A 71028-nucleotide genomic window follows, 5' to 3' on the forward strand; every position below is an offset into this window, starting at 1 on the left:
CAGGTTTGAGAAACACTGATCAACATTTTTCGAACATTTTCTGGCCCAATACTCGATTAATGGAGAAAATAATAACATTAACATTTCCTGGATTCTTTGTCTTTCTGTAACAATCAGAAAACAACATCATTTGTATGTGAAGAGAAATTAAATGAAAGGTGTGTGTGTGTTTACATTAGCATTAGCATTAGCAGGTGTAACCTGTGATCGAATCCCTCAGGTCGGATGTTAACAGCACGTGTGAACAGAGCATCAACAGAGCATCTAAGAAATGTGTGGATCATTTTTAAGCAGCAGTTATCACACACCTGTCCTCGCTGCTCCTCATCCTCCTCCAGCTCCTCCTGGTCCTGGCTCCTGGTCCTGATCCAAAATAAGCTGTAGATCAGTTACAAAGACTTTAAAAATCCTGAAAACGTTTGTAAAATCTTAATATTAAACACAGGATTCTAATGTATTTAGTGACAGCGCTGCTGAAAATCGGTGATTGTGAATGGAATCACTTGAAAACACATGAACTGTGCCTTTAACTGCAGCAGGTGTTCAGTCAGAGGACATGATGAGACAAAGCAGTGTCCACTTTAAAGTGTTCAAATGTGCTCACAGCAGTAAATGAGTGAAAAAATGTGAGGAAAATACATGAAAACCTTTTTATTGTCAACTATATATTGGTCCATGTCAACACGGACACTTTTATTTTGAAATTCTACTAAACCACTGCTCCTGAACAGTTTTTTTTACTTAACCTGCCCCCTACTGGCCAGACTAGATACTCATTCTTAACAGTTTTAATGGTCTAGTGACATTTTTTGTTGACTATACTATATTTGGACATTGTTTAACATGTTTGACAGTTTATAATTGGACAGTTTACTAAATAATATACATGTTTTTATTACGTCATACTATATAATTATATATTTGACACTAAATCAGTGTTTTGAAAACACACACGTACATGGTTAGACGTGATCGCGTGTTTGCTGTGGAGCAGTGACGTCCCATTAGCAATAGCAGCCTAGCAGGTGTAATCTGAACACCTGTGATCGAATGTGAACAGCAGGTGTGAACAGAGCGTCAACAGAGAATCTAAGAAATGTGTGGATCATTTTTAAGCTGTTACCACATGTTTGCTGATCCTCCTCCGACAAAGGAAGTGGAAAATTCCAAATAGATCGACACAGAGGGGAGGAGTGGAATGTACCAAGTCATGGAAAGTACACAAAGGCTTTTAAATCAGTGTGTCTTTGTGCAGGAGCAGCTCCACCTGTAATTATTCAACGTTCAATCCTCGCTGGACAAATAAAAGAAAAATGGCAGCTGAAATTGTTGTTATTTAAAAACTTTTTTGCTAAAACGGAGAAAAAAAAACACCACCTGTAGGAAATGCTGCAACCTGCTGGACTGGATGTCCTTTCCCCCTCATCTTATAAACGCTGCCTTAACAGAGCCGGCCTAAGGCATAAGCGAACTAAGCGGATGCTTAGGGCCCCATGACCACCAGGGGGCCCCAAGAGCAATCAATTGTTGTTGTTTTTTGTGTGTGAGTGATGACACATATCAGTGTCCTTGAGGGAAAGAAAGCAGCAAACCACAGTGAATTTAAGTTGAGACTTAATTTGGAGTGAAAACACAGCTGAGTTTGTGTGTGTGTGTGTGTGTGTGTGAGAGAGAGAGAGACAGAGAGAGAGAGAGAAAGCGGCCTGCAGCCCTTACAGCTGCGGGGAAACATGTTCGCTACAAAGTATATCCAGTCTCTTCTTCTACTACTTCTTTTCCGTCACCTACAGTAAAAAAAATATATTGCTCTTTCATTGTCTCTGTTACCGCATAAGTTTTCCTTTTGAAATCGAAAAATCCCACCACACCATGATGACTGCCAGGGCCGGCCTAATGCATAAGTCAGGGTTCGTACAGAGCCTTGGAAGTCTGGAAAATGCTAAATTTAAATATAGTGTTATAGTGTGTCATATTATGTATAGTTTTTTAGTATAGTACATAGTATGTTTTGATCAATTATCAATGAGTAATGTTTCCTCCAAAAAGGTGTGCTGTATATTGTAGTACAGGTAACTCATCATCATCTCCTCAGTCTTAATGTATTTGATTTTACAAATAAAACAAATAAAATATTATTTATTTATTTATTTATTAATTAATTATTGTATTGTTTATTTTATGTACTTTTATTATCAGGCTAATTAAGCCTCTTTTTCCTCTACAGTCATTACTGTAAATTTTGGATATATTTTTTAGGACTATAGGCAAATTACGTTAAATTATAAAAAAAGTGTGATTTTTTTTATATAAAGGTGTGATTATAAGTGTGAGTTATCGTCCTTCTTTTTTAATAAAAGTCACAATCACAAAGAAAAAGCGCTTCCAGAACACAAAAATACCCTCTATCAAAATAATCCATTCATGTACAATCAAGTTTGAATTAAATAAAAAAAAAAAATGTAAATAGTTTGTGAGTGTGTCGTTGTTGTGTCTACAATCTAACAATCGGGACTTTTGCGTTTAACAATGAGGACGTTTACGCCACACTGAGTAGGAGACAGGGGCGTGGCAAAGGAAACACCTCCGTCTAGGTGACATTGTAGGAAAAAACTTGTGGATGAAGAAGAGTCAGCAGCAGCCACATGTGTACAGCTGTTCGGATTATTATCGGATTATTCACACGCGTCGTCTTCAATGCTTGCCTGCCACCTTTATTTACAACACACACACGCGTTACTCTCCACAGGCGCACACATGGAGCTGCTGAGGCGCAGCAGCCTGAACGCGGAGCCGAGAGGGTTTCTAAGACGTAGTAGTACCTAAAACACTGTCGTCTTTTATCCGTTTTTCATTCTTTTTTTTAATTAAAGTGTATACATGTTGGAGACGTCTGTGCTTCATAGAAAAATGGACGGATTCCGCAGAGTCGCTTTTCGCAGGAAAGAACAAAGTCTGGACATTCCAGAAGAAGAAGAAGAAGAAGGAGCAGAAGAAGCAGGTGAGTTTATGAGGAATGCTGGGAGAAACTTTGTTTTTGTACCGCAGCGCTGTTCTCAGACTACTGCAGGACATTTTAGTTTAGTTTAGTTCATAACATGTGTACACCGTGTTGTGGGGGCAGCTCTACAGTAGCTGAGTACTGTGTCAGGCTGTAAATGCTTTACCTACCTTAACTTAAAGGTGACTCAGTGTGGTGACTGTCCACATTATTTTACGTGCTGTGTTTTCGTCAGCCTGGTTGGGAAAGCGTGGAATGGCCACTGTTACACACCTACCTATCACACATTACATTACATTTACATGTAATTTACAGCCCTTGTTTACACTCCACTGCTGACTTAGTGGCTGCTCAGCAGGTATGAAGGTTAGTCAGGCCCCAACCTGTTGTGTGTAACCACCTACAGGCTGGAGGGCACATTTTTCACCCCCCCCCCCCCTTTCTTGAAAACACCAGGAATAAAGAACTGTGATGTTTGCAAACAGCAGGGTTCACCCGTACAAAAGTGATCAAAACAGTCCCGGGTTTTTATTTTCATTCATGCTTCCTGTCTGAGGGTGTTTCCACACCTGAAAAACCTCATGGTTTCGGCTCAACCAGAGAGTTAAGTCACTGAAAACAATGATCCAAATCCATGTCAGCGCATTTTGTCTGGGCATGAACAGCTAAGACAAGAGACACTGGCACGACTTCCCTCTTATCTTGCAACTCTGCCGAGTGCTTGTGCAAACATGCATCCAATGATTATACCTCTGTAGTGGAATATGAACTTTGCTACATGGTAAACGGCGGCACTTGTTAAACTTGGTCAAGGTGTCTTGGGCTTATAAATCTCAGAGTCAGGAAATGACGTAAACACCAAATCACCCAGAACATCATCTGTCAATGTATCACTGTGTGTGTGTGTGTGTGTGTGTGAGCAACACTGCAGTCAACAGAGTGTCATCATAGCTGCAAAACTGTGCTGCAGATATGGCATTTTCCACATTCCACTCCCCTTTTGTCATGTTTTTTAAAACTGTTCTCGCTCTTTCTTATGAAGCTTAAACATGCTGTTTCTGTTCACGCCCTGCGACTGCGTTTCTAGAAAGAGAAAAACTAGTATAAACTGTAACTTTATTGCAGAACTTGCTCCGGAAATGAGTATTATATCCGTCCATCCATCAATTTTCTACCGCTTTATCCTCCACATGAGGGTCGCAAGGGGGTGCTGGTGCCAATCCCAGCTGACAATGGGGCGATTGGCAGAGTACACCCTTGGACAGATCGCCAGTCCATCACAGGGTGTTATATTTACATATTTACTGTTTTTACTATGATCCTGCATTTCTTGGATCATGGCTATAACGTCGTGGAGAGGCACAGGTACATTGGACGTTGAGCTGATGTCATTTGTAAATACAGTGCATATACACGTAGTGGTTAACGTCTCAGTTATTACTCCATGCAAAAAAAAAAAACAACCCTCTGCTCCTCACACGTAGAATGACATTTACTTAGTGTTGCTCAATAGCTCTGGGGCAGTTCAGCGTGTGACTGTGTTACTGTGAGGACAGCTGTATCAGTCTCCAACAAAGGAGTTGTGTGTTTACTGTCAGCGCGGACAGAAGCAGTGGGAATGGCAGTCGGGAGCGTTGCTGGTATTGTCCTGTTACACTGATGCTCATTCAGCCGGAGCTGAACTATCTCACTGTCCTCCACTGGCTTTAACTCACTTAAAGCAATAGTTGCCCCCTTGTTCAGCTCAGTTAATGATGACTTAAAGAGGTGATTATTTTTCATTTGCCGTGCAGCGCTGTACCACATCAGTGCAACAGCAACAATAAAACTGCTTCACGGCATGGAGAAGACTGAGGTTGATTGAGGTGTGAGTCATTTTTATTTCTGAATGTCAATAATAAAGAATCCCTTTTACTTTGATGTATGTAATGTATTGGTTTGATAGTGACAAAGACTATAATATATAATTATAACTATATAATATACCTCAATAGTTTAAAGACCAGACTCCACATTATAAGACACCTTTTTATGGCCTTCAATCACGATTGAGTTTCACGATTGTGAAACCCCACATGAGTAACGAGATGGTATTTTGAATAACTTCATTTCCTTATCTGAATCTTTCCCCTAGTTTTACTCCACGTCTAGCCCCGGTGTCTCAGGTCGGACATGACTGTGCATGAAGGTGTGGAGATGAGGAAGTTCTTGATTTGCTCAGTTGGTATTCAGTGTGTGTCTGTGTGGGGGCGTCACAAAGCAAGGAATGGCTCACACAGGAGTGGGTTTGTTTGTAATATTATTGTTCAGCAGTTGCTTACACACACTTGCTCATGTCACAGGACAAAATCACCATTTACGTTTATGTTAAAAGTGGATTTTTTTCCAAGTTTGCCAGCAGGTGGAGGTAAAGACTCACCAAAAAGTTTCACCAATTTTCAGCTGAGTACAAAAACCAACCAAAAGTAAAATAATCACCACACACAACCACTGATATATAATCACCATAGTTCAGGTTCAGGGAGCATACAATATTAGCTTCTGCTGAAAGTGTTTGTGTGTGTGTGTGTGTGTGTGTGAATCTTTAACTGCCTACAAATCAGCAAAAACATGAATAATGTCCAATATGTCCTGTCAGTCATAGCTAGAGCTGGGCAATAACGGAATAACAATTTATATTTGGTAGATTTTTTTTCATTAATATCAAATATAACTGCGCAAACACACTTTTAGACACAAAACACAATTGTCCTTGGATGTTTGTTTCTCTGTTTCCTCGTCGTTGTTGTTTAAAAGTTTAAACAACACAATTTAATGCAGCAAAAATCAATAGACTCATAAAATATTCACCCAGCCCTATTGGTATAGTCTATAGCTGAGATATTTGCTGTGTTTCAGCCAGGAAACACTTCTTTTTTCCCTTCCATGCACCAGCAAGTGCTTCCTGTCTGCAGTGTGTGTTGTTTCCCTCCTCCTGACTGGGATTGTTTAGCCTGCAAGGCTTTTTCCCAGGAATCTCCTGCTCTCTCTTTTTTTTTTACCTAAGATGCTCGGTGCAATCTCAGAAAATGATTCAGAGGTGCAGCGCTGGCCTCCTGCTGAACACAGAGGGACACTTTGGGGAAGTAACTTTACAGAAACGACGTTGAACGATTGTGTAAAGCAACGTGTTTTGTTTCTTCTCACCTTTGCGAAATTACGGACATCCCATGTGCAAGAACAACAGACAGATGTGATGGTGGTGATTTGTCTTGCTCCTCAGTGCTGTCTCTCTGTTCTTGTGCAGCAGTGACGCGAACAGTGCAGTGTCCTGTCAGGAGAGGAGACACCTCTACCTTTGCTTACTGGCGGAAGTGGAGGAAGGAAGAGGAGATCATAGTTTATCAGATGTGTATTTTATGAGACCATTTGTGGAACGTTAGCATTAGTCTTTAGTTATTTTCATTTGACGTCATCTCTGCAGTCTCTGTTTCTCTCACGTCGGGCCGCCTGCTTGGACGTGGCATGGACTACTTGGTCGCTGGTTATCGGTGGTGCTGTCTGAGATTTGTTGGCCCTGGTAGGTGATCCAGTGACAATGAACACTTGTCAGTAGTTGAAACTATAACACGGGGATCTTGTGTAGGTGTTTTCTTCCTATTTTTGTTTCCTTTCTCTTTCTTTTTTTTAATAATAAGACACTGGACTGACAATGAAACGACGACACAAATACTGGTTTTGGAGCCGGAAAGGTAAAAACTCAAAGATGTGTCTGCTCTGCTGTTATGGTAAGATTTTGAGTCTCCAAAATTCATTATGAGTTAATGTGAATTGGTAATACATATTTGATCTTCATCATTATCATCATCATCATCATCATCATCAACATCCCTGCTGCTGTTGTGCTTGTTTGACTGCCATCTAACTGATATGTATTTTCCACCAGTGAGCAAGAGCTGGTTTGTTGATCTAATCCCCTGCTGGCTTTTTTCCACATGTTTACTTTTCATTCTGCTGATGTTTTGCAATCAAATATTTTCATCATCAACTAATCTGTCCATTATTTTCTTGATTAATCGACTCTGGTCTGGTCCATATATCAGAAAATGTTGTCGGGTGTCTCCCAAATCTCAAAATGTATCAAATTTGACTAATTTCTTTGTTATATGGTGCAAAGAAACCAGTAAATATTCATATTTAAGAAGCTGAACTACCGGAGAACTTGTTTTGATTATAAAACAATCCCACAAAACTGATTTATCTGTTATCAAAATAGATGATCCATTCAGTTATCGGTTTATAATCGACTAATTGATTAATCTTTGCAGCCCTTGTTTATGAAAGTGTTGGCTTCCACAGAGCAAGAGCAAATTATCTGAAGTACTTTCTAATTTCACTGGTGTACATTTGTAATTCTGAATTTATGAGGACATAATTAATAAATCAGTGTTTACTAAATCAATTTGCTTCAGTATAACTGAACTCACATACTGCACAGTATACAAAGCTGGAGTGTTTGTGTTGATTTGCTTGGCTTTAGTGTGGACTGCCTGCTGCTGTGGTGCCATATGCAGCAGAGTGTGAGGAAGCGTTTAAATGCATGCAAGCTTGAGAAAGGACGGTTTTGTTCTAAGAGTCCTGGGAACCATTTCCCCACTTAAGACCCTCTTCCAACCACTCTGGGCTTTTGGCAGCTTCCCCACTGACCCATTACCCAACTGCATTTGTGTCTCTTCATGAAGGGAAGTAAGGCCTGTATAGATGTGTGTGTACATGCGTGTTGTTACACTGCAACCCTTTAAATGTACACCTATTAGGGCGCTGTGTATTGTTGGGGGAGAGTCGGCTTTATTTAAAAAGCAGAACGGAGGAAACACTGTGAAGCGTTCTGCTTTCATTCTCACTGGCAGGAAGGAAAAGGCTGGGAACAGCACAGAGAGCCTGGGTCCTTTCACCACGCTCATTGTTTTAACGTGGGAGAGGGTGTCACAAGCGGCAGTAACACAACTTGCTGCTATCAGTGTGTATAAACTCACATGCTCACTTTAGGTTTTTAGAACGGAAACTGTTGGCCTAATAGTTTGATTTCAGTGTTGGTCTTGCTGAGAACAGAGTGAACTGTTTCCTTTATGATGGATCATGAGAGGGGTTTGAACAACTTCTGCTTTTTGCCTTCAAAATTCATGTCTGGGGTGTAAATTATACATTGTATATCTAATTAACAGTGCAACTAGTACTTGTGTTGCGTAAAGAGGACTGTACGAGTATTTCTCAATACCATAGTACTAACATTATTTCGTTAACTATGACCTATGGTACTTTTTTTTTTTGCATATAATTAGATAATATTGTCTCTTGTTATTAGGGATGTGGGTACAAAAGCTGAGGGAAGAGGGCGCGGGCGTTATAACTGTCAAGCAATAATTATCGTCAGCTGTCTCGGTGATGAAGTATGTGTGTGAGTCATAATGACCGACAGCTGAAAAGAAAGAGTCAACAGCCACGGCTACTGTACTGTTACAGTAGGTCAGACTCCACTCTCGCTCAAATTACCAATACCATCATCAAGGTGTCAATAAGGTGTCCTATGAACAGAGGACGGCTCCGTTAGTTACTGGGATCCGTTTGTCTCGCTCTGCATTTTCCCCCCCACTGTCTTACAGTGTGTATAAAGGTGGACATACTGTCGTCTTCAGGTCACAAAACAAACTCCCATTGTGAAGCCTTGACCAACGCCAATGTCAGCTTTTGAAACCGGAAGAAACCCTATTTTTCAAGCCTTTGCATTTTGGAAATGTGTCTGTCTGTCCTCTGAGCTTCAACAGCACAGACTGTGAGAATGATGCGTGTGTGGAGTCTAGAGTGAAGGTGAAGATGCTGATGATGTGCAAGACTAAGGCCATTGTTCATTTGACAGCCTTTCCTGCAGAGACTGCGATTACTGTAAGACAGCATTTTTCAATTTTGTCATAATCTGTTTTTTCTCTGTTGCTATTTATTTTTTATTTAAATTCCCCCCATCCTCTCTCTATCTCTCTCTCTCTCGCTCTGTCACTCTTCCTCTCCACATAAATCAACAACAAATGTATGCTGCTCACTCACAAACATTATTTGCCACAGAACACTGGAGATATGGGCTTATGCATGTATAGTTATTCTCATGTGTATGTTAAGTCTATTTACACTCCAAATATACATAAATAACGCCCAGACTCTTAATGACAAGTGCTTTGCCTCCGTAAGGCAAACAACAGCTGACATGAGTGTTTTCATTCATATGGATGTGTCAGCAAGGTGGTGGATTGTTGATTATTTACACAGAGAAATGTGTGTACATGAAATCTTTTGAGTTCTTAATTCGTAAAACATTAAGTTAAAGGTTGACCAATGTGTTTTGTTTTTTTTATGGCCAATGCTGCTGCCGATCAGTGAAAAGCAAATTTGCAATTTAAGATGCTTTAAAATTGGACTGCAATCTCTGACATTGTGCCACCATGTTATAGCTCTTGTGGAAAGAATTAATTCAGTGATGAAGTACCTTTTATTTCTGTGTAGACACTTTAATCTTCCATGCCGTGTGAACTCTTGCATCTGTGAGGAGACACATAACACATAACACATGCCACGCACTTCCAATTGTGTCCACTCGGAGGCGTCCTGCCATCAAAACTGTCAGCCGATTGAAGGTTCTCTGACTAAGGTTCCTCTCATTGTGCGTCACATGATAACACGGTCATAGCAGGAAAAGCACAGGTGTTGACGTGAACAATGGCTCTTCTCTGTTCCAGTAAGTCAGGCTAATGTGACGGCGTGAGTCAGCATGAAAAAAAAAAAAAACAAAGACGCTGAATCTGAAGCAGCTAAATGGCACTGTTTACAACAACTTATTTATTTTGACGCATCACAGTGACCTCTATTGTGCTGCTGTAATGTTGTGGTTTCAATATGTATGTAGATGAGGCCTAAACCTCCCACGTCGCTTATCGTTAGCCAGAACGCAGCGGCGAATCTGCTCGGCCTGCTGTGATGCGATTGTCCTCTTGTGTGAGTGTTAAATGATGTAAAAAGGAAACAAGTTTGTTCCTGCTTGCGGGATCAGACCAGCGAAGCCTGCAGAATAGTAATTCAGTGGGAAAGGGTTGGTGTAAATATATGTGCATGCATTACTCTCACACAGTACAGTCTGCCTGTGGTGAGATACTTTTTTATGATCAGCAAAAGCTCTATCCATTTCATCTTAGTTTCTTCATATGTGTTTAATTTGCACTGAAAATAATGGAGTACTAATTCAGGGTGGATCCTAATGGGATTTATTCTGTGTATGTTACTGTGAGGAGCACTGAGAAAAATAAGGTGGATAAACAAAGCATCTGAGCCTAATTTTGTGCCGAGATGGTTTTCAAACACTCCTCGTAAACAAATTGTTTAATCAATAAGATAAATGCTATTGTCTGGCCAACTTATTATCCATGTTATAGTGCTGCTCTGGACCAAGTTCTATCAGGGACACAGTGATAGCAGCGTGACACTGTGTGTGTGTGTGGAACCATTCCAAGGTGAATTGTTGCTGTGATGCAGGAGCAAATGTTGACCCCGTTGCTTGACATGACAGATGCGCCCCGCAATGCTTTGTGTAGCTTATTTGCTGTTTCTTTGTTTTGTTTTGTGTGCCTGTGTCTGTAAACATGTGCGTCTGCAGACAATACAAATCACTCATCATTGACCTTCATAATGTAGGTGGTGCATGAGGAGGAGGAGGAGGATGAGGAGGAGGAGGGAGTCAATGAAAACCACAAGGGGGTGTGTGTGTGTATGTGTGTGTGCATTTTAAGTGATGTGGGTTTAATTAATGGTGTGTGTGTGTATTTAAAGTCCACACTTCTTTGCACATAGGGATGTGGTTGCTTAATGGCCTGGCTCCACTTCGCTCAGTCCAAAGTGGAAGTGGACAAGAGTGGTCGGTGGAGAGGGAAGTGGACAAGAGTGGTCGGTGGATGTGACACAAAGACAGGAGATGTGATGTGGGAGACGCCAGATGCAGTGGCCACGAGGTAGAAAAAAGTGTGAAGTGGACAGTATATGTGTGTGTGTGTGTGTGTGGTGAGTGGGAGGAAAGCAGGGAGGTGTGAAGAAGCAAAGGACAGAAGAAAATGTATGCACATAGAAAGTGTTGCACTTGACAATGAGGGTACACAAGATGAAACAAAAGCGTCTGTGACGCCTTCATGTTGAATAGCAACCGAATCAAGTGTTTGAAATGAATTTAAAGTGACAGTTACTGAAACATCACTGACCTCGCTGAACAAGTGCTAGTTTTGACTGGTTTGGACGAAGAAGCTGTTGATGAGATCTTCATTCTGCAGAGCCACACAGGAGGAAAAGATCTATTACTAAGCTGAGGTGATGTAAAATATGCAAGACTCAGGATTTATTTTTTTATTTGAAAAACAAGCCCTTTTGATATAGGTTATTTGTATGTTTTTCCTCTGCCTTGAACCTAAACATTTGCATTTGCTGAGGAAAAAATAACAAATTACCTTTAATGTAATTTTTTTTTAAAAAGATGTGAGTTTGACCTAAAGCTACAGTGATCAGCGTAAATTAACATGTATGACCTTTGAGATTAAACTAACATCTCTAAAGTTTTTATCTGTATGGAGAGAGTTTCAACTCACAGCTTTGCAGTTTCGATCCACTGTCAATCCCATGTACGTTGTTGTTTTTTGGCAAAAAGTTCTCAAGTTCTCAAGTACTCAAGCGTCTCTATGGAAACACTGGACCATCCTGCTGATAATAATCAATGAACAGGTTACTCATAAGAGATTAGATTTATTTAAATGTTCCCCCACGCTCGATGTCTGACATTTTACTCTATTTCATTTCCTGGTAAAATAGTGATCAGACATGACATCACTTAATCCGACTGAATATAACTGTCATTTATTCTTAATCATTCCAAGAAATTAAAACCTGTAAATGCTCAAGGCAGTCAAACATTTGTTTGACTAGAAAGGGCTATATAAATATGGACCATTTACCATGATAACATCGTTTCATCGTACCACAGGAAACGCTTATGTGATGCTGCTGATAGTGTTGCATCCAGAGAAGCTTTGGTTGTGAAAAGTACTGTTACACACTTTCTCTCTGATCCCTTTCCCCTCCTGCTACAACTCACTGAGGAATCAATATTATGTCAACGGTGCATCTTACTGTTTCTCTTCAAGATTTTCTCTGATTAGCAACATTAAATCTCACTTGTAGCGCTTCATTTATTTTAAACTTTCACTTTTTGTCTTTTAAGAATCAAAAACGAATGAGCAGTAACGTATAACGAGTAATTGGGTTAAATGTTTCAAGTAGCACGCCTCATACGTAAGGGAAGATGTCTTTCGTGTCTATTTTTTAACATTATATGACTAACATAATCCAGAATGAAGTGTTTTAGATTTCCATGAATGTTCTTTAAACATGTTCACTCTCCTGTTGCCCATTGGTGGCACAGATTTATGAGAGCTAGAAACTGAACTAGGACTAATGACCTCTCGCCTGTGCACGCATGTGTGTCTGACTGCAGGCTGCGTGAACCTTGAACCTTTACCTCTGCAACACATGCGACTCATACATATGCTCAGCTGTTCCTCTTAGAACGCTACACATTTGGACAGACTAAACAAACTGTGAACGCATAATCAAGTTCAAACCTAACCCTAGCTATAACCTAACCATGATTGAAATCTTAGCTCTTCACTTAACCACTTCCTCAGAAATGAGGCTCTGCCTCATTGGGACTAGGTTTTGGTCTCCATGAGTGATGCTACAAGGTCAGTGTTCATGCCAGAAAAGGTCCAAAAGACACACGCAAGCAACACATACTTACTTAGTGTTCATGGTGAGGTCTGGGTGTATTTATTGCTCACTCTCCCTCCCTCCCTCCCTCCCTCCCTCTCTCGCTCTCTTCCTGTCTAATTACAGTGTAATGAGGCCTGCACTGCACACTCTTAGTGTATCATGGCATGTGTGAGCTTAAGAGAGTGCAAATATCTAGGCTGCGAGCTGGTCGTTTCTTATAACTGCTGACAGGATTTCTTTTTAATGGTAATACATGTCTGGCTGCGCTTGTAGATGGTATGTGGTAAATCATTCTGCTGCAGCAGTTTAACAATAGAACACGAGAAATGAGATGAAGGTGGAACGAGAACAAGGTCAGTCAGAAAAAAAACGTTCAAATAAGCTCAAGGGAGTCCAAGAAAAAGATGAGATAAAGGTGGTCACTGTGATGCCAGTCTGAACTAGAAAAAATGAGTGAGGGTCCTTTCCATTTAGCAAATTTCCTGAGTTGTGGTGGTGCATGGATTTTGCACTGCATTCAAACAAAAGCATGTGCAACTATTACACAACGTATCAATAGCTGCAGGTCATTTCTACGGACAGGTTTTACAGTTTGAGAATAAAGGAACTTTAGGAGATCTATCTACACCGTTCTTGACCCAAAGAAGACAAAAAACAACAGAATATTTGCATCTATTTGCATATTGCACATCATATATTAGTGTTGTTTTTGAAACATGTCTGTATGTCCTTGGTCAGACCCAGAATTAACACCTGTCTAATTTGAAGTAATTTTACCATCTGACAAATGTCAGATGACTAAAGACAGATCTTTACTCTTTAGAGAAACTTGCAAAAACAGTAAATAGTTTTTTGTTTTTTTTATAGACACAAAACAACAAAAAAGGCATACACATACACATGTTAGGCAAAATGTTGAAAGTTGTTACATGTGTTATACCTCAACGTGTGTTTGTGCAATTCATGAACATCCTATTGCTATTGTTATACCCTTACACACTGAAGAAAGTTACATCATGAATTATATTGTTATTGCATTATTGCCCAGCCCGAGGCAGAGCACGGTTTTGCATTTGTAACTGCAGTAGACTTGTTTCGTAGAAGTTGCTTAACACTGTAATGTGTGACTTTTAAACATAAACAAATATCTGTTACAGTCAAAACCGTGTCAGATGAGTTTACACAATGCTGATTAAGCCTCTCGGCTCAACGTGACTCTCTCTGGGTTTTTCAGTACAGCGGTGTTTTCTGTGCTGCACTTCACCTCACAACTGACGGAGGGAAAGGTGGAAGCACAACGGCTATTTTAGTAAAGTGGGGTGGAGGCGATTGATTGGATTATGGACCTATGGACCTCTCACAAAATCCACACTGGACTGAGGCAGAAAAGGCTCGGCTGTCGTGTATGTTTCTGCAACGCTGTCAATCAAAAACCGGTTCCGCCTTTCAGAAAGTCTCTGACTCTGGGCTTCCATTGACTCCCAGAGAAGCTGAGGTTCTGTGGAAGTGACATTTTTGCCGCATTTGTCCAATCACTGTGAAACTCACCGCTTTTCTATGCCATCCCATAGAGAAGAGTTGAAGCTGTGGTTTTATTGCGGACGCTGCAACGGGAATACGTAAATCACGTAAGACGATCCCTCATCCGTGATAAACAGCTGTTTAGTATTGAAATGTAAATGCAACACAGTACATATTTGACCACATTTTGGAGGAAGCTGAGCTTCCCTTGATGTCTTAGAGAAATCACCACTGATAGGGACTGACAGTGATGTGAGATCACAGCAGGAGAAACAACAAAGGATTCAAATATATACATGTTTCTCCTACTGCCTCCCGTCAGGAGTGTGAAGCCACAGATTTGGTTTTAATGGGAAAAAGTGGGTGGATTTAATTTCCCCACCCCCCAACCTACAATGTGATATGAAACCTAGAAAGGAGGAAGTATATCACCCTGAGAGAAACTAAAGACGCGTCTGTAGAATCTCAGAAGCAAGTCAGGCGTCTATACCCTCTCCAGATCGATTCTTTATCATCCCTCACCCCCACCTCTCTTCCTAGATGGGGGTTGTTTTGTGTCACACCTTTATCTGCTTGAGCCCCCAGCGGCCACAGGGACAGCAGATGAGTGCGGCCATTGGCTTCTTACCCTCTGGTTGGCCCTCCCCTCGCCCCAACACAATGGGACCGATTGTCTATGCGACACACACACACAAGCATATGCACACACACTCATACACAGAGGGGGCTTTACTGTGTGGCTGAGTGTCGCTCCCCCGCCGTATGCCCCATCTCTACTGGAATGTGATTATCTTCCCTCGCAGCAAGACGGAGAAATGAGAAAAGGGTAAAAGAAGAGAGAAGCATCACAGAGAGGAAGAGGGGGATGAGTCAGTCTGTCACTGTGGGTTCAAGAGTGTGCGCGTGAGTGAGAGAGAGAGAGAGAGAGAGAGAGAGAGAGAGAGTAGGAAGGGAGGATGCAGTGAGGCAGCAGCTTAACACGAGCCTGAACCTGCCAGTGTGAGTGACAGGGCACAGAGAGAGAGAGGAGGGAGAGGTCATTCTCACTTCATCATCCGAGCTGTGGGCAATTTAATTTCCTTTCACAGACACACTGGACACAACCTCGACTCAGGTTAGTGCTTTTTTTCTTTTAGGTTTGTGGTTCACCAGGCAGAGCAGGCGAGCTGGAGCCACCAAGTGCACACATACAACAGCTGTGTGGCTTTAGGTGAACAGAGATGGTGGTCAAAATGTGGCTGGTTCGTGACCATGGAGACACTCAAGCACTGCGCACACATGCATGCATGCAGGCATGGTGATGGTTAACAAAGGGAGGTGCACACATCACACGAGATAAGCCCTAGATCTGCAGGTATTGTAGTTTAGTGTGGCAGCAAAGTGTGTGTGTGTGTGTGTGTGTGTGAGAGAGGCAGACAGAGAGAGATGTAGTGGCTGCTGTGGTCTATTAATTTTCTTTAAGGCGTTGTTGACTGCGCTTCTCAGCAGCAGACCGTCTCAGCATTTGCACTACAGATCAGCAAAGCTTCTGATTTCAGTTAATTGTGTTTGGTTTGATCACATTTAGTTGTCCACAGTGAGCTGTTGGAAAATAAGCAGGTCTATGTCTCTGTGTGTATGTGTGTGTGTGTGTGCTTAAACACTACCTTGGCTTGCTGTTACTGATCCTTGTACAAACACAACTATGATTTTTGAGTCACCTTGTCTCTACAGCTGTAATATGAGCCCACAATGACAGATATAATCCTAACTGTGTGTAGTGGCTGCTGATTGCTAATATCAACAAAGAAAAATGGCTCAGTAAATAGCACTTATAACACTGCAACGATCTACTGCAGTAATGACCATTTTGTTACCTGGTAATAAAAGACAAAATATGTCTCCTGCTTTTTTCCCTCTTGGGGCTCAATCGCCCCACTCCATCTCCCCTCTGTGTGCACCCTCTATTACTCATTTGGCTCGCTTGCTATCTCTATGCAGTTGAAACCATTAACTTTATCGGCAGCAGTGTATTTTCTGTAGCGCTTCCTGTGCTCTTAAAGACTTCCCATACAGGCAAGACGAGGTTAGAGCTGTTCCTGGTGCAGTGGAGCAGCTAAACATTCACAGATCAGGTTATTGTGCCTGCGTGTGATCCGTCCAGCAGGAAGTTCCTGCAACAAAAATCAAGGTAGAATGAAAGGGAGGTTATGAGCTTATGTAAAAATGAGACTCACTACTACTAGTTATGCTGAACGATTTGGATGAAATGTCTGATTGTGAACGTGACCTGTGTTGTGTTATAGTTGTTTAAGTAAAGCTTCAGAACAATATTTACTGTGTGATAGAATTCAAATCAAGACGGAGCGTTGCCATGAGATGCCATCAACATATTAACAGATTTCTTCCTGTTAAAAGGGATATTTTTTCTCTCCACTGATGCCATATGCTTGCACAATGTGTGAAATATTGGGTTTCCTCTTCCCTGTAAAAAATAATGAGATAACGTATGATGTGATTTGGATGTGAATTTCAGACAGATAAAGAGGTGTAAGTATGTCAGCCACTGCATGAGTTCAACCAACTCTCATATACAGTATGTACACATGGGATCATTGAGGCATCGTCTCTGCTGTCGTCTTCTACCTCATGTGAGTGATAAATAATTGGAAAGCGGGAGGTTGTTTTATCTTGCAGTATATCCGAAAAAAGGGGAAAATGGGTGAAACAAGGAGAGAACTTGTTGCAAACAGTCTCATCACCATAAATGCGAATATACATAGAATATGTTTACCGTGTATTTGCTTTCTTATTCTGCTTGTTGCTGTTCCTTTTTTGACCTTCTCTTTTCTAAATACCAGTAAAAATGCTGTGTCACAGCCTCGCACTGGCATCGGCGGCTGTGTTTGTGACAGCCGATCATCTTGTCATGCTGTCTCCTCCGTGTACCTTCGGTTTATCTTTCTGCTGAGCCTTCCATGGAGCCGACCAGAAATGCTGATGCTGTTTGACGCTTAGTTCCCCCAGGACGGGTGAGATTAAGTGCAGGGTGCGTGTGTGTGTGCGTGTAAGTGGTGTTCCTTATGTTGTGGGGACCTAAATCTGTTTGCACGGTCACATTATGGGGACAACAATCAAATCCCCATAATGTAAATTACTACATTTTAAGGTAAAGACATGTTTTAAAGTTAGGATGAGATCAGGGTTAGGTTATGGTTAGGGTCAGGGTTAGGATTAGAATAGGGCAGTGCTACTGATTTAGGTTTAAATTGAGAGTAAGTCTCCAGGAAGTGAATGTAAATGTCCTCTGAAGTCACGGAAACCTGTGTGTGTGTCTTGAGTTAATGAGCACTGTGAGCTCAGATAAGCAGCACCAGCGTGCAGATCTGGTTCATTGAATATTCTTTGATAAACTTGCTGTCACAAATGAGGAAGAGAGAGAAAATACATTTGGTTTAACCATTCTATGTGAAACAGGAAGTTTGTGCTTTGCTCCTTCTCTTTCTCTCCCTTTCTGCCCCATTAGTGCCCCAACCTTGGCTGCAGACTCGCCCGCTTGCTTTCAGGACTGCAGGGTTTTCTGTGCATTCCAGCTCTGGGCTGAGAATATGGGCTCCAGTGGCCTCGGTCAGAAGGACCCATTCATACCGAACACAAAGATCCTTTTTTTTTGAGACACAAGTCTTTACCCACGCTGTTTGATTGGCTTCATATCCAGCGTCTATTTACTTCATTCATTATGCATCGGGTCAAATCTGTTTCGTATTAATGAATCTCTGCGAGTTAGCGTTTCCCAAATGCAAAGGGAACAATGGGACATAAATGTGTTTAAATGAATAATTAATCAAGAGAATGTTGCATTGATTTACCACTTGAAACTACCCAACCAAACCAACAAAGGTCCTAAAAATGCTTTTTTGTTGGTGTTCTATTAATGTTATACAAGGCTTTGATATCAGTCTCAGTGGCATGAGGGTCACGTGGGTTGCTTACCGCCCTGTGTTGCATCTTGTAGCCCCGTCTGTTTAAGCTCGACGCATCTCTTGAGAACGAGAAGATTATTATTAGTCGAGATTAATCTTGTCAGATCATGTCACTCGGTTTGGGTGCTTGCTTGCCTTTCCTGGTTCTTTTCAAAGTCTGTATTCACATTACACATTCACATTTTACTGAAGCTGCTAATTGTTTACTTCACAAAATAATGTTACATTAATATAGTAGCAGTTTCTACAAAAAAAAACAGACCATGTGATATTATGAACCAACATTTTTAACCTATAAATTGTCCTTTGGCCTTGGAAGTAAAGAGTTATTCTTTATCAAATGAATTAGCAAGCTGTGTTCATTTTAAGTATAGTGCAGTTATAAGAGCACATACTGCTGCGTGAATGATGTCTTACTCCTTTGCCCCTGTAGGTCATGGTTTTGAGAAAACTTAAAAAATACATCAAAAACCACACATTTTTGAGGTCGTCCCACATGCCTCTGTAAAGTGTGGAGGAATCCAAACCCCATAGAATGTCACAGTTTCAAAATGAGTGTGTTTTCAGGGTAAATAGTGATAGTTTTGGTTTCATAGAACAGCCTCTGAACTGTTTCGGACAAAACTTCTGTCCTCTCACAAGCGTCTCCCTTGCACAAGGCATCTGTTGTGGTGCTTTGCCTCGTACTCGGTGCATCGGAATATTAACAAGTGCATTTCTTCAGTGTCAGACGACTTGAGAGAGTTTCAGCCAGTATCTGAACAACAACTTACTCCACAGCAGCGGTTTGTGCAGTTTCTCATGGGGGTTATTTCTGGAGAAGCGTAGCAGCGTTTTCACTTCAGGAACTTATTTTGTTGAACTGATGGAAATTGAAGTGGTTATTTTTGTAAATGTTTGCTCAGAAAATAGACCGAACACACTCTGAATGGAAACAGTGACAATGTCGGAAGAAATACCCTTGGGGCAATGTTCAAAATTACTGATTTAAGACAAATATGTGAGTGCAGCTGCTTTTGCTGGGGTTTACTGTAGTTCATTGCTTTTTATAGGCACAAATGCTATTGCTTTTTAAACACTGCAGTTGTCTTTGATTGTAGCTGACTTTCATGCATTAGCGCCAATAGAAGCACTGTTATTCATGTGTGAAAAGGCGTTTCGGCTGGGGCGCAGTCGGACGTGCTGATTGAGTGGACAGGATATTGATTGACACATTCGGTAGCTCCTGCCCAGCAGCTGTGATCTGTTTTATCGGGGTAGGTGAAGCAGGTCACAGGGCAGTGGAGGAGGAGATGAAGGCAGCAGATGACAACAGCGCAGAAAAGAGGAAAGAAAAGATGCACTGTGGAAAGGGGGAAGTAAGAGACTGTTGACTGTTGATGTTATCACACACTGTCACTCAGTGCAACAATCGATCCCTTTCTCAGAGGCATAGTGTCCACTATCTCTTTGAACATAATACAACACATCTTTTCTCTCTAAATCTAGGTTTTACTCATAATTTCATACCTGCCTCAGTTGAAGTAATAAATATCTTAGTCTTATCTTGGTCATTTTTATGTGCAGTGACAACCATGAACCGCCAACTTTCTTTGCCTCTCTTTCTTTCTTTATGTCCTCTTTGAAGTACAGAAGGTACAGGAAGTGTTTAGGGGGGGGGGGGGGGGGTTCATACACGGACCAGAGAGCATGTTCAGATCATGCTTAAAGCTTATCTTCGGCACAACACGGTGGCCACGCATGTGAAGAGGTACATGACTGAGTTAAGTACAACATGAGCAAAAAGGAGAATAGCTGCTTTGAGATTTATTGGCCTGAACAATTGTTTCACTCCACACACCGTTATGACATTGCACTTCCTGTCAGCTCTATGAGAATGTATTTTGTTTTACCTTGTTTCTGTGTTTTATTGGTTTTATATTCCATTGTTATTGGTTTTTTTCATATTGCTTTTATATCACAGCACTTTGGTCAACACGGTTGTTTTTAAATGTACTGTATGGAGTATGACTAAAAACATGAAAAAGCAGCAACATGAAGTGTCTGAGGTTAATTCAACAGCTCAAAATCCCCCTGTACAATTTGACAGGATAAATGCTTCTGTGCCGCAGCTTCATACACTCACAACACTGCCTCAGTCAGGTCTGATAGTTTTGCTTGTCAGCAAATAATGTTACTTACTTGATGTTCATGGAAAGCAGGGTAAACTTTACTGTTTTAATTGTCATTTCTGCCTGGGTTGCACCAAATATTAGACAACGCTGAAGCTAAAACTAGAGGGAATAATGAACTGACCTTTTATCAGAGGAAAGGGCACTGCACTGGGTTGCCATAAATATGCTGTAAATACTGATTGGTTTATTCATTGTACAAGAATTCATCACAGAATTGCATTATCGGATGGAGAGTGAATTGGATATGTTTGCTGTCTGAGCTGCAGAGACGGGGTCTCATCTGGTTGCCCTGACCATATAAAGGCTTCACATGGCCTTTTAATTTTCACTCTATTATGTTTGTGGCAGAAAACCATAACTCTTTGGTAATTGTCCATTATGGGAGGACAAGAGGGAGGGAGAACAGAGACTAGACGCATCTGGTCTCATTCAGTAGAAAAAAAAAAAATTCACACGTGCCCTCTTTCTCTCTCTCACACACACACACATACACACGCAGCTATCCTTTTAAGGAATCTGCATTGACTTCCTTTCCTTACCGCATTATCCCTAACCATAACCATAATGCCAAATCCTAACCACAATTCAAATCTTATCCCTAAATTTAACCAGTTCCTCAGAAAATGAGGTTTTTAATGAGGACTACTGGTCAGCATTTATGCCAGAAAAGGTTTTAAAGAGGGAACACATTCATACACACACATACACATGCATTATCACCAGCATGAACTCAGTATGATTAAAGGGGTGTGACTTGGCACATTAATACAATCTCCTATCTCCATTATTTATGAGACACATTTGAATGGTAGTTATCTCAATCTATAGCAGCGATGCAAATGAGGTTACTTAGCATACTTGTGTCCTCATGGGCCATATTGACGCCTTTTTTTTTTAATATATTCAGTGGTATCTTTGGCTCATTATTATCGGAAGATGAGAACAGACCCCCCTCTGTGATCTAGGCATTTTAATGTCAGATCTTCAGCTGCAGTGTATCACGGTTTAGATTTAGTTAAAATTGGGTTTTGCAGATGTGAGGCACAGAGGCTCTGAAGCAATAAAGTACATCTCAGTTTGTGATGTTAGAACATGTGTTGGATAATGTCATTTTTGGCAGGAATGCATGTAGTTAGATATTAACAGTTACAGCTACTATTCATCTTTTTCCACTCCACCTTGCTCCTGTTAAGTGGTTAAAAGTGAAGGACAGCTTCTTCCTCCTCCCTCTGCTGCTGTTCCCTCCCTCACCTGGTGACACTGGTTTCCAGGAAACCGGTTTGTACAGCGACGGGCTAGGTACGCTGATAGTGTGATGAGTAAATACAGACATGAAGTATTCAGAGAACAGGGAGGCTTGCTGCTGAAGGAAGGGCTAAAATTTCCTTATCGCTGATAAAAAATGGAGTGGAGGAGACACTGTGAGATGGATAAGAATCGTGTTGTTGACAGGATGGGGAGAGGCCATCTCTACCGCAGAGGAGTTTCCACAGGTACTGTAGAGATGTTTTGTTTTGACAGCAAGGCTGCTCAAGAAGAGCATCGAGAGAATACAGCTTGTTTTGGGTTTGAGTTTGAGAGGTGAGCGTATGCTGGTGTGGGTCAGCCACAGAGGGGAAAAAACTCTGAAGGGAACTATGGTTTCATCACAGAAAGCCACAGATATATATACACACACACACACATACACTCACAGGTGCTGGTAGACAAGTGTATCCATCAGTGCAAGAGCTGTCACCTTAAAAAAATCCTAAACATGCAGCTTGTCAGTTTAAAAATAGACCATAAATAAAGCTTGTGAAACACATGGTGAACGGGGAACTAAACAAAGTCAGTAACTGCTGTGGTTTTTATGTCAGCAGACCGTGGGACAGTGTTCAGTTATTATTATTATTTGATATAGATATGATAAAAACAATACCTTTTTAAGTTTAAGGACATTGTGATATTTGACTTATGGATGCAAGTCAAATATCTTTCTGTGATAAGAAGAAAGTGGTTTGTTCAAGTTTAACACACATTTGTTATCTGTGTACAAGGTTATATGGTTATTTCAGAAAGGCTCGATTTAAACCTTAATTAAGAGTTTTTATGACTGTAGGATTTGAGGGTTTTTTTTTAAATGTATTTATTGAGGTAACATGCCACTTGGTTCTTGCTAAAGATAGAGATGTGAATATTTAATATCTCCCATTATCTTCAATCATTTGAGTTTCTTTTACAAAAGCCAGATAATTATCTAAAATAAGTTTATAACAAGCCTCTTCAACAGAGTATTTTGTGAGACTGTCTGCAGCTCTGAAATATAAGACACTAATTCACACTGGCCACAATAAAATGTTGGGTTTTGGTGTTTTTTATGATATTTGTTGAAATAAAATGCTATTTCAAAAATAGTTTAAATATTTTAAGATGCATCATGCTTTATATTTCTGTGTTTTATTTTCCCGTTTATTTTTGACTCTGTGCCCTTGTAAAGGGAAATACTTGGAATTTTCTTTGTTTTGTTTTTTAAACATTGGCTCTGGATGGATTCTTATGAATCCAATGGATACAAGTAGGACTCCACACAGTCATCTGTCTGCTAGAGACCACCTGTTGCCATGGAGCAGATAATAGTGAACACCACCTTCAGTCAGGAGCACTCTCATCATAATGAAGCATGTGATTACAACAAATGGAAATAGAGTTGGCACAGATAACGCTGCTGTTCACATACAGCAACATGTGTGTGAGGCAGCATTTGTGTAGCAAGGGAAGAGTGAGGGAGGGAGGAGTCTTATTTAAATGGAATGGACCTACCTGACTGAATGACTCAACACTCATACATGTTTTGATGGTGGGAGAAAACCAGAGAAAACTCACACAGAAAGGTCCCAGACTGGGAATCAAACCCTGTACCTTCATGTTGTGAGGCAACAGTGCTAGCCACTAAACCACCATGTCATTTTGGTGTGACAGTGGCCGCGATTAGACTGAAGAAAGGACACATGAGATGATCTGATAAATGTCACAGCTCAGTTACTCTTATGCAAAAGCAGATCACGATTCAGCCGTCAATGAGATTTCACCATTGTGCTTGAGCCCCTGTAATTACACCTTTATATAAAACAGGAACCAGTTTGTATACATTTTGGTAAAGAGGTCCGCATTTCTCATGTAAACTTTGTTATGTCAGGAAAAGCAAACATTCTTCTTTGGTTACTCATTAACATGTAACCGCTTTTGATTTGTTTTGGTCCCTGTGACTCCCATTATTAGCTGAAGTTTGCTTCCAGCGCTGAGGCAGGTCAACAAATAAAACAAACAAACAACTGAAGCCCCAAGGTGTACATGAGTTTGTTTTCTGTAGTTCTTTACCAAATATTGTACTAATTTACCTATTTGTCTTATTCCCAATTTTACTATTCTGTTTGTAACTTCACAAATATCTAAAAAGAAATGGGTGTGTGGTGACAATGACAAAGTTGCTGTAAAGCTTCAAATGCAATAACTCACTTGACATTTAAACATTTGTAGGAATAAAGTTCAATCAGGTCCTCCAACATTACACAGTTTCAACATCTAAAGTATTTATAGTTAGTATACTATCAGTGTTGAGTTCCTGTACAAAGCGTCTTAATTGAAATTCTACCTTGCCTCAGAAATGTCATTTAACCAAGTGCATTAACTTTATAGTTGAGCTGCAAAGTAGTGTTTTAGATTGGGTAGGGGATGAATCTCCCTTTCTCTTTAGCCATCTTAAGCATTTCCATTTTACCCCTGAGTTATTTTTATCTTCCCATATAGCAATTGTGCCCAGACACAGGGGTAATAGCTCGAATACAAATAAAAAGCAGGGTAATCTAATCTAATGTCATCTATTTCATCTCATTTTCATCTATCCCAATGATGGAAAGACAGTTCTTCCCCGAAGCAGATTAATTTGTATGTTCAAACTGCTATAATTTAAATGAAATAGTCATTTAATATTATCCCTCAGTCTAGCTGGCCTCTCATCAACAATGACACTGCTTCAGGAAAGACTTAATTTGACAGGCAGATGGGATATGGTTGTTGTGACCAGTGCCTCACATCACTTCTATTGTGTGCATGTGGATTTGTGCACGTAATCTCTTGCAGTTTTTCTTTTGGTTTGGTTAAAGTTTTAGTTTTGTTATGCTCAGAGCCAAGACCCCTCCATATTTTACTGTAGAATATGAAAAACTGGAAGTTGACAGGCATGAAGAGGAAGTATGAGGTCAGTCCAGTTGCCCCGATCAGTAGCCTCTGCCTCAACATTATCACCATAGAAATAGGTTTCCCCCCCCAACACCTACATCATAGAAACCTATTAATTTAACCTCTACAGCCTTAATGAAAACTGTCACTTATCGGTAGCGAGTGTTTCTGCATTTATAATCCTGACATGGTGGCACATCCCCCCACATCAGAAAACGTTGATGATGGTGTATGATGAGTGTGCTTACATGGCAGATGTGTTCTGGACAGTTTAGAGTCAGTAAAGAAATGTCTCTTATGTACATCATGTTTTTTTTCTTTTTCATAAGCTGCTTACATTTATACTCTGAAAGGGGAAATCGAATAACAGATTGGGGTCCCACTTACGTACGGCATGTTCATGTGTGTGAATGAACAGCAGGCAGGCCTGTCATGAGGAGTCCAGATGGTGGGTGGAGAAAGCCCTCCTTTAATCCCTTAGCCAGGATATTAAACCCCCTTTCACACACACATAAATACACAGTTAAGTCATGTGTACCTTTCTTTGACAGTTTTCCCCCGGCCTCATGCTGAGTATGTCCACTTTTCTTCATGTGGTATTATTCACACTCCATTACGTTGCTCTCAGTTCAGGGCTGCTGTCTTGTCATCATATAACAGCTGATGTTTATAAAGGTATAAATGATTCAGCGACCAATTTTCTGTAACAGAGACATTTTACAGTTGAAGCTGTGTGTCTTGGATCTGAGCAGAGAAAGACACACATTGTTATTTATATGTGTATTAGACACCTTTTTCAAAAACGTAAAGCTTAAATACGCATTTTTTAACAGTTAAAGGTGAGACTTCAGAAAAGAAAAGAAAATATATAAATGGATACAAAATGTCCTCCTTTTTTATTTATATAATATACATAATTATATATTATAAGAGAGGCTCTTAAAATACAAATAAATGGCTATGGCTACAGCAATTATACAAGTACACAAACAAACCTGTGGGTATTTACTGACCAATTTTCTTTTACACAGATATTTTGCAGTTTTACAGAACAAAGACAAAATAGGTGTTTGTGTGTGTTTAACTGGTATTTAACGCTCTTAAATATTACACACTGAATCTTTAAAAGTGGTTGTGCAGTGTAGTAGAGATGTGGAACCACCTTCTTCTCATCACCAGGACAGGGTTTGTGAAAAATACACAAAAGAACAACATTATTTAGTATTAAAAACACAGCAGAGAATAGTGTTTACCAGGTATCAAACATGGTTGTTATCACATACAGTACAGCTGCTTATTATGACACAACTCTCTGTGGCTGTGTGTGTGAAATGACCTGTGTCCTCCTTAATGCTTTGCAACTGCTGCATCTTCGTGACTGTGACCAAACAGGAAACTGAGTACTTGTTTCGGCTGAGGGCGATGAGGATGTCGTTAGCTTCGCTCGCAAATCAATCTACAGTACGTAATGAGAGGGCCACGAAAGGCTGCATCGTATTTCATGGAAAGGTTTCCAAGTTGCTTGAAAATATCACATAAATGGCAGCAGACGTTGTGACACACTTAAGCAGGAAGAAGCACAGGTGTTAGTGATAATGTAAACAGACACATGTGCATAACAACAGCAGTCACATGTACTTGGGAACCCGTGGAAGCTAAATGGAACACAGCCATTGCTGATTATTTACACCTGTGCTTTTCCTTCTGTGACTCGTCAAAATGTCTGCCAGGACAAAAGCCCGTAGAAAAGACTGAGAAGGTTGTTCCCAAGTTTCTTTTTACAATAAACAACTTGACTTTCACTTAACTTTCAGACCAAATGTCATATTTCTACTCTGACATGATAACATAGCAACCAAGCTAGCTGTAGCCTTTCTAACAGTAGAGTGAAATACGTGTGTCACTGTCTTGGTTGGTTGTTCTTGTTGACGTTGTCATTAGCACTTTGCCAGCACACGACTCTGCCTCTGAGGAACGGCGATGAATTCATTCAGCTCATCTTTAATTTGTGCTGCTGTTGTGTGGTGTGTCGCGTTGTTTGAGACTGAGAGTACACAGTACGTCTGTGCACACTGAGACACTTTTAAATTGTGTCTCAGTTGTGTGTGTGTGTGTGTTTATTGGTTCTTGCTAATACTCATGCGATCAGCAATACTCATTGCTGTTACAACTGTTGCTGTTTTCCCTTTAATCTTTTATGAGCATATAAAAATGGCTGGGTTGAAAGAGTATTAGATCTCCCCACAGACGGCACGTTGCAAATCGCAGACAGACTAATTAGAGTTCCTGTCTCCAAGGGTGATATATTCTTTTTCATTCTGAAAACAAGCATAAGTGTATACTTGGTAAAAAATCAGCTCTAGTGGCTCTGAATATTTCCAGTTTCATGCACTGCTCTCATCACCTATTGGAAAATAATCATCCCACCTACTTTCTGATTCCACCATCCTAATTTTCATCTCCTCCCTCTGAACAACCGAGTCGGTGATCCTGTTAAATAAAACATGGGGTTTTCCTAAAACTGTTTGAAGTTGCCTCACATGGGAGTTTGTACATTGAATGCTTGTTTGTTTTTTTTGCTTTTTGCAGAGAGGAAAGGCAAGACTGCATGTTTTCAGTCCAAGAACGCTGATGAAGATGCATGTGTGGCAGTGAGAATCGAACACTCAAGAGGTGGGAAACTTCACCTTCCCTTATTTTACAGCCATCTTCTGCTTCCTTTTCCATGGTGTGCAGGTTGTGTAAATGTGAGAGGGTCTTCATCTTGGGAGGTAGAACACTGCCACAAGCTTCATTAAGATGAAACGCTTTATGACATGTAAGGCTGTGCACATTTTGAAATCAGCATTAGAGCAGTCAGAAAGGTGCAGTGTCATCCTCTACTCCTTCTCCCACAAAGTGCTTTCCCCAGCAGTCATTTCCTTCCTATTTTTTATATTCTTTCTCATTTTCTCTCCTGCTTGTTTGCGCCATCACATTCTACATAATGTCTGTTCATCTCTGCCTTTCCTTTGCTTGTCTTTGTATCGCTTTTCCTTCCATTCTGTCTGATCCAGAGCTTTTTTTCCACTGTCCACATTTTGCCACCTTTTGCTTTTGTCTCATCATGTGTCCACCTCTCTCTCTCATCAACCAACCCCCATCTCTGCATCCACTGTGCCCCCCCCGTGTCCCCTTATGTAGTTAACGCTGGGGTTCTAATCTTACTCTGACCCTTGGATTAGGGGATGAGGGGGGATGGTTAATCTGAAGAAAGTCTGGGTGCTTGAACAGAAGTGGCTAATCCTTGGCATGGTGGTAATGTTATCTGTCACACTCTCTGTGTTCATATGTTTGACACAATGAATTTTTCATGAAACACAGTAAAAAACCAGACACGCAGTGTAATCACACTTGATCTAATCTAAGTCAGTGTGGACACCAGTTACAGTTGGAATCTGAGCGTGTCATGTGCATTTGTGTGTGTTTATGTGTTACTCATATGTCGAAACATGCGTAGGGTGGGTGTGTAAGTTAGTGTCATCATGTCTAAGTATTACACAATCTGCCTGTAAGAGTATTTTTCCTACTTCACCTGTGTCAGTAGTGCATATAAATGGTCCACAAAAAAACCTACTCAAAAAAACCTAGTCAAAAACAACTCAATATTTTTCAAATAATCTGCAGAGAGCGACAGTTAAAGGGTAAACAAACATGGATGACAAATGGCTGTTGCTGTTGTTTGCACAGTTGTTGTTTTGATATCCCCGCTACTTCCTGTCGTCTTCGTCTTCTGACACTATTTCCTGTGTCCCACCTACTATTTTTCATTAGCTGTTGGCAAAATGTGCCTGCAGTTGGGGCAATAGTTAGGACACACGACCGTCCAGCATTGGCTCAAAAAATTCAAACATGTTTAATTGACTGCGACTGAGATCGGATCGGGTCTGTTACCCTTACACACTAACAGATTTCTGTGCCAACCGGCCATGCCGACTGTCACCAACTAGTGCTGAATGGTGCAGACTCTGCCCAACTGTGGGTGAAATCATGCTAAAAATGTTGCTGCATAATAAAGAGGCAACAGTGGCACTCGGTGTGCTCTTCTGCTGCGACAGCCCATAACCTCCGAGGTTTGACAAGCACACACAGAGATGGTTTTCATAACTTGGTTGTAACTCGTGGTTCTTTGAGTGACTTTTGCTGCTCACTGGATATTTTAAACTATGTATACACAGGATGTATGTATAGAGATAGAAACTCTGAATAGATCAGCAGTTTCTGAAATACAACTTTGAGTTCAATTGAAGTTCAAAGTCACTTCAATCAGTTTCTTCACCGTTCTGGTGCCTGGTTTGACCTGCAGCAGGTCATCGTGACCCTGCCCACACACCTAAATGTGTTAAGTTGCTGCCACGTGATTGGCTGATTGGATATTATGCATTCAGACGTAGCTGAGCAGGTGAATCTCGTTAACTGGCTAACGAGTGCATGGTAAAGGGAAGTAAAGTGCAGTTTTCACCAATTTTCTCTCTTGGTCAAATGAAGAACAAGCATAAAATCATTATGAGGCTACTGCGTTTGTTTAATTTGACCAAATTTGACCAGTTTTTTAAATGTATTTTAATTTTACTCATAAAACTTGACAGAATCACAGTAACGAGCAGTGTAGGGCTTTTATTTTCTTTAAAGGAAGTGACTTTCCCGTCTTTTTTTTCAATCCCAACTTCCTCTGTTCCTCTGTCCATTCATGACATGACATCACTCAGTCCTGTCTCACATCAGAGACCCTGCCCACATCAGTGCCACAGCTCTTTGCTATTGTATAGTCAGATTCTGTGTGAAAAACTGAGACTGCAGTATTACACTGCAGTCCTAATCACCATTTTGGGTTTTTTTCCACTGTGGGAAGAATCTGATTTTAAACTTGACCTTGCATGAACTTCTTCAGTCCTGTGGGTTGAAGGAATTTAAAGGGAATGGAATTTTGACTGCACAAACTGGTTTAGTGGGATCAAAATAATGAGTGTCAATTCTCCTCATCCTGTTCTTCTGAGCGTGCAGGTGTTGGACAATGTGCGGCACTATTCCCACATCTGTGTGCACGCAAAGCCGACATCCACTGCATGTTTCATCCGCTGTGTTCACTGACAGCAAGTAAAACAGAACTATTAATGTCCTGTCATGCTCACATGTCTTAAAATACTGTATGGCTTCCTCTGGTGGTTCAGTTTTTTTTGCTGTGAACCATCACACGCTTCAGAATCGATGAAAAACACTGTACATCAGCACTTACTCAAAAGGACTTGCAGCTCTGCAGCATGGAGAAGCTTGAGTCGCAGTTCCCAGTACTGACTTCTGCAAAAGGTACATTTCGGTCATAACTGATTCTATTCATATGCTTTTAAAGCTGTAAGTATTAACTTGTTTATGTAAACAGTTTATCAACTGGTTTTTCTCAGTTGTCTTTGGGTTTGTTGTTTTCAGGGCTTTCAATATTTGCACAAGTGTATGTGCAAGGTTTTACAATGGTGGTTTAAACACAGTATATTTATTAGAGGCTTTAGGCTTGATTTGGCCTGTCGTGCATAAAGGAACTAGTGTGTGGCACTCCCTGCTATTTTCTTGTTTTGTTAGTCAACAGTTACAAAGGACGGCCCATGGCCAAGTGGAAAGGGATCTTGGCTTATAACCGGAGGGTTGCTGGTTTGAGGCCCCACCAGGTGAATACTTGGGGTACCCAACCCCTGTGACTGCTTCTGTCTAACTTTTGCTTGTTTGTGTATTTATCTTATTAAAAACAACTTGGACTTTTGTAAGGGCTGTGCATGTATGTCTGAATTCAGCGTGGCATAAATCTTTTGTGGATTTGTGGCTTGTCGAGATCCGGCCAGTTCAGAGCTGCAGAGATCTGTGTGAACCTCTGGATTTGTGTGTGTGTGTGTGTGTGTGTGTGTGTCGCTGATGTGTATGTTTGAAAAGCCCCTTAAAACAAGGGTGTGTGTGTGTGTGTAAGAGGGAGGGAGGAGCCTTGTTTGGCTCCGGCTCTCCTGGCTGAGCTGACTCACTCAGCAAGAGTACTGCCTGGGAACGCCGCATGGAATCCTAGACTCAGTACTCTTTGGGGCCACCAATATTCTCACACACACTCTGTCTGTCTGTCTGTCTCTCTCTCTCGCTCTCACACACACACACATTCAGCATGGTCTCTCACTGAGGAGACTCTCTACAGCTGTTTTCCTGTCTGTCTCAAGTGCAGGGTGAGTTCATTCACTGGGGTTTTTAATCTTAAAAAATAATGTATTTCCTCTTTCCGTGTGAGAAAGTGACGTCCAATCTCTCGCCGTCTGTGTTGGACTTGTTTAATTACACAATCAAGCTTTCACGCTCTTAGGTTGACCTGCTCTTTGTTGTCTCTGTGAGAATAGATGTGACAGTGTTGCAATGTTGACTCTGTAAAAACTGCTTGAGCCTTTATTATAACAAAAAGCTGATTTATGCAAACAAGCTCAGGCAGATTGCTGTGCTCTTAACATCTATGCTTCTCAGATGCATGATAGAACAGTTGCAGGTGAATTTATGTTTATTTATTTTTTTATTATGAAATAGTTAAGTGCGAAATGAGTTGACCTCATTTATGGCTTCTTTGATCCCTTGGCTTTTCTCTTTCCCTCTCGCATTGCTGCAGCTGTGTAGAAGCCACCTATTAGATGTGAAAGCATTTATTAAGAAGAAGTAGAATTTGTTCTTGTGATCTGAGTGGAGGCACAGAGTTGAGAAGTCAAAGTTGGTCTATAGGTCTAGTTTCAATCTGTGTCAGCCAGGCACTCCCCTGCTGGGTTCCTGTAGCTGCTGGCAGGGTGGAGACACATTTCAGGTGTGCCTTTTGTTTTTAACTGAAATTCTTAAGTATCTGCACGCACATTGCCAGAGGGGGGGAAGGGAGGAGGGACAGGGACAATGCTTCAGAGAGATGGTGACTGTCTTGGCATATTGATCATGAAGTTAACCAAGAGGCTGAGTTGAAATGACCCAACTACATTAAGACTCCTTTGATTATGTGCTGTTTCATAAGTGCATTGTTCAAAAAGGTCTGGATTCTGGAATGGCAATGTCAGCCTGTCAATCAAAGCACTTAAACCATTGCAGTTAGCTTTATTATTAAGGCTGTCAGAGTTAACGTGATAACACATCGACGAACATACTTTTAAATATCACACAAACGCACAATCTGTGATTATAATTGTTCCCCACGATGATTAACTACTGTCTGTTGTAGAGCCACAACAATGTTTTGCCATAAATAAAATACTTTTAAATGCTCTACGTTTGGAAAAATATTTCAAACAGAAAAAAGAGTGTAATTATTTTTATTTTATTAGTTGGGAGTTAACGATGGACAATCCTGCGATTAGATGTGATTTAATATATTAACAGATTGACAGCACTACAGTATTCTTTTCATTGTGTATCACGATTGCACAAATTGTCATAATAATTCATCATCAATGCATTATTTTACATTCACAAACAGAACTTTTTTAGGCACTATAGTTGGACTGATTCACTATTTTCAGACATTGTTTTTTATGTTGAAGGGGAAATATACTTGCCATGTAGCCATGCATTCCTGAACTCTCATTTGCTGGTGTGCAGGAAACTCATTCCTCTGCTGCTTTGAAGTGGCAGCGCTGGGGGGATGTGGATCATGGATGGTGTGGGGGGGGGTGTTACCTGCCATGTGCATATAACCTGCGCTCCTGCAGACTGAAGGATGCTTTAATAGACGGGATTGATATTCCTCTCTCTGACTGAAGATACCTTCCGTTTCTAAGCCTTTATCAACAGTGTAAATGATACACAACCTTTGCAATTTTTCATTTCTTGCACTCATGCTGTGCCGATTCAGATTTGTTTAGAAAGAAAGATGCCTTCAAGCTCGCTCCACTCAGGAGAGCAATAAATTCAGCATCTGCGAAAAGTATCAGGCTTGTTGCCATGACAGCAGGCCTCCCCATCCTGCAGAAAGGACAGAGGCAAATGTTACGTCTCACTCTTGATTTGTCAAGTCTTAACATGCTGGATTGGAGCGGCATGGTTTTTTTCAGTTTCTGTGCAAAGCAGACTATGGATTATCATCTTTTAACTGATGGTTTGACATGTTGGACATGGATCAAGATTGTCCACCTCTTGTTTACATCAACACGTTTCAGTTGCAGACAATAGGGCTCCATCTCCATCACACACACACATGAAGGAGGACAGTCAAAGTGGCTCAGCAGGGTGGTGGCTGGCTGCTTTTAATTTACTGCACATGGTGATCTGTCACTTGTGACAAGCCATTTTTAATGACAAGATACCAGAACGTGTGTGTTACCAGGAGCTGTAGTTCCTGCCAAGCAGTATGTTTTGAGAAAGGAAGTCGAGTTCATTCTGGTGGTTTTTTTTACTACTGTATAACAGAACTCTCTCAGTTTCACTGCCTTAATTGTTCACTCAGAGCCTTAAAGTCTTCCACATAGACGCACTGAGACTTGTCGTGTTCAGGCAACACCCCACTTTCACATATGCATACTCTATTTGCATCTTTCTTTTCTCATGTTGAACAGGAACACTTAAAATACCTGCACGACGTGCTCTGGCTGAAGTGAAACTCTGCAGCACGGACGTGATGTACTGCTGTCTGACAGTTAATAACAACCTCAGGAGACAGAGTGGTGGACCCCCAGCAACAGTTGCAGTATAGAAAATGCCATACATGGAGCACTTCATGTTGAGCCATACGTGCACTGTACGATATGGTGTGTAGCTGGTTCCTAGATGCTTTCTTACGTTCTCTCAGTGTGGCCGTTACAGGAAGCCAAGCACATAATCAGGAGACATTCCTGAGGCTGCCTTCAGAATTGATTGGTAATTTTGGGGCCACATTTTAAAAGTCTGCTCTTCCAAAACACAGCGTGGGACCATTTTTAGTCACACAGTCGCTTGAGCTGTTGTCTTTAATTACGGTCACATTGTAAAAATAGAAACTGTGACTGTATGATTCTGTGGTGATTTTCTTTCTCTTTTTGCTTCTAGATTGGTGAGCTAAAGATCACTGTGGGTAAAATAAAAACAGGGCCCCGAGCACAGTTTAAGCACATAGTTACACAGCATTTGTAAACAAATTGCATCCATAAGTTTCTACCAAATATACTCTAATAGAAGTTGTTTTTATTTATGTTTTTTGGATTAACTCGTTACTCGTTGTGGTTTGACTTCAACCAGCCTGGTTAAATGTTGCTCTCCTTAGTTTGACAACACTAAGCATTTAAATCAAGCAAAACTAAACAAATAGGCTTGTCAATATTGGTCTTTCGCTTGACTGGAAACCGAAAGTGACTTTACTTGATATGTTGTTTGCTAGCTACTTTTGCAGGATAATTTTTCTGGCATAAAGTTGGCTTACTTAATGATGATGTACTCTCTGGTAGAAGTGCTCTCAGCTATTTTTGGCCACGAAGAGACAGTCTTTGACGATATTAAGAGTTGATCTCAATGATTTATGGTTAAAAAAGGGGCAGCATGTCTCCTTCCACCTCAGCGTCAGTGAGTGACTGTCACATCCCTGTCCTCTCACTGAAAACAGAACAGACATGTGAAAATAGCTCCAGCATTTTGCAAACATGTACATCTGAATGCTTTATGCTTCGTTCTGCAGAATAGATTTTACACGTTCTGTTTGTCCTTACGAGTTACATGAATTTTTTTTTTTTTTTTTTTGATTGATTTCTGCACCAAACCCATTCATCAGAGCCTCTTGTTAAATCTCACAGCTATTTAAGTGACCAGCCTAAATGGAAACTAATGGACTAATAGCTTGTAAAATAGTGAGCGCATTGTATGTCCATATATGGAAATGTTGGTTTTCTGTGTGTGTGTGTGTGTGTGCTCTGTGAGGTCAGACTGTGGTACATTTAGGCTACTTTAAACAACATTGGTAGCAGTCACAGTCTGTTTGCTTCATCCTGCACCATCTGTGTCCAGCTGGTTAAGTAAAAGACTCCCTGGTACTTATCGCCAACTGGATTATTAGCTGGATAATTAACTGGACAACCTGACTCTCTCTCATATTTGGTCATGGCTGGCTGAACTAAGAACTTTTATTCATACTCGGGTTTACGATAAAGCCATTTTTTCAGTGATCTTCAGGGACAAGTTGTGAATAAAATAAAAAAAATCCTATGTAACCTTGTAATGAAGAATTGATTTTCATGAAGAATAATGAATAGGTTTCAGTTTTCCGCACCTTATTTATATTTATCGATTTAGCAGATTTAGCCACTTGACCTCAGTGTTTGCACATTCTTCACATTGTGTGATAGATTGTTGCAGTGTGACTTATTCAGGGTCAAATATTTATTTATTTACAATTTTCCACGCGACCTCACTATTGCATTGCAATCAATTTCAAATAACCCGACACTGGTTTCATATGCTAGATCCATTTACACACCTTTGAGCCAGACTTAGTATTGTACCTTTGGACAGCGAGCATGTAATTATCTGATAATAGTGTTTCTGTGATCCGCAAACTATTGGTGCATTGTCTGCCTGTAACAGAGCACGAAAACCAAAATGCTTCTCATACAGACACAAACATTAATCACTGAAACAAGCTTCAGAGACACAAGCAGCTTGTGTGACATCTCTCTGTAAGTATCGGGAAAAGAAAAAAACTGGCAAAAGAGCAGAACGATATCTTAATTTTAAAAGGTACAGTGTGTAAGTCTGCAGACTGAAACAAACGAAGGACTCCTCTGCTCATCAGGTGTGTCAGGGAACAAGCTGGGCAGCACATACCGGAAAAGATGTTGTTCTTGTTTGTTTGTGTAGGTAAAAGCTTCCTCTTTCAAACGTGAAAGATTTTGAATGAAAAGCAATTATCCACTTATACAAATATACTCAATTATTATATTAATTAGTATTGTATTCAATATCGCCAATTACCGCTGAATGCTGCGCGGTCTCGACCTTTAAGATCGGATGCTCGTTGAACATGTATCCGAAGTATCCACTATTTGGATCATTGATTAAAACTGTTTGTATCAGTGGACCTGTCTGCGTGTCACACACATCGGTCTGCCCTCATCTACTGCTGCGTCATCACACTCTTATCAATGACTGTGGAAAAAAACACAGCTGCTGAATTGATCATTGATCCTTGTAACTGATGTACTTCATCTCCCCCTCTCTCTTTCTCTTGTGTCTGTGTGTCGTTCAGCTCTCGGCAGCAGCCCTGTGTGCGCACCCAGCGTGCAGGCGTGTCTGAATCGGGCGGGCAGAGGGCCGAACGACAGGAGCAGGGGAGGAGTCAATGGAAGAGGTTCCGGCGGCAGGCCTCGGCTGCAGTCTAAACCGGAAGGTCGGTCATGATTTGTCGCAACAAACTTGGTCAAACACAGACAGGAGAGTGACATTGGTCAATGATTCATGCCTGAAAATTATCCTGCTTTATCCTGCTTATCCATGCTTGCCTCTGGAATTATGTGATCATTAGTTCAATCGACAGCGTACCATGAGGCTGTGCTCACACTTAGGAGTTGCATAAATTGGTCCGTGAACCTTGCTCTTCCTGGTTTGAGCTAAGTAAATGATTTGTCAGTACTGATAGACACAAGGCAGCTCCATTCTCTCTGCGGCTGTAATTTAGATAAGACATGTTACATCATTAACACAGGATCTGAGAGAAATTGATCTCCCTGTCGCTCTAATCTCTCGTTTAAAATGTTTAATACAAGTCAGTCTTCTGGGCTTGTGTGTCTGTGGCAGTAGATAGCTTATATTTGCTGCCCCCCTCAGATCTGAGTTAAAACTGCAATTAAATAGTTCTTATGTCCTCACCGTCTCCAGTGCCTCCAAAGCCCCTGCACCTTCAGAGCCCGGTAACGGTCATTTCATCCCCACTGAGCCACGAGAAGAAACCATCACTTAGACGGGGCATGGAGGAGGGAGGTGGAGGAAGAGGAGGAGGAGGAGGAAGAGCATCTGCACCACGGGAAAGGGCCAGGGAGAAACACTCCAAAGTGTCACACTTGATCAGTCGCTTTGAGGAGAACAGGTAGGGGTCTCTTTACATCTCTAAACAGATAAATATCTGTTAGGAAATTAGCTGGCCACATTATTAGGTACACAGGACACAGTGTGACACCTAGTGTTGCGTAATGCGGCTGCAGCTCATCCTTTAAGGTTTGACATGTTATGTTCAGAGGAAGCCTTTTGCATACCTTGGTTGTAACAAGGATGCCTTTCTATCATTTAAAACCTTTCTGGCAGCTCTCATCTGACTTCAGGCACCAACGAGGCATTTTCACACAGGATCATTTCTCTTTTTTTGGACTCATCTCTAAAAATACTCGAGATGATTGTGTGTGAAAAATTTCTGAAATACTCAAATCTGGCACCGACAACCGGACGACATTCAGTGTCACCTTAAATCACCTTTCATCCTCAATTGTGATGCTCATTCTGAACTTCAGCAGTTCGTCTTGACCGCTTGACCCCATCCACATGACTAAATCCAACTGAGTAGCCACCACGTGCTTGGCTAATTACATGTTTGTGTTCACAAGCAGTTGAGCTGGTGTACCTATTAAAGAGGCCAGTGAGTGTATATTCTGTAAACAAGCTGACAGTGCGTGTTCAGTGTGGTGTGCTGTGTCATATTTCTGGGTTTGCGTGACAAATTTCATTGACTCAGTTTGTCTCTGTGACCACCACGATCTGCCAAACCTGCTGTCTGAAAAACTACGTCACTCAACGGCTTCTATGATGAAACCAGAGACATTCAAGCTGTTGCAATGACAATGACGGAAAACTTTCCACATGTTTCCTCCACGGGCTATTTCAAGTGGGCAAAGCAGAAGTCCCTCTATTAAAGTCTTCAGCTTTGACTCATTGATAGTAGCTCAGACGGTGAACCGTAGACAGAACAAGTAGAGATTAACCCGTGCTTCGCAAGCCAAGTGTTAGCGAGGGGATGAAAGGAGATTTGAACAGGCGAGGGGAAACGCAGCTCCTCATTCAGTGGTGGGACAGGAATCACTCTTGTGAGATGAAGCCCAGGAGAATGAGGTAGGATCTGTTCTTGAGCGATTCAGACGTTTTTACTCAGATCATGTTATTTCATAGTTACATGGGGATTAGAGTTGTCTTCTGGCTGTACTTTCACACAAATGCTTTTAGGCTGAGTTGATATGTAATGTGGGAATAAGTGAAAGGTCTCTACAAGACATATCAGTGTAGACTGATCATACTCTCAATTACTTATGTATTTGTTTGGTCCATTAAATGTCCCAAAATGGTGACTATGTGTTCAAAAATCAACAAGCTGAAAATATTCAGCTTACTGTAGCAATGTTTACTGTGATCGACTGTCAAAATACTTAAAATGGGTCAACTATTTTTACATTTAAAATGAATCATTTATTTCTTGCAGTCCTACATATCATTTTGTGTTCTTTCTTTTTTTTAAAGCCATGTTAAGTTTTGACTGTATCTGCAGCGCCGGATACGTGAGTGAGGCCCACGCTCTGTGATGAGGGGCACAACAATGGTGCCCTTGTCCCAATTGCTCACACAGTAAAGCCCAAAAATATTCAGCAGCAGTCCACTAAAGCTTCTCTCCATCCCCTCTGTCTAAAGCCTCAAGCTGCAACTCACGCCTGACATTTACCAGCAGAATTACGAAATCTCAGCTGACCAGGATCTCAGGCTTTCTTCACACCTGTCGTCACATTGTTCAACTATGAAATGAGGTTAACCAAAGGCGTTCCATTCATGCTCTGTAGGGGATTAGCCCTCTAGTTGCCTTGAATGGAGACAAGAAACAGCCCACAGCTTCTCAGAACAGAATTAGCCTTTTAATATACTAATCTGGTTCACATGACACTTGGTTGCCTGTAGACTGGCACATGACTTTGTTTCGCTCATCTCGTTCAGCCTGTTTTAAAACGCTAGTTTTAACACTTTCACTGCACTTTTTGATGTGCAAGCAGGAACAGCAGTCAGGTTCTGTGGCGTTTTATTAAACACAATATTAAAATCTCCTTCACATTTGAATGCTTCAGGTGGCCGACGGTTCAGAAATTCTTCCCCTATTTGTACACACTTCCTATTTCTACTGGACAAACCCATTAAATGCAACGGTACATTTTGCTGAAGCTAGAAAATTCTCCCTTTTTTTAAAATGTTTTTTTTTTTAGATTACAGAAGTCCTATCTTGTGTCTGCTGAAGTTGTCAGTGCTGGACATGTTGCTTAGATCTGATTTGCTGCCAGTTTTTTTTTTCTTTTTTTTAAATTGAGGATCAACAAAACAGCTGAGATATAGAAGCTGCAACACTGGACGTCTGGAGAAACACTTAATGTGGAAGCAGCTGGACTGACTGCCTGGTAGAGGAAGTAGAACAGATGAGTGGTGACATTGTACGTGTGTGTGTGTATATACACATTTGGTTTCCATTCCTGTGCTGTATTTCACATTGCAGGATGCATTTCAGGATGCGTTTACCATTTAATACACGATTGAGCAAAGAATGAAAGTGATGTTACAGCAAAAATATACAAGCTGTGTAGAAGTAGGACAGCATCAATCATACTCTGGGGAGTAGTACCTCTCCTTCTCCTCCTCCTTCTCCTGTTCCCCCATTCCCCCTCTACACACCACATTTCCTCTGCATAACAACAGCTGTCTGCATCCTCATAAGATATAAGGAAGTGCTCTACTGTTTTATTTTTAACTCTCACGCCCACGTGCAAAAGCCGCCTGCTCACTATCATGTCCACCACTCTCTCGGATCAACGTTCCGGCTGCACCAGCTACTCCTGTAAATTATCATCTCAGGGGGGAAGGGGGGCGGCTGGTAGCGGACTATTTCTGTGCTCTACGTGTGCTGACCGACTTCCCCTTTTTGCCTGTCATTTCAGCAACACAGAGAACAAGCGAGACGGCTCACCACTTAAACCTACCAGCAGGTCGAATAACTGCAGCCCGGCCCATCGCCCCTACCAGAGGCAGCCGGAGACCGACAGGATTCAGGAGAACCACTCCTCCCCGGTGGCCGCGCTGCACCAGGATGAGCACAAACCGGCGGCAAACGGTGCGCTGAGGCAGATGGAGCAGGACAAGGAGGAGAAAGAGGAATCTGAGAATCAGAGTGTGAGGATAGAGACTGCGGGGCTGGTAAATGGAGATATGGGGGACGGGAGTACCGAACCAAATGAGGATCATTCACCTCTGGAGAAAAACAGGACTGATGCAGAGAGTCACTCTGAGAATACAGACAGTGTGGCTGCAACAGAGAGTGAGCACAAAAATGAAGAAGTGAGCACAGACCATAAGGTACGTTCTGGATGGTTTCTTCATATTGATTTTTGTGTCTGTGTGATTTATTTGTAGCCACACTGGTAAAACAAAATGTCAGGATTTATTTATATTGTGGGATTTGTAGGTTCTGGGTCACTCGAGATCGAGTTACAAGTGTGTAGGTCACTCCTCACTGATGTGTGGTCATGTGTGTGAGTCTCTTGAGAAGAGTTATTTTCTGTGGCGGCTGAACAGTTGTCTAGCGTTTGAGTTCGTGTTTCAGTGGCGTCCCCTTCTGAAGCGTGTGCTGCTCACTGATGTCTACAGATTATAAATACCTCAGGTTCTACTCTGCACTAAAAACAACCACGCAGTCTCAAGAGTGTGGACAAAGAAAAGCCCAGAGCAGTGCCTTAATAACATTCATAGATAGAGGATTGTTCTTATCACATCGGTCCTGATTAGGTTTGAGTGGCTTTGTTGCAGGTATTGTATTATTTTAATCAGATTATATGCTCTGTTTGAAGTAATCTTTAGTTAACATGCACTCCACATGCTTTGTGTTGATACGGTTGGCCCTGATTCATTTATTTAATCTGTTCATTCAGCCACGTCAGAAGTGGTGGACGTACTTATTCTAATTAGTTTGGTTAAGTCCATGTATAAAATAGTCTTAAAGAAAGGGGTTGCTGAGCTTTATAGTGAGTTTTGAACAAAGAGCCACAAAAACAAAGCTGAAAACTTGACTTGATAGATGCAGTATGTTGTTTTATAACATACTACAGTGTTAGTATTTGGTGGACACCTGGTCTTCAATGAACAAAAAGCTATTATTACAGCTTAAAAGTACCAAATGGAAAAATGTGTCATTAGTAGTAGATTGACACAATGCATCAATGCTTAATGCAAGTACAATTTCAATTTTACATTTTTGTAAGAGAGGATAATTCTCACAGGATAATTAATGATAAGGTCAAAAACTGGTGATTTAAAAAAAAAATTGAAATCTGATAGATCAGTAACCTGTAACAGAGCGGAAAGTGGAATATTGTTACATGCAAAATCTAAATATGACAAATAACTTCTAACGGCCATCACAGTAATATCGTGAAGGGAAAAGTCCTTTTTTCTCTGAACTGTAGAGCGGTAAAAGTATAAAGTGGTTACTATGTGTAAATGCTCTAAAAAAAAGTATAGGTACAAGATCTAATTCTCCACCGACCACAATTTGAGAAATTGCATTTTTCTTGGTCTAATATAATATATGTTATATGTTTGAAAAAGGTAAACTCTTATTTAATTGTATAGAAATATAAGGCTATACAGTCATCTGCTTCCTTTTTGATAAACATATTGTGAAATCTTTTTCTGCCCCGGTCATTGTGGTAGTAAGGTGTCAAACTTCATCATATTAGTGTGCTCATGTGATCACTCTCCGAGTATCGATGTGTCAAGTTCAACTGGCCTCTCTCTCTCTCTCGCTCACAAAGCTGTTAGACTGTTAGTTGTGTCTCTGTTGCGTCATTTCCCGTCTTCATTTCCTGTTCTGATGCCCCCTCACATACTGCACTACATGTTCACTGTAGCTCAGCCGAGAACTATCAACCCACTGTTAATGACACACACACACACACACACACACACACACACACACACGCACACACACACGCACACACACACGCACACACAACTTTGTGAAAGCACTTCACAGAAGGCTACGGTCAAACCACTGACCAGTCAATGAGGTGTTAAAGCAGCAGCATGCATGATTTGCAAAGAATAATTAACAGGCCACATAACACACCGCTCCACTGTTCACGCAGTGATGGCTGTTTAAAATACTCTGTGTGGTGAGATTTCAGTATTAAAATGATAAGGAACCTGCAGAGAGACAGGAATCCATTGACAATGAAGTGGTGAACTGGGAGTGAAAACCGAGATGAACCGAAATCACGTGCTGTGTACGGTTTGTCCTGCACTTCTGCATTACTCTCTCAGCTCACGCCGAAACGTATTCATTCAATTCTCTGTGGTGAAAGACTTTGATGTCTCGTTCTCCTACGGCAAAGTATTGTATTGAAACGGTCGTCACGCTGCCCGCAAACTTTACACCCACAAAAATTGCCACTAATGTACAATTTATTTATTTTTTTCCCCAGGAGACAAATGAGCAGAAGCTTTTCAAGATTGCCAGCGAGCTCCTGCAGACAGAAAAGGCCTATGTGGCCAGACTGAACCTGCTGGACCAGGTATGGATGTCAAGAAACCTTGATGCGAGCATGTTTTCCTTTTCATTTTTGTTTAAAAAAACGTTCAATCATCTTGTCATTTATCATCTTACCTTGTCTGCATGTGTGGATGTTCAGGTGTTCTGTGCTAAGCTTATGGAGGAGGCTAACAAGGGAACGTTCCCCGTGGACGTGGTGAAGAACATCTTCTCCAACATCTCCTCCATCCACACCTTTCACAGCCAGTTTCTGCTGCCAGATCTGGAGAAACGCATGGGAGAATGGTGAGTGGCAGCCCCGGAGGTGAACAGTAGTAAAGAGATTACAATGCACTCGCTGGCCACTTTATTAGGTACACAGGATAGCTAATAAAGTGGCCGGAGTGGCACTCAGTGGCAGTGAGTGTAGATGATTATGCATGCTGGACAATCCAAAAACTCAAAATACATATTTTCATTAGAATACTTTATGCCACTAACATTAACTGACCTCCATGTCTCGCTGCCTGCAGGGCATCCACACCTCGCATCGGTGACATCTTGCTGAAACTCACACCTTTTCTCAAAATGTACGCTGAGTATGTAAAGAATTTCGACAAGGCCATGGAGCTGCTGAAACAGCACTCTGACCGTTCGCCACAGTTCAAGGCCCTCATTCAGGAAATACAGGTACCGTCACCCAGAATAACGTCCGGAAACAACTCCAGAGGAAAAATACCATTGTATGAAGATAAAAAGAACAAATCTTGTTTTTTGTCAATATCCGTATTTTTTTGTCATTGTTTTTTTCTGGACAGAGTCAGGAAGTCTGTGGCAGTCTGACTCTTCAGCATCACATGCTGGAGCCTGTGCAGCGAGTCCCTCGATATGAGATGCTGCTCAAAGACTATCTGAAGAAGCTGCCGCAGGACGACCCTGACCGACGAGATTCAGAAAGTTAGTCCCTTATCACCTTATCACGCGAGGTGTTACTTTTATTTTCTCTTTGGATATTTTTAGGTAACCGTTTGCTTTTCTCTTCCAGAATCATTAGAAATCATTGCCACGGCAGCAACTCACTCCAACAGCGCCATACGAAAATCTGTAAGTAACAGTACACACCTTAGACTTAGGGGTCGGTCAGTGGCATCTTCTGCACACACACAAATACAAATAGTTTTTTTTCTTTTTTGATTACTTTTCTTCATTTAATGTGACTTAAAGGGCAACTTCACCCAAAAATGATATATAACACAATGAAATGAAGCTGTTCATTCCCCATGTTTTGGTTGCTTAGTAACGGATAGATATGACAGGAGTTTGACCTTCAACTCCCTTCTTTAGGGTGTTGTTTTTCAATGTTAAGTGCTGCATGTGAACACAGTCTCACCAACACCTTTTTTTAACATGTGGCTAAAACAAATGTCCCGTCCTCCTTCAGGAGAACCTGAAGAAACTCTTGGAGATATACGAGATGCTGGGCGAGGAGGAGGACATTGTCCACCCATCTAATGAGTTCATCAAAGAGGGCCACATCCTGAAGCTGGCAGCCAGGAACACCTCGGCCATGGAGAGATACCTCTTCCTGGTGAGAGAAAGTGCAGAGCACCGGCACATTTTCTCATCTAAAAAAGGGGGGGGGGGCCTGCAGGGAATTATGCTGAGGGCCAGACTTCATTAGCACGATTCAATCGAAACAAGTGAATCATTTCTCACTAGGGCCACCTCTGTGGGAGAATGCATGAGCGGCACACTCTCTCAAATACAAAGATGATGTGATAATTAACTTCAGGCTGAATGTCTCCCGTCTGTGTAATTCAGGTTCTGCAGAGTTTCGGGTTTTTTTTTTTCCCACTTTCACAAACTAAACTAGTCATTTGTACTCCATCATGTTTTGCCACAAGGTACCAAGATGTTGTGTTTCTTTCTTTTTCTGCCAGTTCAACAACATGCTGTTGTACTGCGTGCCCAAATTTAGCCTGGGAGGACCTAAGTACACAGTGAGGACAAGAATTGGCATAGACGGCATGAAGGTCCTGGAAACGACAAATGAGGACTATCCGCATACCTTCCAGGTGTCAGGGAAGGAGAGGACACTTGAGCTACAGGCCAGGTAAACACAATACACCAAGATCCTTCTTACAGTTGGACGGTTTTAAGTTTTGCTGTAAACCTTATTAAAGCTACAAAACAGCTCACCCACTCCAACACCGAAGGGTATAATTGTGTGTAATTTGTATCCCATAAAGCATAATGTCCCTTATATTTGGAAGACCACCTAAATGAGCACACCCAAGGTTCATTCTGAAAAAGCTCTTTGACCGCACGTAATTGGCATGTTGGTATAATTGCAGTGGCGAACCGTGAGCACTACAGCTGGGCCTTCACACTTGAGCTATGGCTATTGTCCCCGGCACTTTTATAAACAAAGTGACGCCCTTGATGTGGCTTACAACATAGGCCTACCTTACATGAAAACGAAATCCATTCGTCGGTCTTTCCTTGCGAAGTGGGCGATGGCAGCATAGTAACGTTTGTCCTTTGACTTGAGGTGAGGGGATACAGCTGCGGCATGCTCTCAGTCAGCTCGTTAAGAGTCAGAAAGTGCAGCAGGTCTGATGGGCTTCTTGCCTCAAAGTTTGCCAAAGTTTGTACATGACTGTCAATTCAATCTTGAGCCTGCGGAAGTCAAAGTGCAGCCCGTAGCTTTCACTGCGCAGCTTCCGGTACGCTATGCGCACGTCTCCAACTAATAAGAATTTTAAATGCCTTTCCACTTTCATAACCTTTTCCTTTTAATTCGAGTTCTTGAGTTGGACTTACATGTTTTTATGACATGAAGTTTTTCTGTGAAAGGCCGTCTTGACAAATCAAGCTCGAGCTAGATAGTATCGAGCTAGCCACAACATCGCTCTCTCAACCTCTCTCAGCACTCTGGGGGCGTGTCGTGTGTCTGTGGTCTGCAGTTAGACCTGGCTGTTAGAACTTCACGTTGTTTTTGGCCCACCCACTCAAAATCAAACCGGGATTGGTCAATTTGGCCATCACTCTCCAAACCAAAACAAATAGCTAGAACTTCTCCGGGATTCGAGAAGTCCTAACCAATGAATGAGCCTAATAGAGACGGACGATTCTGATTGGATAACATGTTTCAGGAAAGTAACCCTTTCATTGCTGATGGGAACTTGACAGTTAACTTAACTTTAGAACAAAGATGAGAGAAAAATTATTAAATGTATTGTATTAAATTAAATGACATACATTTTTTTAAATATATACATATATACACACACACACACACAGATATATATATATGTATATATATATATATAGATAGATAGATAGATATGTACATTATTTAATACTCATATTTTTTGGTCCAGAATTAATGTTGGGCCTTCTCTGAAGGAGTAGAAGGCCCTGACGGTTCCCCACTGTATAATTGTAAAGGAAACTCGACAATTTACTGTTTTTAATGATGTTTTTTGGTTGTTTTTCCCTCTCAGCTCACAGCAGGACAAGGCAGGCTGGATAAAGGTACGAAAACAGCACAAACACAATGATTTCTTTTAAATTAATTCTCATATTTGATGATATGAGCTTGAGCATCATTAGCATTTCATTTGGATTAAGTTTTTTTTTTTTTTTATCCCTCAGGCTTTCCAGAAGACCATTGAGGTCTTCCAGCTAAAAAATGAGTCGTTCAAAAACGCATTAAAAGATGTGGACGAAGTATCGGTCAGTGTCGCATTTAAAAAGGATTTAATTACTGACACCTTTCTGCTCTGCCGTATTAAGTATGTTTTTATTTCATTGCAGAAAGCAGAGCTGGGTAAGCGCGCTCCTCGTTGGATCCGCGACAATGAAGTGACAATGTGCATGAAGTGCCAAGAGCCTTTCAACGCTCTGACGCGGCGGAGACACCACTGCAGAGCATGCGGCTATGTAAGCAGCCGTGCTACTTTATGCATAATGCGTGTGGGGAAGAGATTGAGTTTTCTACTTAGGAGAGTCACGGTTGTCATCTTCCCTTTTTTATAACAGGTGGTGTGTTGGAAATGTTCAGACAACAAGGTGGCGCTTGAGTATGACGGCAACAAGGTCAACAAAGTCTGCAGAGACTGTTTCTCCATCCTGACTGGGGAAACAGTAGCCGAGGGCAAGAAGAAGGGCATACTGGAGGTGAGGCGGATGTTTGGATAGGGATTCAATACAAGAGCACGTTGGAATTCCCCCTCTAGCTCTTCGTAATTGTGTATATCTATGTTTTATCATCATTTTTTATCTTTATCTCTGTGCAGATTGAGGCAGCGCAGTTCACAGGCAACAGCGTCATGTGCGGCTTCCTGCATTACTGTGAGAAAAACAAGAAGGTGTGGTGCGTCATCCCTGAGAAGGAATGTCTGGTGCTCTACCTCTACGGAGCTCCGCAGGTAAAACGGCAAGAAAATTAATAGGAAAGAAAGATTGTACAACACTGTGCCACTGCACTTTTCATGCTACTGACCATCATGAAAGGAGTTTTTATCTCATTTTATTGCTTATTCTAATTATATTCAGTCTACTTTACCCTTGTTTGCTGCAGTAACTAGTGAATATCCCTGGTTTGGGATCAATAAAATCAAATCCAGTCTAAGCTCTTATTACCCTCATTCATTTACAGTCAATCAATACAGATAACATTTCTTGTGTATCCCTGACTACTCTCTCCAGGATGTGAAGGCTCAGTGTACAATCCCCCTCCTGGGTTACTCAGTGGATGACAGTGTCCGACCCACAGACCCTCCGGCCAGTTTCCGCATCTCCCAGTCCAAGTCTGTCCACAACTTTGCTGCAGAATCCGAGGAGCTAAAGCAGCGCTGGCTGAAAGTGATACGAGTGGCCGTGACGGGAGGGGTGCCAGAATGCCCTGAGACAAATGGTAGCAGCACAGACGTGATGGACAACAACAACACACAAGAGTTGGCCACGGACAGCACATAAGGCTTTTTTTTTTTTCCTGCCAGCAAACTCATGTCAGAGACTTTTCTACAAGCAAACTGCTGTTTGGTTGCCCAAGAGAGACACGGTGTGCTGATTTCTGCTGCATGAACAGAATATAAAAGCACACTCTCCATCCACAGCATCTTTGGAACTTTAAGTGGAGAAAAAAAAAATCCAATCAGTGCTGGATAAGCTGCCTTTCTTTCTGTGTCAGTCTTCTGTTGTCCTGTTTCATCAACCCACATTTTGATTCACTAAAGGACATCTCTGGTACAATCAACACTAGAGCAGAGAGACTTCCGGACGAATTGGACTTCCCTCAGACCAGCACTACTGGGGACAGACTCAAACTCTCCATGGATGGACCTCAGTCAAGTCCTCTTGAGCCAGTGGACGACCACAAACTCACTGCACTCTTCTGCACAGGGTGTGAATGAAAGCTAAACGACTGTTCAAACTAAAGTCTGCCAGTGCTGTAACTCAGCTCTGTATATGTGTGTAGAATATAAGTTTTGTAATGTATATAGAAATAAGTCTCAGAGTGAGTTTCTAACAGAAAACCATGAAAGTATGATGTAAAGCATTTCCAGTATTCCCCCCCTTTTCTTTGCTTGAGAAAGATGGCTCCAGAACTGGGAAAGTGACGTCGTCGTTGTTGGGATAATGATGGTTTCATCTCCCTCTCATGTATGTGGGTGCTCCACAGTTTGTTGCACCTATAGCATAGTGTGTCCTCTATGACTTCTGCAAGTTTGGAGTACATATACATATATATACATATATATATACACATCAGCTGATAATAAATAGTTGCTTTACAGTTGGGGCCCAAACAATTTCAGCAATCATAATGACATATAGAGGTGGGCAATAAATCTTACCTCAATTATGTTATTTTATGTTGCAAAAAAAAAAATAATACGACAGAGCAACCGTTTGTAGATTAAATAACCAAATGTGTACATAGTCTCATCTATTTAATCAAGGTTTAGTTACCACTGTAAAAAATAACAAACTCATAAAAGTTAGTATATTTTGTCAGCCTTCCCCAGTGTGTTTTTTACAGTAAAACATCGCATTACAATCACGTAGTTGGAGCTACACAACAGTCACTGTGCTCAGTTCATGAAGAGAGAGATGACGGTCATTTATCTTTGTGTGGCAGTTCTGTTCTGACGCCAATGCAACACAATCTCATATATATATATATATATATATATATATATATATATATATATATATATATATATATATATATATATATATATATATATATAAAGAAGAAAAAAAACCTGGCGCAAGAGATGTAAATGTGTTTTTAATGCTGTAATTATTATTTAAAAGTAATTTATAGAGAATGATGAGCATGATCTGTTAATAGTAGCACAAAATGTGTGTGCCCTTCCTGTCCACTGCATAGCTCATTGGGTGGATGTTATTTTTTTCTCTCCGAGAGCACGTTTTTTTTTACCCCCAATAACAGATGCATCACCTTGATTCTTCAGTGACCAGTTAGTGCTGGACGGACTTTGGAGCTAAAAATGTGCCTATATTCTTCACAGTGAGCGTCTCCATTGTCATGGTCCCATTTCCCATTCTCTCTGTACTCAGCGCTGGTGCTCACCTCTGAACTCCTACACCCCTCCTCAGTATTAAAAAATAAAGAGCACAAACTTCCCCGTCTCCAAGATCTGAATGTATATTCTGATTTTTTCCTGTTCTTTCAATACCTCCCTGAAGGATTGAGAATCTACGCACGTTACAGTCTTAAATGAAGGTGCACTTCGTTCAAATAAAACCAGATTAGATAACTTTCTCTACAGCGTTCCTCATAGCCTCATCTGACACTTGCGGTCACTTTATCCTCCTGATGTTACTTTCACAGAGAAATGTCTTGTTTTGGTTCCTTGTTTTGAGTGAGTGAGTCATCCCAGACACACTTAAAGCAAGACACTGTTAGCCAAGAGCAGGTGATTTATTCATAATGTAAAATGCTAAAAATGCACAGCTCCTAAAGTTAGGTGCAGTAAAGACAGGTGATGAGAAACACTAATTGAATTTTCTATGTATACACACACTTGATATTCACCTAACTACATCAGGAGACAGTGACTCAGTGAGATCAACAGAGATATTGAGATAATAAAATGTTGTGTAGTCTGTGGGAATTAGACAAGTATTAAACAGACATAGAAAATGTTTATTTTTCACAAAAGGAAAAAAAAAAAACTAATATCAAATTTTCTTCACAAGTAAAACTTTCACACATGTGTTCAGCAAAGTAGATCTCTTACTCATCCAGAGAGTGCTTCTTTCACAACATTAAGTCAAAGATCATTAGGACTGATTACAAAGAATGCACCGTGTGGTAAAGTCCCACAGTGCTCGAGGAGAAGAGCCAAAATAGGTCAGTAAAAAGGAAGTGATCTAGACAGAAAACAAGCAAATCGACTGAAAAGTCTTGAGTAGTTTCCTGGTCTTGCTCATCTTTATGCTTGGCAGATACTTTGAGTGAATATGGAAATTTGGCCAGTCTTTGTGTTAGCGGCGTCTGCCTCAGGTTTTGGGCTGTCGGAGCAGGCCGCGGATTCGGCGAACTAGGGCCTGGATGAAGGTGTAGCGGGAGCGGACTTGGCTGTACAAGCCCTCCACCTCCAGCAGCTTCCTCTGCAGCGCTTCCCCAAAACCTGCCGCCATGTCACTCTTCAGCTGCACTCACACAAAACAAAAAATGGAGGAATTAGGGGGGAAAAAAAGGTAGATGTAGAAATACTACAGAATGTGAGCACTACAGGTGCAACATGAACACAGCCATTTCTTACCAGGTCTAAGTCTTGCTGGCTGACCCGGGACAGGCTCAGTCCACGACTTCCACTGAGCTGCAATCCTCCAAATGAGTCTGAAGAAAACAAATAAACATAAATGATATTACTTCAAAAAAAGATGGAAGCAAAAACAAACTAAGACCATGTATCAACAGCTACTGGCGCTCTATTGATGTCGTCATGTTGAGTCCTCTTATCCTCCTCCTGTGGTGACTCATTTTTGCCAATGATACATTGTAATAGAAACCACACTAGTTTAACTCTCCCCAGTTCCTACAAGTGCTCTTCAAATACTTTCTCCTCACCGTCTGTGAAGCGTGATCTACTCAAGCTGGCCCCAGTTAACAGGGAGTCCTTGGGGTCAGTGGGTGTACAATGCAACAGGTAGTACTCCAGGTGGCGCCACAACACAAACAAACACGTCTCAATGACATCTGAGAAAGGTGGGGTCAAGGTATTTACAACACCAAATTGTAACATTTACATATTTATATTCCAATTTACTTAAGAGAACTGTGGAAGAAACTAAATGTTATTTTTAAATTGGGAGTTCGGGAAAGAAATGCACTGACGCTGTTAAGTCTCGTCACTACAACTGTGCCTTCATGGGGCAAAGGATACAGGAGCACAGAGCCAGCAGCTTGGCTCGGTTGTTGATAAGCTGCACCAGTCGTCTCTTGGCAAGCAGGCTCCTCTGGACTGAAGAGATTTTCTCCACCCCTCCTGGTCCCGACACCAGGCCTTGGCACAACTACAGAGATAATGTGTTTAGAACTTAAGTCAATGCATGTTGGAGCCACTAACAATCCTTACTTTATGTTATCTGCTGTTTTCCATAACACATTTACAGTAGTGTGGCAACTGTGAAACAAAGTGAACTGATGTTTTGGTGTGTCGTTACCTCTTTCAGCTCCTCAGGAGGCAGCTGATCTAGACTCTGCAGCTTGCTCAGGCTCTGTCTGTGACTCTGGTGGAATCTGAAGAAATCTGCAGCGCTGCTCTTCAGCAGGTACAGGACCAGACCCAGACCGGGTGCTCGAGAGTAAGCCAACGACGGCAGAGTGGATGAAAGATCTTTGGGGGGGGGCAAAAAATTAAAGCCATAGTTTAGTTGTTATACTATTAAAATAAAAACCTACTTTCTGGATTTCTGAACGGAAAAATTAGCATACAGTCAGCAAACGAGGACATTTCTAATGTTAAGTGTATTAACAAATAGGGTTTGCTTATACAGTGCACAGTGACATGAGCTGAATTCCTGTTCCTTTGTCATCAGAAAGGACAGAGCATCACTGACCTGTGCGTCCTCCGTCCCTGCCAGCTGGCTCACTGCCTGACGGGCTGAAGAGGCAGATGCTGAACTGAGCCTGGGTTGAGCTCTGCAGTAGCAGGGCTTGGCAGTACTCCATGATGTTGGCACACACCTGAGGACAGAGGACAGAGGACACAAACTCTCCAGTCACTGACACTGCAGAACTTAATCTGGACCATGGAAACGGGGGCTTCACACAATGACATGTAAAAAGGAAATCGTGCCTAAATCAATGCCCCTTGGCAACTCAAAGCATTTAACATTGAATATTAAATTATTTTATCAATATAACAATGTATCATCTCCCTCATCTGTATATCTGTTATTACTCCAATAGTAATAAAAGTTTGGCTAACCTGTTGCATGGCCACCTCCATGTCCTCTCGTCGCTCTGCTGAATCTCCAGGCGCAGAAATCTCAGCCTGCTTTAGCAGCCTCTCTCGCTCACTTCCCACCAGACAGCCAAGCAGAGACAGACACAGGCGCTACAACCAGATAAAAGGTTTATTATCAACTGTGCAGTTCACAAACAAAATGTAAATGTGGGAAAACGATTCGAAAATCAGTCATATTTCAATATTTATAAAATATATATAGTAAGACATATAAATAAACAAAGAAATCTAACCTGGAATCGGTTGATGTGACCCTGGAACTCCATTAGAGCAGCGCTGTTGACCTCTCCACTAACCTCCAGGGCACCTGAGAGACCAAGCAGCACAAGAACACACTCATTCACAGAGTTGCCGATGTGTGAAAACTGTGGTTTTGGGGGGGTTTTTGAGGTGAGGAAATTGAACATCATGAAACACAGCTGTGAAAACACAGTGACGAAAACATACGGTAAGTTTAAACTTTGTGTGCTTGGTTATTGTTGTACCTGGCAGAGCCGTCTTACTGATGATCCCGGTAAGCAAAGACAGCTCCTGCAAAGTTCCCATGCTAAGTTCATGACAGCGTAACAGTGATTGAATGGTGTCTGCGTGGACGATTAACCACTGGAGAACCTGCACATACACACACAAAAATGTTAGCTGTGATGCAAATACAGTTAGTTATACTCATTATATTGTATAATCATTCTGCACATGCTGCAGTAATAAATGATATACTGACATTTATGATTTTTAGGGTCAACTTGGGTGAAAACAATTTTAACCCTTATGACATGGCTCGAGAGGGATGGCAAAGAAGGTATAAATACTTTGTATTAACACTTAACAGACTTAGAAAGATCAAGTCTCTTAGTACTTAATAGACTTGGATCCTTCGTTGAAATAAACACATTTTCTTACCTGTGCTGCCCCCTGCTGGTGGTCCATGGTAGTAGAGGTCAGGATCACTTGAAAGAGTCTCAAAGTTGGCAAGAGAATCTGTCTATAGCGGTCCATAGGACTGGGAATGAAGCCCGACACGTCCCTCATCATCCTGTAGACCCCAAGCAAACACACAAACATGAGATAAACTTAAACAACACAACGTAAGCAATGGTATTAGATTTTCTCACACTTTACTCTAGGAAAGAAAAAGGATGAAAAAAACACTCCTTCCTTTTCAAGCTCCATACCTGTGTGAATCGCTGTCAGGTACCATGTCAAACACCTGACACTCCATCAGCTGTGACACTAATCCACAGCGCAGCAGCTCCACAGCTCCCTGGCCTGTCTTAGCCACACGGGTCAGTAGAGCCTAAAGAAAAAAAAAAACAAACACACACACAGTCAAACTTAAGAACAACACACAGTGTGTGTTTTAAATAGTATCTAAATTGTCCACATCTCCTCACCATCTTGCTCTCATAGATGTAGAGTGGTTTGAGGAGGGGTGGCTGAGGTGTGAGCAGGGTCTGGAGGGCGACATCATCATGTCTTAGGCTCTCAACCAGCGAGCGCAGGTAGCCACTGTTGCAGACATAAACCAGCCACTGATTCTGACGGTCTATTGACAGGATGCGGTCCAGAACTGCCAGGGCCAGCATCTGACAGACAGAAGAGTTATTAAAACATCAGATTGCATCGAGGTCAGATCCAGGAAGCACAAAACAAGTGATAATTTAGAAAATGCATGGTATGGCCCTTACTCTGCTAATTTCATGGCCATCACAGGCGTCCCTACACACAACCTCAATGAGGGATGTGCCGTAACTCTCGATGATGGCGAGGTTCTCTCTCTGTAGTTTGGAGAAACCGTCTTCAGGGGCTGTGAGTCGTTCCCACATTGCCTTCCCAGCTGGAGAAGTGAATGAGAACTTTTAAGGAAAGAAATCTTCAACAGTATTCTAACGTCCATCAAATAAATAACAGCACATGTCCAGTGTTAAACATTATACCTGTCTGCAGCGTATCTGGTTCCTCAGGTTTCTGGGCGATTTGAAGGTAGTACAGCAGTGAGCCATACAGATGAGCACGCAGACGCTGGTAACCGCCTCCTTAAAATGTAAAAAAATAGAAAATTTAATCTCAGTGAGATATAAGAGACTGAGAAAGAAGCACACTGCATAAGACAGTCATAGGGTTTATGAGTAAAAGGGGTTTTGTATGATCACTAACCAGTGCAAAGAATAAAGTCCAGCAGCTTGCGAAGGATCAAATGCAAGGCAGAGTTGGCGATGGAGGCAAAGCCAGAGGATGTTTCTAATCCAACTCCCTGCTGCTGCTCAGACAACACTGACTGGCTGAGGTGAGCTGTCAGAGTGAAGACTGCCCCAGCAACAATGGGCATCAGTTCTCCTGCTGCATCATCAGACAACACCTGGACAAGACAGGATAATCATTGGATTTAAAGTGTTGTTAAATTTTGTTAAGATGATGAAAGAGCATTACATGAACGCTACAACAACCTTATAAACAGTCAAACTGTGATAAAGGAGGGATTTGCATTAAAACAATAAAATATCCTCTTTAAAAAAATGGCCACAGTAGTTTCAACACCCATGTGTTTTCCCTGACCTTATCATGCAGGTCTAGCAGCAGGTCTCTGATGATGAGCTGTCTGTCATCAGCAGGTATAAGATCGGCAGGGCAGGCAGTCAGCAGCGTCTCCACCAGGCTCCTCCAAGACTGCAGTGCATGCCGCTTCGCACTCAGACTTCGCCGGACACAGTTTCGTTCAACCACGTGATGTAGGATGGAGTTCACCTCCTAGAAAAAAAAAAAAGAAATGAGAATAGGCAAATTCAAAGTATTTGCAGCATTTACGGACATTTTCAACAACACAAAGTTGTTCAATGCGATTCATTTTAAACTCTCAAAAACAGTTGAAAGTCCCATTTCAAAAGTTAAAATCTACTGCACGATAGCTACTTATGTTGTAAAAGTTCTACATAAAGCAGTTGAAAAAGACTCACCTCCATTAACATGGGCCTCTGTCCGATGGCTGCCATCCCTTGCAGGGCATTCACCTCAGCAACCAGCACTCGATGAAGCAGCTGTGAAAAAATGTTCAACATTATATCATAACATATCAGACTCCAAATTAGAGGAAGATAAAACAAAATAATAATTTAAATTAACCCAACAGAAAAAGAGTAGATCACATGCTCAACCTGGAAACTCACCTTAACGTTACACACAGTGTGTCCTTGCTCATTGACGTGCTCACAGTTGGAGATCACCTGCTCTATCTGAGTGCGCTCAAAGAAGTCCAGCTGCAGAAGCTCGGGCATTTCCTGACTGAAATTGATGGCGTCGAGGACACTAAGCAACTTCCTGCGCACTGACACCATCAGACAGGGACAAAATGAGCATGAGTAAAAAACAATCTATCATGATCATGAAAAAACAAGAGGAATAAATACAGGTTCATACAAAATACTCAAATATCAACAGAGTCTATACTGATTTTATTAAGCTGGTAATATTTTGAAATGTGCCAAACCTTTAGAAACTGTGTCAAAATGCAGAAAACCACTGACTGATCTGGTCTCTTCCTCCATCCCAGACTCCCCATCAGCTGAAAGGAGAAAAAAAATAATCATTTGGCAGTTATAACTCAAAGACTTTTTTGATTGATTGATATAATCACTTGAGTATGTTTATATTTTACGCATAAAAACAGACAAGCTTAAATCATTTTCTAAAACTGAAAGAGTAGCCATCAATATTATGTTACATCACACTCACCTGTATGCTGAGTGTGTGGCTGGTCATCCAGCAAGAGACTGACAAGGCGTTGCGTATGTGACCGCTGACGGTTTAGTGAGGTCACTCTCAGCTCGATTGCAGCTGTTTTCATGAGCCAAGACATCTGGGAGAGGGCAGCAATCTGGTTACCTGAGGAAAAGAGAAAGCAGAAATAAGGTAATGTACAGAAAAAACAAATACCATATATATTTTACCACGTCACATAATTATATTTCACCAGTGACATAAACTTTGTAATATTAAGGGGTTAATTATTGCTCCTCTCTGAATTTTTTCAACAGGGATGTAAAAATTTGACATTATTGTTGCTGCTGTATTTTGTTATTTCCATTTTCCTTCCTCAAGCATTCAATGCCTTATATTCATCACATCCTTAATGATTTTATCACATATTTCAGAGGATCAACATGGACCCAGAACTCACTTGGCAGAATAAAAGGCAGGTGCTGCAGGTGAGAGAAGAGGAAGTCCTGGCTGGTCCTCAAGTAGCGCATGGTGGGTCCAGATGTGTCTGGGAAGGCACACAGCTGGTAGATCACCTACCAGAGGAAGACGATGAAAAAACAAACAAGAATACACTCCGATTAATTTGATGTCCAAGATATGAAGTCTAATAGATATTCAACAGGGTTGAATACAGTGATGCAACTCTCACTCCTGCCCCTCTTCAGTGGTATAGAGTACCTGGTAGCAAAGCTCAGCCAGGTGTGGGGCTTGCTTTGTGAGGACAGGTCCTGTTCTCTTCTCAGTGCCTCTCTGCAGCAGACTGAGGATTGCATGCAAGCAGCTCCGTGGACATCCTAGCACACCTGTAGCACAACAACCATTATCTTCGTCAACACAGAGTTTAGCAATAGATGCTTCACCATCCAAAAGTCTCTAAAATCAACAGGTCAGCAGCTAAGGTTGTGGTCTGACCTGGGTCCTGGAGGTTAGTGGAGGAAACAGGCTTCTTGACTTCATAGCCCAAAAGGTACAGAGCCAGATTGGGAGCCTTGAGCTCCAAGGACGTGATGAGCAGGTTTAGAATATGGATCTGGGTTTTATGGCGAATTCTTGCCATCTTCTTTTGTTGGTTTGAGTCTGCAAACAGTTTAGCAATAATGAAGTTTGAGCTTGATGCTTTCAATTACACGTCACCATTCACAGTATGAAACCAGAAGGGATTGAATTCATTAAAGAAATGTCTTCCTCTGACCATCTTCATTCTCCGTTCCCTCCTCTGCCTCTTCATTGTCCAGACACTGCACAAAGCCGGCCATCAATTTGTCGCTCACCGTCTAAAAGACAGAGACAACAAATGCTCAGATTTTTTTCATAACTATACAGTAAAGAAGGTCATTTGCACACAACATGACATACAAATACCATTTCCTGGGCTTGTTTTGTGAAATAACCTATAGCTCTATATGTATTTTTATAATGTTAAATCCTTAAATATGCATATACCTGGTCATGTGTAAAATCTCCGACCAGTCTAAGCTGAATGTTGGGGTAGTTGGCGATGCGACGCAGGATATTGGCACTTTGGAAGGCGGCCTCTGGGTTGGAGACACCATGATAGAGAAACCTGTATAGGGCAAACATGGTTCCACATAGTCATTACTCTCATTCTGAGACTATGAGCCATTCTAAGAGTATACTTACATACATTAACACACATTAACTTCTATTGAAATATGACATTTCTGGCAAGTAGTAAAGATGCAGAGCAGATAGATGGTTACAAACAACTGATTAAAGCTACCTGGCAATAGTGACAATGTGATCGGCCCTTCGGGTTTGAGGACTGACACCCTGAATCAGCTGCTCCAACGGGGAAACCAGCAGTGAGGCCTGGCTCTCCCTGAGGAGATCCATGAACACCACCTCCTTCTGCAGAGCCAGATCCAGCAGACACAGGCAGTGTAGCACCGCAGACTCCAGCTGTTTCTTACCTTTAGGGGGCAGCAAATGGAATGTGTCATAAAAATAAACATAAACACATTCGCATTCACGCTATTGCTCAGCAGCATTGTACATAAGCTCACCAGGGAAAGGCGCATAAGTGTCGAGCTGGCGTACGCCCTCCTCCAGCAGGCTGAGGCAGAGCGCCAGCATGGGCGAGTCATTAAGCAAATGGAACATGATGCTGTGGCCAGGGGGCTTGTAGGCCGGGACCTGCTCCCCCTGCAGCTCTAACATCTCCTGTACAAAGTCTGATGGCTGGGGCTCATAGTCCCGCAGCAGCTTATGAAACACCTCCAGGGCAGAGTCAGCAACCTCCCACTGAGAGATCGCAAAAGAAAAAAAAGGTGATATATCTGTAGTGAAAAGAGAACACATGCATCCGGCAGCTATGTGTCTAAACTTAGTAAAGACAAGGAAGGAGCACTGAACCTTCTCAGCTGGGCGACGATAAGCTCTGGTGGGGAAGGGGAGGAACACAGAATCCCGCATGAAGTTCAGGTAGGGCTGAAAGCCTGGCACACGTAGCCCAGCACCCAAATTAATGGGTAAACTGCTCTCAACCAATGTGCTGATCAGATGACAGAAGCCTCGTGCCAGAGGGTACTCCTCGCAGCTCGACTCAATCTCATTCAGCTCCACCTGAAACCCATTACGACAAATCAGAATCTGGTTTATTGCCAGATATAGCTTACAAAATATGAGGAGTTTGTTCTGGTCACTGAATTTAATCTAAACGTTTATGTTCCCTTTTTTTCCTCCACAGAAATAAGTGACTGAAGTCAGCTTATGGTCATCTTTATGTAAAACAATTACAATGGTCATCTATGACTAAAACAAAATATTGTGTTCATTTCAAACAACATAGCACAATATTACACCAACATAACTTACTACTGCCTGTGTTGTTTTGAGACCACTTAAATGGATTAAGTGGGTAGATTAATTCCATAATTGCTCACCTCAATACCAGCTGCCTGTCTCTGTCCTGGGGCCCGAACAGTCTGAAGGATCTATAAAAGGAAAGCAAGTTATAAAGCTTTATAACATATCATATTAAAAAAAAAAAAATTTAACAACATGGGCTGCAAAATTAAAACACATCATTAAAAATACACAATGTTAATAGAATGGAACAAAAAAGTGGTTGATATTCACATAGGTTATTTTTCAACATTCTTATTATTTGAGGTGGTACATATTCTAAAGCTAACTTAACGTTTAAATAATTAAAATATCAATCTAATGACAGCATAGGTGCACAGTTGTTGTCATTTTAAAAAGGTTCACCTGTGTGTACTCCAGCGACTGCCAAAGAGAAGCGGCAATCTCGGGTGATTTTCCAAAGGCCGCCAGGCAGTGCAGGAGCTCTGCCTTCAGGACGGGAGGAACGCTGCACTGTAGCAAACCCAACATCACTATGACTGGAGTCCACTGGGGATGTTCACATAATGCCAGTCTGGCATTTTCACTCTAGAAAAACAAAAAACAACACGCACAATTTATTAATTAAAATTAATTGATCACTCAATTATTAGTCATTGCTATTCTTATCCGGGCAATACGATAATATAACCAAAAATGAACATCCTTGTGCTGACTCTTGTATCATACCCATGTAATGATGGTGGTGAGTAACTGCAAAAATGAGGTGAGTCCTTCCAGCTCTCTTTGTGTGATGCCCCTCAGGTGGTGGCGGTAATGTGCAGCATCTGGATTTGGAAGGTCTCTTCGCAGGTTCTCATGGTAGAGCATTAGGGAGTGAAAGAAATGTTCCCAAGACACAGGGCTGCCCGAAACGCCCTGAATGTTGTCACCTGCAATACATGTAAAAAGTGGGTTGGCATTTATTTGACTGTGCAGTGAACTGAATCTACAAGCTTTTTTTCAGAGGAATTTTTCGACATCTATTAATCTACCGCAAGGTTTCTACCTTGTCTTGTGATAATGTATGTTGTGATTTGGCACTATACAACTAAAATGAACTGAATTGAACGTTAACTGATTGTTAATATAGATAATAACAGATATTACCAAACTTTTGGTTCTTGTCAAAAGGCGAAACAGCAAATCAGATTTATAGTACCATTCAAAAAGCAGTGTTAATATTAATATTTTATATCCATTCTTGAAAGTATTTCATGTTATTATAAAAAATGCTCTTACCGTGTGTGGCTCCATTAGTTTTCAGTAAGCTGAAGCAGTAGTGGGCACATTGGGGACCATTGGCGAGGCCTTTCAGCATATGCAAATACGAGATGTAGAGCGTGGAGGGCAGAAGGTCACCCATCTGGCGCACAAACTTGGACAGAACCACCTTTACAAAATGAAATAGTCAAAAAAAATCTAGATTATTATCCCTTAAAAATCTCAAAATAAATGCAAAACAATTACATTTTAAAAGGCCCCGAAAATATGGCCCTTACCTGTTTATGTGGAGGCCTTTGCAAAGCCATTCCTAGGTATGATCCCTGCAAGGAAGTGTGTTGGAGAGACTCTGTGGGGCACCAGAACTCCAGACCCAGCTCCAGACCAAATGAGTCTTTATTGTAAAACTCCCCTATCTGAAAACACATAATAATGAATTTAAATAACTATTTTCTATTCCTGCTAACAATGAAACCCTTAAAATGTAAAAAGTTATATTAGTTGAAGTGTATGTGAGTGAACGAAAAAAGTACTGACTAGATTCATGAGGTGGTCCAAGTCCTTGCGCAAGGATGATGGAAGCTCACTGTCCATTTGTAGAGACATGTGCACCAGCCGTGCATCCTCATCAGCACGGTTACGAAGCTGCTTCACCTGTTGACAAATAATTCAATAAAGGGTGTAAAATTAAATGTTTTTTTGGGGGGGGGGTTTCAGTTTTTCCCTGTTTAGGGGTATATGTGCAGGTATGTGGTGACCTAAACATGGAAAAACTGAAATAAAAAAAAAAACATTTAATTTTACAGTGGAACACCTGCTTTATAAAACCTATTAACAGAGGAACTCAGAGGAATGTCTGATTCTAAAATGTCGAAACAAAAGCATAATATCAACAATAATAACAATAATTATCATTATTATTACTACTATTATTATCATAGTTATTGTTATTATTATCATTATTATTATATTTTACTTGAGACAGTGAGAGACAGTGGTGCATCTGGCATCTTTTACCTTCATTGGCATGAGTGCGAGGAAGTCTGTGATGAGCGAATGGAGACGGCGAATGTAAAACTCTTCCTGCGAAAAACTCTCACATCCTAGCATGCCTTCTTTCATAAAGAGGAAGACATCTCCCAGTAGAGCCTGGTCAGCTAGCACCTCATCTGCCTCGGTGAACTCAACCAGGGCTGAACACAAAAACACACAACATTTAAATGGCTACAGTCTTTGAGAAAGTGAGATAGTTTTAAATATGGGTCCCAAAGAAAAAGAGGCTCTACCAGATCCCTGTGGCAGCTGGGAAAGGACCCTCAGGGACAGAGCCCACGCCAGTCGACACACAGCCTGCAGGCCTGGAAGTTTCCATGGCTGGCCATCCATTAGACGATTGTGCACTGAAGCAACGTACTGCCTGTCTGTCAGCAAAGGCAGTGCATGGAGAAGATCTAAAAAAGCACAGAGACAAAACTTTAGTAACTGTAAAAGCAAAACACTGGAACTAACAACATCATGTTTAACTGCAAGTGGTCAACATTTAAGTGGTTATAACTACTGACCTCAACAATAAAATTGTAGGCAACTGGACTTGCTTGGCATAACTTTAAAGACATTTCACCTCTCATCGAAGAGGCTTCTTCAGTTCAGAAGAAGCCTCTTTGATCAGAGGTGAAATGTTTTCAAGGTGCCTACAGCTAACTACTGAAGATGACTATCACTTGGGTGACCGAGAACCTACACAAAACATGTAGACATTGTACATTTTTACTGCACTGATACCTTCTCGATCTTCAGTCCCCTGCTCTACAAAGCTGACGTCTAAGCAGTAGAGCAATGACATGACCAGAGCCAGATTCACACCACCCAAAGAGCCATCAGCTTGAGCTGTCACTGTCTCCAGGTGGCCAATGAGAGCCAGAGTGTCATCTTTAGTCAAGGGTGATTGGCAGGTCCATGAAAACAGGCTATCAGCCAACACCTGTCTGCATTCGTTGATGAGGTCAGTGACCTAGTAACAAAACATTGGGAATTTTTAGAGATCCACAATCCTCACTATATATTAATCCACTTCATATCGCTATGCTTATAAGAGGGCTGCTCAATTTTTACTTATCCAGTAGGGTTCAAATTTGATATACAATTATGAAAATTATCTATGTTTTAAATACAGACAAAAGATTTGCTCCTACCTCCTTCCTGTGCTTTTCATTACCCAGGCCACGCTCCTTCTGCAGCCGTTCAAATTCTCGTGTAACACTGATCTCGGACACCAAGGTTAGGATGCGTTTGGTCAGACCTTGGGTCATCAGTTCATCTGTAAAACGTGTAGTCAGGGCCACCAACTCCTCACTGAGATGGAAAGTAAGGACAATGGTCAACAATTAAATGAGTTAGGAATATAAACAACCAAATGAGCTATTAACATCACCAGCCATTTCTTGATTTCACTACTTAAAATTACAGTATTACCTCAGATCCAGGGTGAAAGTCTTGCCATGACGTGACTGGATGAGTGTCTGCAGAGAGCGTGCCACACAAAGCTTTCCATCCCAGTAGAGCAACACAGCTACCAGTCCTCGAGTCAGACCAGGAAAATAAGGCTGCTGCTGCTCACCTGAAGAAAAACAAGAGTATTCACTGAATCAGTTGTGTGAAATGGTATTGCTTTTAAAAAGACATTAATGCAAAACCAATGAGGGCAGTAACACTGCACACCATAATACACAGACAGAAAATGTATTTCATTCCACTTTAAATGTATCAAAATGTTATCCCCTTCACCTGCCAAAAGTAGCTCCAGAGCTGCCAACTCTCCAATATCAAACAGGTCACTGAGGATGAAAGCTTCTGACAGAAGTTGCTCTGGAAGAAGCCGAGACCCCTGTTGACCTTGAATGGCGATGCCTTCAGTGCTGGCTTTACGCACCTTTTCTCTCTGCTCAGCACTCTTTGGCTAAAAGTGATGGGATGATGATATTCAAGAGACAGGTTACAGAAACATTTAGCCAACTCAAACCACGGAAAGGCTAATAATGTTCCACTGGAAGATTATTAGCATAATAAATGGATGGAAATGTACTGTACATGTATGAACAATTACAAAAAAAAGACAAAGGAAAGAAAAAATTCTAATGCTGCATTGATTACATCTGATTGACTCTCACCGGGTTCTTGAAGAGTGACAAAAAGTGTGGTTTGTGTTTCTTGAGCTGCAGGTCTAGGAGGTGGACGCTGTCTGGCTGTTTCCTCAACAGAGCTCCATCCACTGTCTCCCACAGTTCTTTCAGTGGACCCCACAGACTGGCTCCTGGATGAGAAAATTGGCTTTCAATGGTCTCATCTTGTCAAAATTCACACTAACTTTAACAAATCCTTGTCCAACTTTGACATGCCTTTGTTATATTTGCATCTATTGCTTTGAGCACTTGGTTCATACCATTTGTGATAAATTCAAAAGGGTCATATTCTATTCTGATAATATACCAAAAAAGAAAAATGTCTTTGACAGGATGGATGTTGGGAAATTATGTTTTCCATGATGTTTACGCTGACAGCGTGAACCTACAGCAGAACCCAACATTACAATTGTTACTGAACGTTTAGATTTCTTGTTTCAAACACTTGTTTCATGAGTTTTTACAATCGCCTCCAAAAATGTCTGAATGAAGAGAAATCATTTTGGCCTGTGCTAATAAATATGAACAACTAACTTCCAACAATACTCAATCAAATGTAAAGTAACTTGTGCTAAAAGCGATGTCAACTCAGTTACTTGGTCCCTCCAAGTCACTAAGTTTCAGTTTTGTTTCATGCAACCTGGTCTGCGCACCGTCAGAGAGACAAATAATTTCAGGCGTTCAGCTTCAGTTTTACTGTAAATCTGAGTACGAACGTGTTTGTCAACCTGCTAATAATTGAATCAACGTTAGCTAAACCGTATATTGCCATGCAGGCTAGGGTTAGCTTAGCAGTCGTAGCCTGAACTTGACAGATCAATCAACGTATGTTCGAAACACACGGATGTGGCACTCAACATGTACGTGCCCATCTATGAGATACCAATTCACATCCAGTGCAAGAACTGGACACAGAAAAGACACCCAATGAAAGAAATGTGGTTCATACCCGAATTTACCGCCATCTGTGCCGCCATGATACACTCGGTAAACTGGGAAGGAGGAGCTCCTGCGTATGTGCCAGTGTGGAATATAACATTTCTTAATGTTTATACACACTGTTGTGTCATTCTTGGAAGGAACACCAATTCTAAATTAGTTTCCTTGCTAGTTAATTATGATAGTCAAATAATTTAAACATTGACATAATTCTGCAAATGTCTTCAGGCGAGGTCCTCGAGCCGTTGAAGCCGTTTGTCTGTTGTCCTGATGGGAGTTGTAGTTTATTAATGACGACAGTGCAGGGGGTGTTAGCAATTTAAAATGAATGTACGTTATTTCTATTATATAAAATAAGGTGTCTTTGAAATATGATTTATAGTGAATTATGTGACCCGTATTTCAATAAAACACGTTTATGGACCACACACGGAACTGACATTGGTTCCGTCTTGTGTTGGTCCGTACTGTTTTGACGTTACACGGCGAAATGCGTTGTGACCAGTGTGTGTGACCGCTGCGATGTAAAAATGGTCTAACGTGTATGTTATACGTCGAAGCGCGTGTTTTTGCTGAGTGTTTGAAAACATTCTTATTAAAAGAATGGCACGGGTTGTGAAAGTGTTTCGGACTCTGCGGAATCACTGGAAGAAGTCCACATTTGCGGCGTGTGTTCTGTCTTACGGAAGCTACTGGCTTTATGGTAAACACTGGTGGGTATCTTAATTTATTGTATAAATCTTCATTCATGGCATTTAAACGGACTGGATAAATCACTGTCTGCTCATGTGTCTCACATTTGGCGTATTTTATCTTATTAGTGACAGTGTTCTGCGCACAGAGGCTTGTCTATTGGCCAGGGTAGGATATGACTTAATTTCAATCATAAGCGATCAATCAAATAAGCAAAGCTTCAAGTGGCCACTCATTTTTATTATCTCTGTTCTAGGAATTTGGCCGTCAACAGATCGCTCCTCAAGAACGGCTGAGAAAAGCAACAGTAATCTTGAACCCTGCTGCTTGTAATGGGTAAGAAAACACAAATATAATATCATCAATAGTTATGATGAGATTTCAGATGACATTTTTTCCTTTCATTTATTGTTCTTGTCCCCAGGAAAGCCAACAACTTGTTTGAAAAGAATGCTGCTCCTATTTTACATCTAGCTGGCGTGGAGATTACAGTTGTAAAGGTATTCCTTGATTCGTTTCCTTCATTCTCGCGCATTACCAGAGTTTTAAGTAACTCATGATGATGTTTTAAACATGTACTGCTTCCTCATCTACAGACAGACTATGAAGGCCAGGCAAAAAAGTTGATGGAGTTTATGGAACAGACAGACATGCTGATTGTAGCTGGAGGAGATGGCACCTTACAGGAAGCGATCACAGGATTACTGCGACGGCCAGATCAAGTTGGTGTAGTACAGTATTCATATGAGTCTGTTGTGATTACCGGCTAAATAAGACAAGAAGAAATAATAATATGTTTTCCTTTTGTTTCCTGAAACTAGGACACTTTCAGTAACACACCAATTGGATTCATTCCGCTGGGCTCACACAATTCCCTGAGTCCCAGTCTCCACTTCCTCACTGACAACAAAGTCAAGTATGTAATCAAATCAGAATCATGCTTAAGGATTTATAAACACACCACAATGATGAGCGACGTATTGATATTATTGTGTATTTTTATACCTTTAAATATTTTCCAGAGACATTACATCTGCAACTCTGTCGATTCTGAAGGGAGAAACTGTACCTCTTGATGTACTACAAATTAAAGTAAGGAGCAAGTTATGTTTACACTGCAAAGCCTCTAAGATATGGACATACAGTAGTGTGTATGTGTTGAACTTTGTCAGTATTTGTTTTCATAAGTTAAACCAGTTTTGAATCAATGCCACTTTTCGTATCTTATATTTGTATAAGCATTATTTAGTCCTCAATAAAAGTTGTTGTTTTTGCATTGCAGTTAATGATGTATGAGTGGCTGAACAGGAATTGTGTGTGTGTGTTTTTAGGGGGAGAAAGACCAGCCAGTCTTTGCTTTGATGGGACTTCGTTGGGGAGCTTTTAGAGATGTGGCTGCAACAGTCAGCAAGTAAGATTTCATTTCATCAGACATAAACCTTGGTAAATGATGTTTATATAATTATGTCAGACTGTGTAAATACTGCCAAAATAATCGTGAAATTTCCCCTCAGATATTGGTACCTTGGGCCACTGAAGACAAATGCAGCACATTGGTTTAGTACTCTAAAGGTAAGGCAATAAGTCAAGTGATCAAATATGTGACACTGGAAAAATCATGCTACTCTAAACAGATTTTGCTCAGGCTTCCATCGAATCTTAAAGTGACATCTAATTTCTAGATGCTAATTCATCAGTTCCCCAGTTTGACAATAACATGTTATTTTTTGTTTGTTAAACCTACATTGTAGAGCTACTGTTTTTATTTAGACCTTGTCATAAAATTTCCCTTAGGAGTGGCCTGTGGTCCGGGAAGTCACTGTGTCCCTTTTGGCTCCCAATCTTCGGCCTCCTGACCTCCCCCTGCAGAAGCCCCCCAGGCCAAATCTGCTTAACCGCATCTTTCGTAGACTGCGTAACTACTGGGACCCACCTGCTGAAGGTGAGTTTGTGAGATAGTGATGATAATTGGATTGCAGCAAGGCAAATTCCAACATTTTTTTGCTTTTGTGTGTTTGCTCAGAGCCTCCAAAAGTGGAGGAGCCAGAGAATTGGGAGGAGAAGCAGCTGTCCACATTAGAGCTGTTTATCCAAACGCACAACAAAAACCCCGTGGAGAGGGTCAGTCTTAAAATAATTGTATTTATAAGACCGATTATTCTTTACTATTTTTGATTCCATCTATCTACATTTGCAGCGCATTGATGACTCCATGATGGTCTGTGCAGAGCCTGGAGACTTGACTGTGGGCGAGTTCATCACTGCCGGGTCAGTAGTTGTAAATTCCCTGCAGTTTGCTGGAATCAGAGTCACATGATATGGATGTTTCGCTTAATGCAAATTTAATTTAAAAAGTACATTCTTCACTACAGGAGTAAAAAAGTAGAAGACCCAACTGTATTCAGTGCAAACTCCACAAAAGTGGAAGCCAGTGCTTGCCAGCTACAGCTGCCAGAGGTAAGAAACCCTTATAAACACATTTATCTGTTTCACTGATTTTTATTTTATAAGTCTGACTGCTTGTGTTTGTGTTGACATTCAACTTACACTCACTCTGAAGGGTGTCAGTGGCTTCTACAACATTGACAATGAGGAGTATGAGGCCATGCCTGTGGAGATAAGGCTGTTGCCACGGAAACTTCGCTTCTTCATCAGTGGAGAGCGCAGAGAGCAGCTCTCACAGATGCAGTGATGAGAAAACCAAACTGGAAAGACGGCAATATGGCAGGACAAAGATGGATATACATGTACAGTATATAGAGAAACCAAGCAAAAGCCATGAAACTGACTTCATTTTGAAAACGGATTACTGCTTTGCTGTGAGATCATGGCAGTGGCAATATTCACTTGACTTAAGTTATTTTTAACAGTTATGAAGAGGACTACATTACGGACCAAGGTTTTCTCTACACTTGTAATCTATATATCAATGTCTGTCAAAAGGACTGTACTCAAACTTTGTTTATTAAAAAAAGATTCCAATGTCCAAAATCAAAAGTGTTATGTGAGTCAACATTATATTATGCATACATTTAGAAGGTGAGAATATGAAGACAGAAGTGAGGCTGAACCCACACCTGCTGAAACCTGACCACCACAAAGAAATTGAGCATAAAATGCTAATACACACCCACGGAGAAATAACACAAAGGCACCATTTATTATTTATAAATTTTTTTATGTAAATCCAGCTCCTCCAGCCAAAATTAATCCCTCAAACTGATTATATGAAGTACCTGCATGTCTGGGTCCTGATGCACCCTAACCCAAACCCCTGTATTGACAACATATTCAACTGAGTCATTTATTTTAGCTGTAGTTCCCTCTGGCTTAGCAAGAGCTCAAAAGTCTCAACACAAGTGTAAGTGACCAAAGTGTTTTTTTAACACTGTTTTGAGGGAAATAACTCAGATTGTTGATAAAGTGCCATAGAAAATGCTGCATATCTTGCAGAAAACTATCATTGTGTGTGTCTGTGGAGATAAATGTATACAAAAGTAGTAATACCCCCTGGAATGGTCAAAACATAACATACTTCTGCAAAGAATTAATAGCAGATAACAGTATTTATTGTTTTACAAAGGCAGTACAGTGAAGTAAGCAGTTGCTCATGCTAATGAGTTCATGTGTACATTACTGACATCTCTTACAGTGTTTCACATTAGTAAAGGTGAAAAGTTAGGTGTTATTTCTAAATACGTTACAGTCGAGAAGGAAACGGGTACACTATTTGGATGTGCTGCTGTATGTGTGCAATACTTTTGCTGTCTGTGACAATCAGTGGAGTGACACGCAGTACAAACGATTCCGTCGTCGCGGACGCCGATAAACATCTGTGAAGGACTTCACAAAGAAGGCATTTTATACAGTGCTGTGTGAGTGTGTACATTCCCCTTTACATCTAACATACACCTGTAAAGTAAATGCTGTCAGGGGCAAGAAAACATGTCTTATGACAAGCAAACAGAGGATAAGGTCACCCAGCAGTGCTTAAGCTTAATCTTTGAGCAAATATTGCTGACGAACATACAGTTATTGAGTCAGTCACTTTAGATTAGAGAAAGTCACATTTCTTTAAGGACCCGTTTAAAATGAGAAAACCTAAGTGACATTTTTCGTCCAAATACACAAACACTTTGTCCCTCTTGATATTCTTAAACTTCAACATGTGGACAAGGCCCTCGAAGGAGCAGTGTTGGAAAGTGTCGCAAACATAATTACAATCAGCTTAATGTGTGTTTGTACATACAAGGATTTTACTCCGGTTTCCAGTGGCTCTAAATATACTTTTACACAAGACACAGTACCAACAGCATAGTCCAGGACAAAGGTAATTAAAGATATGTTTCTGATAATAAAAAAAAATGAGAATCACTACTTTTAATTCATACAAGGCGAATTTCAGCCTTGGGTTCCAATATGGAACAAATGATCACTTTGATAGGCAACGTGATGGATGATCTGAAGCAGTCTGCCAGGAGTCATTTAAAGACACTGTCTCTTGAGCTGAATTCATTGAAAGGGACTGTGACGAAAAGGATAGAAGGCCTCTGCTAAAACAGACGGGCGCGGGGGGGCCTTTTTGTCCGGCTCAGCCTTCAATGTGACGTTACCAGACCTCCAACAACACAAAAAGGCCTTTGTCACGGACACAGAAAAGTGGAGACACTGTCTTTGAAGCCGACCATTGAGTAAACTACAAACCGCTCCATCAAGGACTCCCCATTCACCATTATCTCCTGCTGATGATTCAAACTCTGTACACAGAAAAAACCTGTATACCCTATTGCAACAACCCACACATATGCACACAAACCCCGCTCCACTCTACAATCACTTGCTGGCTCAAACTTTGTCATAGACATATCAGTAATAAAAAAAAAAAAAAAAAACAACAACACTATAATTAGCATGATCATTATATGCATCAGGAAAAAGTCCCATGGTGGACATGGTGCAGCATTCAGGATAAGTAGTTTAACAATTTAAGACATATAACGAGACAAAAGCATTTCCAGTATATTCCCCTTCTCCGTTTGATCAAATGGAGACACCGTCACATCCACCTCATGTTGACGGTGCCTAAAAAGTGAAGTCATTACAAACAGCTTGTCCTTTTCGAATAATCAACCCTACCCTTTTATCAAAAGAGAATATCACACTCGACATTTTTGTTTCAACTCACCGTTCACTGTCAGTCGAAATAAGCAGACGACTGTGAGGCTAAATATACATCAAAAGGTGGATACTTTAGCCGACACAGACTCGTGCTACTTTTTCCGGAAGGCAAATTAATGAATCAAAAAGTTTCCAGTAGTAGCTTTATACTATAGCAAGACACCTATGTATGGTATTACAGCAGAAGTTGTCTCACACACCTATAGAGGCTACAATTTCCAATTAAAGAGATCAATCAATTTCCACTACAGGATTGTGAAGGTTTCACCTTCTTTCTTCGCCGGGATGAGACTATTGGAGAATGACTAATCACCCTGCTATTACCATGCCTGATCAAAAAATATTTTAAGTTTCAATCCAGTGCTTGAACTCTAGCCACTTCAGGAGGAATCTAAGACAGACAAGCACACACACAAACTCCGGTATGGACCGATGTAAGACATGAATGGCTAAAAGGACTTGCAGCTGTCAAGCAGCCACTGTCTGTCTGACAGAAGATCATTAGCCACGGTAGACACTGGGTAATGTTGAGTGCCTTCATTACCCACACAGGTTGGAAACAGGTCTCGTCTACAGGTCAGAAGAGACGCACACAGAAGGGAGACACACAGCCAGGAGGAGACAGCAGGCAACAGATGAAGCCCCAGGGTGGAGGCAGTGTCTTCAGTGTCTTGGTGGAGTGCGTTCGTGGGCCTTGAAGGCACAGATAATCCAGTGAGGTCCTCACTTTCCAAGACTCAGGTGCAACAGAGGTTGTCTATGACCAGGGTAATGTCAAAACCGTACACCTCCAGCAGGTCAACCAGGAAGGAGCGGTCGCCCTGGGGATCCAGCCCCATGGCTCTCACATGCTCAGCGGTCAGGGTGGGGTCAGTGCTCCCTGCGACCTCAGACAGTGTCTGGAAGATGCGGTTATTCAGCTCCATGAAGAACCTGGGACAGGGATAAAGTATAAAATAGTATGACTCTCCTTAAAATGCAGGTGTACGTGGTGGTTTTGGCTCACGTGCAGTGACAGCTACAGTAGATAAACACCTGCCAAGGACTCACAGAATAAAAAGATCCTCTTCACTTGACGTGCAGTCTCCATCCACCTCCTGATTGTACAGCAACGTTTGCCTGGAAACAGTTACAGTCTAGGTATTGTCTTTGCAAGTTTGAATGTTTTAACTAACACCAGATTCATTTCATTTCAAGTTACAGTTCATTTCATTTACTGCTGGGTTTTGTAACTGTACCTTTGTTCACTCAGTTTCCTGTACTTCTCCTTATCTGCTGCATTCAGACGTAGCAGTGACTGCAAATGGCTTCTGTGTGTTTTCACATTCTGGTTATCGATGTAGACATCGTACAGCTCCTTCTTCTCCTCGAAGATCTTCTCTGTGGTACCTTCAAATGCAGATTAGAAAGAAATATGCTCAAATATCATATTATATACATATTAA

General features: G+C 41.3%; 4 protein-coding genes across 11 annotated transcripts in view; 2 read left to right on the top strand and 2 right to left on the bottom strand.

Moving 5' to 3' along the window:
- Positions 1 to 2633: 2633 nt before the first annotated feature.
- fgd4a (FYVE, RhoGEF and PH domain containing 4a) lies at positions 2634 to 48449 on the top strand. Of its 8 annotated transcripts, none has more exons than XM_058645238.1 (18): positions 2634 to 2998; positions 27297 to 27380; positions 35950 to 36090; positions 36579 to 36786; positions 39653 to 40067; positions 42191 to 42280; positions 42398 to 42543; positions 42771 to 42927; positions 43056 to 43194; positions 43283 to 43341; positions 43679 to 43825; positions 44178 to 44350; positions 45744 to 45774; positions 45895 to 45975; positions 46057 to 46182; positions 46282 to 46419; positions 46539 to 46670; positions 46951 to 48449. In XM_058645238.1, exons 1-18 carry the CDS (start codon positions 2878 to 2880, stop codon positions 47218 to 47220), a joined length of 2658 nt encoding a protein of 885 aa, XP_058501221.1. In that variant the 5' UTR covers positions 2634 to 2877; the 3' UTR covers positions 47221 to 48449. The 8 variants fall into 8 exon arrangements, with proteins under 8 accessions (XP_058501221.1, XP_058501226.1, XP_058501225.1 ...); XM_058645242.1 differs by lacking the exon at positions 2634 to 2998 and adding an exon at positions 6483 to 6557; XM_058645240.1 differs by lacking the exon at positions 2634 to 2998 and adding an exon at positions 6688 to 6765.
- A 950-nt stretch (positions 48450 to 49399) lies between these two features.
- On the bottom strand, positions 49400 to 63902 carry nup205 (nucleoporin 205). Its single transcript, XM_058645185.1, has 42 exons — positions 63723 to 63902; positions 62762 to 62904; positions 62379 to 62550; positions 62067 to 62211; positions 61787 to 61946; positions 61377 to 61605; positions 60881 to 61045; positions 60612 to 60787; positions 60132 to 60248; positions 59873 to 60010; positions 59613 to 59763; positions 59061 to 59263; positions 58737 to 58919; positions 58409 to 58459; positions 57879 to 58088; positions 57530 to 57767; positions 57247 to 57436; positions 56949 to 57069; positions 56698 to 56779; positions 56418 to 56582; positions 56184 to 56308; positions 55924 to 56038; positions 55479 to 55628; positions 55234 to 55308; positions 54914 to 55071; positions 54704 to 54784; positions 54306 to 54497; positions 53907 to 54108; positions 53687 to 53785; positions 53438 to 53586; positions 53144 to 53335; positions 52925 to 53046; positions 52653 to 52785; positions 52238 to 52364; positions 51986 to 52059; positions 51714 to 51842; positions 51343 to 51469; positions 50947 to 51119; positions 50667 to 50796; positions 50351 to 50479; positions 50043 to 50119; positions 49400 to 49929 (listed from the first exon to the last, which is right to left on the bottom strand). The coding sequence occupies exons 1-42, from the start codon at positions 63748 to 63750 to the stop codon at positions 49777 to 49779; spliced, it is 5979 nt and encodes a 1992-aa protein (XP_058501168.1). The 5' UTR covers positions 63751 to 63902; the 3' UTR covers positions 49400 to 49776.
- A 234-nt stretch (positions 63903 to 64136) lies between these two features.
- On the top strand, positions 64137 to 67396 carry agk (acylglycerol kinase). Its single transcript, XM_058645187.1, has 14 exons — positions 64137 to 64425; positions 64534 to 64573; positions 64662 to 64741; positions 64830 to 64905; positions 65002 to 65127; positions 65227 to 65321; positions 65428 to 65497; positions 65737 to 65816; positions 65920 to 65977; positions 66200 to 66347; positions 66429 to 66526; positions 66603 to 66673; positions 66778 to 66862; positions 66966 to 67396. Exons 1-14 carry the CDS (start codon positions 64316 to 64318, stop codon positions 67095 to 67097), a joined length of 1269 nt encoding a protein of 422 aa, XP_058501170.1. The 5' UTR covers positions 64137 to 64315; the 3' UTR covers positions 67098 to 67396.
- A 556-nt stretch (positions 67397 to 67952) lies between these two features.
- Positions 67953 to 71028, bottom strand: part of dennd11 (DENN domain containing 11) — a 7471-nt gene continuing 4395 nt past the window's right edge. The window contains exons 7-9 of the mRNA XM_058645994.1: positions 70822 to 70972; positions 70634 to 70702; positions 67953 to 70516 (exon numbers count right to left, since the gene is read on the bottom strand). Of these exons, the coding sequence (XP_058501977.1) occupies positions 70321 to 70516; positions 70634 to 70702; positions 70822 to 70972 (416 nt within the window). The 3' untranslated portion in view covers positions 67953 to 70320. The remainder of the gene's footprint in view (positions 70517 to 70633; positions 70703 to 70821; positions 70973 to 71028) is intronic.

Source organism: Solea solea, chromosome 12 (assembly GCF_958295425.1).
Source record: "Solea solea chromosome 12, fSolSol10.1, whole genome shotgun sequence".
Lineage (NCBI taxonomy): Eukaryota > Metazoa > Chordata > Actinopteri > Pleuronectiformes > Soleidae > Solea > Solea solea.

Excerpts from the sequence above, each read along its gene's own strand:
- fgd4a (XM_058645238.1), top strand. The coding sequence starts at position 2,878 with ATGTTGGAGACGTCTGTGCTTCATAGAAAAATGGACGGATTCCGCAGA. Across the intron at positions 42,544-42,770 it reads GAGAAACGCATGGGAGAATG|GGCATCCACACCTCGCATCG; the intron begins GTGAGTGGCAGC and ends CGCTGCCTGCAG. Across the intron at positions 46,420-46,538 it reads AGAAGAAGGGCATACTGGAG|ATTGAGGCAGCGCAGTTCAC; the intron begins GTGAGGCGGATG and ends ATCTCTGTGCAG.
- nup205 (XM_058645185.1), bottom strand. The coding sequence starts at position 63,750 with ATGGCGGCACAGATGGCGGTAAATTCGG. Across the intron at positions 60,011-60,131 it reads TGGACCACCTCATGAATCTA|ATAGGGGAGTTTTACAATAA; the intron begins GTCAGTACTTTT and ends ATGTGTTTTCAG. Across the intron at positions 57,768-57,878 it reads ATCGTCGCCCAGCTGAGAAG|TGGGAGGTTGCTGACTCTGC; the intron begins GTTCAGTGCTCC and ends GCGATCTCTCAG.
- agk (XM_058645187.1), top strand. The coding sequence starts at position 64,316 with ATGGCACGGGTTGTGAAAGTGTTTCGGACTCTGCGGAATCACTGGAAG. Across the intron at positions 64,426-64,533 it reads TGGCTTTATGGTAAACACTG|TGACAGTGTTCTGCGCACAG; the intron begins GTGGGTATCTTA and ends TTATCTTATTAG. Across the intron at positions 65,322-65,427 it reads CTCACTGACAACAAAGTCAA|AGACATTACATCTGCAACTC; the intron begins GTATGTAATCAA and ends AATATTTTCCAG.